The 59592-nt window shown below is 47.4% G+C and overlaps 2 protein-coding genes across 16 annotated transcripts; one reads left to right on the forward strand and one right to left on the reverse strand.

Annotated features, from left to right (window-relative positions):
• The first annotated feature begins 1073 nt into the window (after positions 1-1073).
• LOC119386132 (uncharacterized) lies at positions 1074-17388 on the forward strand. Its single transcript, XM_037653475.2, has 5 exons — positions 1074-1301; positions 3090-3593; positions 4704-4898; positions 12617-13000; positions 17153-17388. The coding sequence occupies exons 1-5, from the start codon at positions 1074-1076 to the stop codon at positions 17219-17221; spliced, it is 1380 nt and encodes a 459-aa protein (XP_037509403.1). The 3' UTR covers positions 17222-17388.
• A 1473-nt stretch (positions 17389-18861) lies between these two features.
• On the reverse strand, positions 18862-44815 carry LOC119387740 (tropomyosin). 15 transcript variants are annotated; one of them, XR_005182551.1, is made up of 10 exons: positions 44565-44815; positions 40701-40826; positions 34137-34270; positions 32480-32597; positions 29450-29520; positions 27995-28070; positions 26895-26957; positions 25278-25347; positions 24427-24566; positions 18862-19752 (listed from the first exon to the last, which is right to left on the reverse strand). XR_005182551.1 is itself a non-coding variant. In XM_037655239.1 (9 exons), exons 1-9 carry the CDS (start codon positions 44676-44678, stop codon positions 19670-19672), a joined length of 855 nt encoding a protein of 284 aa, XP_037511167.1. In that variant the 5' UTR covers positions 44679-44815; the 3' UTR covers positions 18862-19669. The 15 variants fall into 15 exon arrangements, 9 of the variants coding, with proteins under 9 accessions (XP_037511167.1, XP_037511165.1, XP_049269634.1 ...); XR_007415456.1 differs by lacking the exon at positions 26895-26957 and adding an exon at positions 27058-27120; XR_005182549.2 differs by lacking the exon at positions 29450-29520 and adding an exon at positions 29759-29829 and having other exon boundaries at positions 44565-44814.
• Between the last annotated feature and the right edge of the window lie 14777 nt (positions 44816-59592).

The raw sequence follows: 59592 nt of genomic DNA on the forward strand, positions 1-59592 counted from the left end.
CCTGTCGTCTCGCCACTGTCGTTCCCTCCTCCTCGCGCTCTCCTCGCTATTGCCGTCTTTCATCCTCCGCTGCGCTCCGCGTTCGCTCTCTTTTGTCCTCGTTCGCTCAACTCAGGAACGGGCGCCTAAGATCGAGCTGCGCTCTAAAACTTGGGTATTATGGGCGCGCTCTCTTTTGTCCTCGTTCGCGCAACGCAGGAACGGTCGCCTAAGAGCTGCGCTCTAAAACTTTGGTATTATTATGGGCGAACTTGTGCCCGGAAAACTAGATGCAAAATCTAAAAGTCCGCTAGAGCGCGACACATGCAAAGTGTCCCTTCGACCAACGCACGTCTTCTCCCTAGCCTCTCAGGTCAACCCACTTTCCCGTGTTCGTGGGCGAGAGTCATGCGTTGCGCTGTCGCAAGCGCGAGCAGGCACGGCTCGCACGGCTCGCTGCGTTCCGCGTTCGCTCTCTTTCGTCCTCGTTCGCTCTATCGGTTACGCCGACAACGGCGACGCCGCTGAACGTAGGAACCGGTGCCTAGGAGCTGCGCTCTAAAAAAAAAAAAAAAAAAAGAGTAACAACCCGGTTGGTAAAATGTATCCTGTATACTGCGTGCCTCTAATCGTATATATCTCGTTCAGGCGCTGATCTCGTTGTTTCGGCACGTAAAACTCTACGAACCTAAATTTTCGTAGTTTTCAACTACTACTCTTAATTCTTTTTTTCGTATCACCGAAGAAGTATTTCGAGCTCGCTTTTCGAGCACAGTTTCAACTTTTTATGTACGTTTGCTGTGCATATGGGGCGGAACCTCATTGAGGCGTCGTTCAATTTTGATGAGAAACTGCAACACTAAAAAGTCGCATTGGTCTACGGAGAGTTAATTTCTTCGTCGATGATACCGCGCCTGCATCGTTCGCCGAAATAAGTTACTCGCTGTATACTATAAGGATAAATGTCGAATTCGTTCAACGCGATATAACTTCGGTCCTCATGTGTACACTGGCAATGCAGGCACGTGCACTCCCTGCGCTCTCTTTGCATAGAGCGCGCCTCGACGTTGTACCGGCTTCGCTCTCCGCATGTGATGCGCTGGCTGCGGCGCCTGTCGGGTCTGGAGCTTCGGCAGCTTGCCGACAGAGTGGTCGGCCAGTCTCCCATGCGCCAGGTGGCCTGGTGGGACCTGGCGCCGCTGTGCGTGCCCCACCGGCTGCACGAACTGTTCCTCGACAGGCTGCTCATCGCACACTATGACCTGCGCGCTTTGCTCGGCGTCGTCGAGCCATCGGTGCTGACGCGGCTGCGCGTCACCAGGGTGCGTTTCTCGCAGATGCCCTTGAAGCAAGCAGCGACACGATAACAATTATTGTGTTGTCGTCACCTCCCTTCGTCCTTGTTTGCGCGCGCTTAAGTGATCGGTGATGAACAATTATCAATCGTTTATTTTGCGAATATCACCTGAAGAGCTCGACGTCTGGGATAGTCGCTGAGGTGACATCGCTGCACTGTGGATTCCTGTAGCTATTATAAACGCATTGTCATGGAATGTTCAAGAAATCAAAGGCTCTAAAAAGAATGACTAGAACAAGATAGACGACAGCTTGGCGTGTTGACGCAGTGTGGCTATGCTGCATGCATCACGAAAAGCACTAGCCAAATCTGGCTTCTCCACAGCAAAAGTATTCGTGCAAGAAAGCCATCTTCAGTGACCCATCTCATCCATGTCTGAATTACTTTTATTGTGTTATCGAGGAGGCAATGGAACGAATGAAAACGAACACGACTCCTCTCGAACTTGGACTAGAGATCGTAAAAAAAAGAAGTACTTACTGAGTTTTCAATTTAAAGGCTATTGAGCTCAAACCAACGTTTTTAGATTACTAAAAACGTTGGCTCAAACATTGGCAAGTGACGTATGTAGTACAGCATCAAATCCGAGCTGATCCTTATTTCTTTTTTCTTTTCTTTCTTTTTATGGAGGTTTGCATCTTTTTCGCAAGCAAAGGCCACATAGTTTTCCCGCTTTTAAATCTAACATGACAGACTGCAAGTTATATTTACCTCTTTTAAACAAAGATCCTATTGGCTATTGCCGAAAGCTGTGACAATTCTGAAGTATAATAGTTGCTAAGCTCGCCGCACAGAACATGGCGCGCTTGTGTTCGCAGTTTCTTTCTGGCCATTGTCCGCCATGGCGCTGTGCACGTCATCATGGAACCATGAATACCAAGCCCGATTGGTGTTCGAGCCGCCACCTTGCCCATAGTAGCAACTGACCCAAAGGCAAAACTAGAATATTTTCATAGGCATACGCAGAGTTCCGCATTAAAGAGGGGGTTGGGGGTGGCAAAGTTTTATCGCCCGTTGGTCGAGTCTATAGGCGTGCGCACAGGGAGGGCAGAGGGGCGGCCGCCCCCCCCTAATCAACTGGGAGGGGGGCGCAAAATCTGCCCCGTACATTGACCCTTCTAGTCTCCTAAGAGGGGGCGCAATATCTGCCCCCTACATTGACTTAGTAGGGTGGGGGGGGGGGCGCTGCGATGAACCTTTGCCCCCCCTGATGGGGAACCCTGCGCACGCCTATGGTCGAGTCCAACACATATGCCTCACAATAGATGCCAAAATTAGAATGAGGCGATCACGTATACATTTGGTCCGTGGCTTTCCTGAGTAACGACATGACGACATAGAGCAGACTTTGCGCCCCACCGCCCGAGGTAATTGCCTCACCACCAAGTGGCGTAGGCAGACATTTTTTCGAGGGCGGGGGAGGGGGTATGCATGCCCTTGATCCGACAGGGGGCGCGGGCAGATAAGTGCACGTAAGTGCACGTCGGTCATGTAGGCTCCCTAAGTGTATGTGGTCGAGTGTCATTTGTCATTTTGTGCTCTCTATCCCATGGTAGAAAAAAAAGTATTTCGGGGGGGGGGGGGGGGGGGGGGGGGGCACGAGCCCGGTGTGCCACCCCCTGGCTACATCACTGTTCCACACCCCCCCCCCCCCTCCCCGTGCGCGCGTATGAATACTTTACTTTAGTGTCCCTGCTATGTGGATCCACGTGCAGTCTCCATCAAAATGTCGCCGCTTTATTCTCTGCCTTAGATCCGGTGCACGTGCCAGGCGGAGAGAAACGTGAACAGTAGCCTGCGTTCGGGACTCGGCGAGGCGTGCGCGACGCAGAACGATCTGGACGTGGAGCGGCTGGCGAGACTTCTCGCCGAGGCCAAATCCCTGCAGGAGCTGGAGACCGACCTGCCGGTCAACGTGAGGCGTCTCGCGGCGTCCGGTCCGTACGATGCCCTGAAGCGACTCCGCCTGGTGCGGTTCGTGTCGCCGTCGAACCCCGGGGCGCGCCCAACGTTCTACCGGTACTTCCTGTCGAGGAACGAGTTGATCTCGCTGCTCCAGCAGATGCCCGCGCTGCGCGAGCTGCGCTGCGACGCGTCGCAAGCCATCGGTTGGCTGGGAGAGGGCGAGCTGGCGTTGCTCTCGCGGCTGGAAGTGGTCTACCTGCTGCATGAAGTGCCCGGGGCGAACGCCTCGAGAGAGGAGCCCTTCGCGCCGGGTGCGCAGTTTCTCGTCGCGCACTGCCCCAATGTAAGAGAGGTAAGTGAGGTCGCAGCCATCTTGAAATTATCTCTGTGCAGACCCGTAGCCAGGAACATTTTTCGGGGGGGAGGGGAGGGGGGTGGAATTCGCTGAAGGCCTTCACTATTTGAGGAAAGCACATATTTTTCAGTCAGTATATATGTTCGGTAAAAATGTCAGCATATAAATTATTCTATTTTTAAAACTGTTTTATTAATAGTTCTATATTTTTAGTTTTGAGAAGAACCTTCCTAATAGTACATTTTCATACGGAAGATTTCGGGGGAGGGGGGGGATCCTATTTGGTTTCCTATCGCTATTATTGCGCTAGCACAGGCTAAGAAGTTTACGAGGGGCTGAAAAAACCACTTTTACTTTGGATCGTTGTGCCACTTTTTTCAAATTGTGTCATATCTTGTGGAAGTACGGGATGACAGCAGCTTTTTTCGAATTAGTCTTTGAGGCCTGCTCAGCTGTGGGCGACTGGCGAAGCTTTCTGCGCAAAGCTTCAGCAACAGATCTCTCCGTAGGTGTGCGCACAGGGGGGGGGGGGGGGGGGGGGGCATAATCTGCCCTTACATTTAGTAGGGGGGAGGGCGCTGCGATAAACATTCGCCCCCCCCCCCCCCCCCGACCGGGAACCCTGCGCATTTAAAGGATAACGCCCTATTTAGATTTTGACCACGTGTTTCTTGGCACGAGTATATAAAAATGTGCGCTTTTCAACAGAGCTCAGTTGATAGCGCTGCGTACGTGTGACCCTTTCTTCGTCTCCGTTTTGTGCGCTGCTTTCTACGATCATTAACTCCTATCGCAATTAATAATCTGGCCGCGCCGCGCTGTGGTGCACGGGGTACTTACCAGAAGCGTAGCCCGAAATTTTTTTCGGGGGGGGGGGTTCAACCATATTTTTAAGTTCGTGCGTGTGTGTATATGTGCGTGTATATATACACATGCAAAATCGAAAACTTTCGGGGGGGGGGGTTGAGCCCCCCCCCTCCCTGGCTACGCCCCTGGTACTTACACTCGGGCTGGCGTGGTCTCGTGTTACTTCTAGTCCCCGTCTCCTTTTACGTTAGTAATCATGTACTTACTCTCTCCACGCATGGCGACTGCATTCGCCTGCAGCTTGTATTTCGTGCGGCCGGACCACGCGACCTTCGTCCCTTGTGCGCGCTGCGGCACCTCGAACGATTGTGCTTGTGCTACGGTGGCCGAGGTGGGCGCGCGTTCCTGGACGAGTCCCTGCTCGATGCGCTGGGTCACGTCGCGACCAACCTGCGTCACCTGGATTTGCCCACCGAGGCACACTTAAGGCCTCAAGTAGGTGTGTCCACGTGAACAGATGGTACGAGTGAGCGTATGCTCACGTGAACGCGTGAATTAACCTCGAATGATCGCCAACTGCACAATGCCCGCGCGCGGATGCACTACGGAAAGATGGATATCAAAGCTAATGCCTGGAGTAGGTAATTGACAGTTAAATATGAGATAAGGCGCTCAGCGCTCTTGTTTCCTTCCTAACAGTGATACGCAGACAAAATGACGTCACAAACGGGTGTCATCAATGGCAGCACCGGCAGGGGGAGAGCAGCGGCAAAATACCATGTTTTACTGTATATATAGGTCAATAAAGGAGCGACGTGCAAGCAGGAGGACAAAACCTTTACTGGAAACTAACGGTCATGGTTTCTCCCATTGTGGAGGAGGGGAAGGTGGTTAGTCGGCCAGGAGTTCCTGCTCTCTGGCGGCTGCCTCGTCACGCGCTGACGCGATACAACGCGTACGAAAAAAGTCGATACAGCGGAGCATTATCGGGTTGAACACATTTTTCTGGGGTTGCCAGTGCTTCAACTAACCACACGTACGGGTTACAACGCGTCAGCGTGTAGACTCAGCGCCACGCCATCTCCCTATGGAGAGAGATGGAGGGCGCGCGGCTACACCAACCTTGGGCTACTTGGGCTACATAAAGTGACTTTAGGGCTACATCCCTAGGGCTACACCAGGGCTAGAGCACTGCACGGGCCCGGGCCGGCCCGGCCCGCGGGCCGGGCCGGGTAAGGGGTTGTTGGATCGGGCCCGGGCCGGGCTCGGGCCCGTGATCTTCGGGCTCGGGTCGGGCTCGGGCCTGAGCCAGGCCCGTATTAGGCCCGGGTCTCATACTGTCACTGATCCCGTTAATCGGGTTGGCGATCGCCGGGCGGATTCTAAGGGCTGGCGTCAAGGCCCTCCGAAAACGCACCACGAAAGCGCGGACAATTTAGAGTTGGTCCTTTGGCGCGCCAGCGAACGCCGGTTGTGGTCCAAAGACCGAGTCAGAGCCGAGAGTCGATAACACAAACGAAAACGAAATATATTCTCGGTTAAGGCAATACAAATAACACAAACACGTGCACACTCGGCTGGTACCAGTTACAACTTCACAATATAACTCAGATGGTGTTTACACAACGGGAGCTAAACAAACAGATCACACGCAACCAATGCAATCACATGCATTAAACTATTCGATGACCGTTAAAGTCCTGAATAGATAGTGACGTATCCAGTCCACAATACTTGGACGGTAAACGAATGCTTCTCTTCAAGGAAACACTCACGCCAGCTCCAGCGTTGATCGTCGTAGCTCAACCGTCGTCGTGACTTGTCACGGCTCACTCGGCGTCGTCATCGGATTCTTCCAGATCCACGAGCGATTGACCGCACACCATCATAAACACGTCTTCTTTGGCTAACGGAGCCACACTTAGCGTAACTTCACCATCACCGGGCCGACTGACTCGCTCACTGACTTGCCGACTCCCTTCACTGACTGAACTCCTTCCTGTCTGCACTGACTCACTCTTGTTGCTCTTGTCTCGATTCTCTCACTGACTGACTGGCCTCGTCGTTTGCACGCTTTTATCCCTTCTTCCCCGGTTTCTAGAAGCGTCGGGATGTTTCTTCTGCGTGCAGTACAGCTAAGCCTGGGGAAAGGGCGAGAGCTTTCTCGTATGTTCGAATCGCGACGGCATCGCTCGCGGACGCGTCACCCTCTCCTTCTAGAAAGATCCAGGCCTTGCCAGGCGTTCGATCGTGTTTACGGCGTCTGGCTCGAGTGGGTGAGGAGGATGCGGCGCGCCGGCGTCTTTTGATGCTTGTTTTTTCGTCTTTCGCGCTTCTTGGGCGCGCGATTCGCGCCGTTCTGTCTCGTAGCAGTTTGAAAGCGGCCTCGCGCGCGCTTTATAACGCGATCGTTTGTGACACTGCCCCCCACTTCAAGAATATTATCACATAATATTCAAACAACGCAAACGAGCGCGCACATACACATCCAACAATGTCCCACATACAGAGTCCATAACTCAGTCCACACACAATGCGCGTCACATTCATAATAGAACTCTCAATACAATTCACAGGGCATTTCAATGTCACGACATACAAAAGATAAACTCAAGTACATAAGTATAAGACGCCATCATACATTTCATATAAAACAATGCGAACGCACAAAACAAGCTCTTCATTTTCAACGCTTATACAGTTATACCCATAGCATTGTACACATAATGTTAAGCAAACGACACTGCGGCTCTATAGCCATACACTCTTGACACAGGGAATAATAACACTTCAAACACTTTCAAACTCAAAACACTTCAAACAAATTCAATTCCAACACCCTATACTGTTTAAATCGTGCCGCGCTTGCGCCCCTTCTTTCGGTGCTCGCTCGCTCTCTTTTTGTTTCTCTTCTTTTTCTTGCGGGCCGTTCCATTTGACGGTGCCGGAGGGGGCGTCTCTGCTGCCGTCGACACATTTGACGCTAGCAAGGCGTGGTCGCGTTCGTTAGAACGTTCGCGGTGCTTCGCCAACTTCTGCGCGTCGTGGTGTTTTGCTTGAACGACCACCTTCGTCATCTTTTGAGCCGCAGATGATGGTGGCCGCTCAGTTGCAATGTCACCTGCTCTGCGTGTCGTCACCGGCGGTACAGTGACCGTTGGAGCTCCATTGTTGCCATTCTCTGACGCCTCGGCTTCAGTATGAGCTCGGGTGACATCTTTCCTGAGATTCTCTTCCGCGGTTTCTTTACGTCGCGGTTCCTGAACTGACGAGGGCTCCATCTTCGGGGCTTCTCCCAAACGTTCAGGATCGTATGGCCCTCGAGCTCCGTCGATGTTTCCCACGATTAGGTCAAACAGGGGGTTATCCATGCACAGGGCAGTAACTCTCCCGCTGAAGTAAGGGGTCTCAACCTCAATCTTGGCTTCGGGAAGCATTCGAATGGAACTATCAAGCAAGCGAACCGGGGTGGAATTGCCTGTGAAGTCACTCTCTCGGACCAATTTCTTTCGTACGATAACCGTGGTGCACCCACTATCCCTTAGTACTGTGACTTCCTTTCCCCCAACTTTCCCCTTAAGTGTCGGCATTCCTTTAGTCGAGTCTGTTGTCACCGCAGCACCAATGAAATCTATCTTCCTGCTTTTCACATCGGCTAATTCATCTTTGATCGCTTCTGTTTCCTCGTTTGGCGGGGCATACGCACAAGCTGCTTGGTGGGCTTTACTCGCATCGATTCGACATGCGTCTGCTTTGTGCCCAGTCTGACCACATTTAAAACACTTCATCACACTGGGGCGTGAGAAGTTGGTCCGACAGCTGTTAGCGCGATGACCCACGCGGTTACACAGAAAGCATCGCGGAACACTCTCTGGTGCACGCTTGGTTTCTTCAGGTGCCGATCTCTTTGACTCCTCGTGGACTTCCTTTTTTACTTTGGCTAGATTCGTGCCACCTTGTGCTTCCAAGAATTGATCGGCCAACTCAAGCATGTCGTCAAGCGATTTAGCTTTCCTCTCTTTCAGATACAGCGACAGGCTCGGGTGGCAACTGGTGAGAAATTGCTCTCTGATTAAAAGCTCTCTAAGTTCACCGTACTCCTGTGCCGTCTCTGAAAGTTCGATCCACCTGTCAAAATAATGGCTGAGCCGCGCGGCATACTGCGTTGCCGTCTCGCCATCAGCTGGCTTTCCCGTACGGAACCGATCTCGGAAGCCTTCCACGGTGAATCTAAATCGCTTCAGCAAAGCAGCTTTTACTTTCGTGTAATTAGCTGCATCGGTAGGTGTCAGCCTACCGTACACACTGAGCGCTTCGCCACTCAAACAAGTGCTCAAAGCTGTTGCCCATTGCTGCTCCGGCCAATTTTGGCTTCTAGCTATCGTCCTCAAACCTGTGCAGGTATGCATCAAGGTCATCTTTCCTCTCGTCAAACGCCACAAGCAGTTTGCTTGGGTTCAAACGGAAGCTATGATCTTCCCTTTCGCTGCTCTCCACTCTAGCTTGCACGGGAGTCTCTGTGCGCTGCTGCAAACGGAGTCGTTCGAGTTCCAATTCGTGCTGCCGTTGCCTTTCTCTCTCAGCCATCTGCGCCTCTCTTTCTTCTCTCTCCCTCTCAGTTGCTAGCCTCTCTCTCTCCAGCTCCAGTTTCAATTGTTGTTCTCTTTCTTCCTTCGCCCTCTCAGCTGCCAACCTCTCTCTTTCGAGCTCTGCTGCTTTCTCTTCCTTGACCCTCTCAGCTGCCAACCTCTCTCTCTCTAGTTCTGCTTCTCTCTCTTTGGTGGCCCTCTCAGCCGCCAACCTCTCTCTTTCAAGCTCTGCTGCTTTTTCTTCCTTAACTCTTCTCTTTCTTCTTTTTCCTTTTGGCTGACCCACTTTCGTAGTTCGGCCCCAGACAAACCCATCTTCTCACCGAGGGCAACTAACTTCTCAAGATCCATGATGCCCGTCAACAAAACCTAGCCGCGTGCACAAAACCTCTGCCTGACTTCGAATACAAACCACTCTCTGCACACAGGTTAGCAGGAACGCGGTGCAACACTCAAAAATCGTTCGCAAGCACTATCAACGTCTCAAGGCTCTTTTCTCCCTACTTTGGACACACTGTGCACCAAAAGGTCCTGTGTCGCGGACGCCAGAATAATTGTCACTGATCCCGTTAATCGGGTTGGCGATCGCCGGGCGGATTCTAAGGGCTGGCGTCAAGGCCCTCCGAAAACGCACCACGAAAGCGCGGACAATTTAAGAGTTGGTCCTTTGGCGCGCCAGCGAACGCCGGTTGTGGTCCAAAGACCGAGTCAGAGCCGAGAGTCGATAACACAAACGAAAACGAAATATATTCTCGGTTAAGGCAATACAAATAACACAAACACGTGCACACTCGGCTGGTACCAGTTACAACTTCACAATATAACTCAGATGGTGTTTACACAACGGGAGCTAAACAAACAGATCACACGCAACCAATGCAATCACATGCATTAAACTATTCGATGACCGTTAAAGTCCTGAATAGATAGTGACGTATCCAGTCCACAATACTTGGACGGTAAACGAATGCTTCTCTTCAAGGAAACACTCACGCCAGCTCCAGCGTTGATCGTCGTAGCTCAACCGTCGTCGTGACTTGTCACGGCTCACTCGGCGTCGTCATCGGATTCTTCCAGATCCACGAGCGATTGACCGCACACCATCATAAACACGTCTTCTTTGGCTAACGGAGCCACACTTAGCGTAACTTCACCATCACCGGGCCGACTGACTCGCTCACTGACTTGCCGACTCCCTTCACTGACTGAACTCCTTCCTGTCTGCACTGACTCACTCTTGTGCTCTTGTCTCGATTCTCTCACTGACTGACTGGCCTCGTCGTTTGCACGCTTTTATCCCTTCTTCCCCGGTTTCTAGAAGCGTCGGGATGTTTTCTTCTGCGTGCAGTACAGCTAAGCCTGGGGAAAGGGCGAGAGCTTTCTCGTATGTTCGAATCGCGACGGCATCGCTCGCGGACGCGTCACCCTCTCCTTCTAGAAAGATCCAGGCCTTGCCAGGCGTTCGATCGTGTTTACGGCGTCTGGCTCGAGTGGGTGAGGAGGATGCGGCGCGCCGGCGTCTTTTGATGCTTGTTTTTTCGTCTTTCGCGCTTCTTGGGCGCGCGATTCGCGCCGTTCTGTCTCGTAGCAGTTTGAAAGCGGCCTCGCGCGCGCTTTATAACGCGATCGTTTGTGACACATACGTATATGTATATTTGCGTGTGTACGTTGTGTGGCTTTGTTTTTGTTGTTTTGTGGGGCTTGAGTTCCCGAAGCGACCCAGGCTATATGAAACGCCGTCGTTGAGGGCTCCGGGTAATTTAACCACCTGGAGTGCATTGGCGTGCACAGAAATTGCATAGTACAAGACGTCTACAATTTTGCTCCAACGGTATGCTACACGGGATATAAGTTTCCACCATTATAGTGAGTGAAAGACGTTCTTGGGTACCGTGTAAGGAAAGCAACGGTAAACTGCCTAGATTAGTGTCAATAAGATGTGCGCGTTTGTATCTAGGGAAATATTTCGAGTATGCAGCTACGCTCACATGCCCGTAGACTGGCCAACGTGACTTGTGAGTCACTAATATCTCAGGAGCTGTTTTTCGTGCATTTTAAGTGCAAGATGCAGAGCGACTCTTATCACAGGGCGAACGCCGTTGTTGATTTTCTCATTACTAGTGGTGAGGCGCCAGACCATAGAGACACTCGTTTCCCCGAGTGTAGCTCACAACTGGAGTGATGAGGCTAGAGAAGCGATCCGGGATTCTGGGAATACCCAACACACAAACTGATTAGTTTTATTTAAACGACCCTTTATTAAACACACCGTTACTGTACACACGTCTGACACGAGGACGGTGGCTCGCTCGTTAACGGGTGTGCCTCGCTTTGACAGATCTATGGCACTGCGGTGGCGGTGACTCGGGGAAGAAGGGTGGGACAAAGAGCCTTGTTGTTTTGAACACGAAAACGTAGTGTAGGTTGGGTGCAGTTGCCTGTCGAGGAGTCAACACGACAGCTTTAATTTATGTAACGCTGCCCAGCCTGGTATATTCCTCCCAGAAGCAGCTAGAGCCCGTTTTTTTTTTCCATTACATTGTGCAATAGTTGAAGTTTGCAGGAGACTTGCTACTTTTACTCAACAGCCCTAGCTCGTATGCAGTTGATGTAGACTCAACCTAAAAATGTATGTCATGCTTTTTTTTTCTCCACTTTATGCAGGTATTATATTTTGTAGTTGTTCTTTTAAATGCAAAAATGAGATTGCGTGGTTAGCACGGCGTGCGTACATGAAAAAGCCAGCTATGACTCCAATTATATTTTATATTGCCCTGCAATCATTTCGCAAGTGTTACGCGCGTAATTCACCGAAAGTATACACAGTACCAGTGAAAGTCGTGACACTGAAAGAAGTTCCTAAAACAATCTCTAGAAAATATCTTGTGTGCGGCAGGTATCTTCACAATAACCGAAGGTTGGACTGTGCCTCCTTTATGCTCAAGGCATAACTAGCCGAAACGGACCGGGCCGGGCCGGGCCGGGCCCAAACCTTTCGGGCCCGGGCCGGGTACGGGCCACATTTAAGAACACCGGGCCGGGCTCGGGCGGGCCGGAGCATGGCGTTTTCGGGCCGGGCCGGGCCCGGGCCGGAAAAATCGGCCCGTGCAGTGCTCTACTCTGGGCTACACGAAGCTGCGCGACCTCTCTCCGTAGGGAGAGGGCACGCCACGCGCTGACGCGTTGCAACGCGTGGTGTGGCTCAACAGCGTACGTGTGAACGTTTCGCGCTTTTCGGTTCGGCATCTACCGGAGTCCACAGGCTAAAAAGTCGATACAGCGGAGCATTATCGGGTTGAACACATTTTCCCGTGGTTGCCAGTGCTTCAACTGCTTCGACCCTATTTTCTGCACTGGTGCACTGGGCGCAAAAAATAATATTAATAAAGAAAAAAGATAGAAGCAAAGGAAAGGCACGATTTGCTACTCTTCAAGGGGGGGGGGGGGGTGGATAGAGAAAGGTAGACGGAAAGAGGGGACAACTAACGCGCTCGCACGCATAGCAGCGTTCACCGCGCATACCAAGAAGGTTTCAAGCTGTGAACTGCCACAGAGTGCAGTTAGAACGAACGTATAGAATGGACATGAGCCTCGATACGCGAACGTGACATCTCGTGCTTCCAGGCGCTGGCGGACGCTTGTCCAGCGCTGGAATCGCTGGTAGCGCGGTGCTTCCTTCGGCGGATCAACCAGGCGCTGGCAGTCGATCCCCGCCCACGCCAGCTGCCCTCGGCGGCGTCACGTGCCACCAGCAGGCCCCTGTCTTCGCTCGTGGAGATCGAGCTGGTCACCCTGAGGGACGCCGCAGCGGTGATGCCGCTGTGCCCCGAGCTGCGCACAATCAAGCTCACGCTGCCGCACATGGATCCCGCGGACGCGCAGGAGCTGGCCGACCTGTGCGACCGCGAGCGCTGCCCGAAACTCGAGCGCATCACGCTCACCCTGATGGGCTCCTACTCGCATCGCACGGTTGTCCACTTCCTACAACGCATGGCACGCGTGCCTCAAGTACGGAAAGTCCCCGCTCACGTACTTGGCTCTCTTATTTTAGTCTTGCCTTTGACAGGCATATGGCAAACCGTGAAATTAATGGGGGCGCCGATCGCCCGAGCGCGGGTGCAGCTCTTTAAGTAACGATAGTACGTCGAGATAAAAAGAGATCGGATGTGGTAGACTTAACGAAAGCTTCGCATCGCTTCAGAACAGAGCCAGCAAAAGCATAAATGAATATACGCCCTATGGCTCCTTGTACGTTTTGTCAGGTAGTAAAGGCCATAATGAGTCAACTTGCTGTTCACACTTTCTAGTTGCCCATGTTTGCCTATAGGAAAGGTTTGCGTCGTTTTACGCTAGGAATTCTTTTGGTGGAGAGGCGTTTAAAGGCCTTGCCGCACCCCTGGATTCGGAGACATTCTGTATTGGAATGACGTAGTGAAAGTGTATAAAGCGACAATGCGCGCGCTCCAACGGTTCAAGCGGAGTCCTTTATTGCTCTTCTGCAGCACTCCTACTCGACCTCTACTGCTAACACAGGAACTGCTCTTATCGAATTTCGCGCTTATTCGTGTTAAGCTCGTAGCGCCAGAGTGTTCGACGTATTTCGACATATATTTTTCGCGCGCTCTTTGTGATTGAACAGTCCATACATTATCGCTAGGACGTGCGTTCATTTTTTTTTTCGAAGCGTCGTACACGCTTCTTTACTGCATTGTGACTATGAGCTACCGCGGGCGTCAATAAACACCGTGTCGTTTTACAGCGAAAGCTGTTATGAGATCATTTCACCGGCCGTTTTTGGCGCCGTAGTTGTCCGCCGCCGCCGCCGCCGCCGCCGCCGCCGGTGTCCGTAACCAGTATCGCTCGAAATAAGAAAAAAAACGAAATAAGAAAAAAACTCCAGGATGGAACGAGGTTCGAACCCGGGCCCTCTGCGTGGGAGCCCAGTATTCAACCTCTGAGCCATTCCGGTGCTTGGAACTGCTATGCAAAAAGGTCCTATACAGACTTCATGTCGGGAAGGAACCACCTTAGCATATGCAATATAGCGTGGTAGAGAGTAAAATAAGCACCAAGTGTCGCGCATCGCGTCGCACAACGCGAATTCTGTAACCAGGCGTCACACAATGCTAATTGCGCAATGAGTAGGTTGTTGAATGCTTCCAACCCATTACAAAGGACTCTGCCATAATTCTTCATCGTCGTCAGGCACAGCATCAACAAAGTGCGCATAATGCCTTACATGCGTTTAGCAGGTACCACGGCTCTTCGTAGAATGACGAAAAATGGCCCAGTGCCAGCTGCCCTACTTCTCAAACATTACAATGATTTATAGCGTAGTGGGTTTCTCGCAAGTGCACTTGTAGTGGTTGCCAAGGAAGCACATAAGCGCATGATCCATTTCCTCGGGGTCTCAGATAAATTACAGTGATTTAGAGCGTAGTGCGTTTCTCGCAAGTGCACTTGTATTGGTTGCCAAGGAAGCCCATAAGCGGATGTTCCATTTCCTCGGGGTCTCAGTAAAATTACAATGATTTAGAGCGTAGTGGGTTCCTCGCAAGTGCACTTGTATTGGTTGCCAATGAAGCCCATCAGGGCATGATCCATTTCCTCGGGGTCTCAGTAAAATTACAATGATTTAGAGCGTAGTGGGTTCCTCGCAAGTGCATTTGTATTGGTTGCCAAAGAATCTCATAAGCGCATGATCCATTTACTTGGGGTGTCAGTAAAGTTCTTCACCCCACCCTGTCTCTCTCCCACGGCAACGTATGTTATACAGCATGACGGGAGAGGGAAATAGCAACCGGGCGTCACCCACTGCAAATTACATAACTGCTGGGCCGTTTAAAGATTAAGTTAAAGATTAAAGATTTAAAGATAAAGCTGAGCCATAATTCTTCATCGTCATCAGTCGCCGCGTCAACAAAGTGCACATAATGACTTCCAGACGTGCGGCTGGTGCCTCGCTGCTCCGCAGAATGACGAATAATGGCTTAGTAGGTGCTTCGCAACTTCACAAAAATTGTGATTTATTGCGTAGTGGGTACCTTTCTAGTGTACTTGTATTGTAGCCCCAAGTGAGCTAGCTTACAACGGGCTCTAGAAACGCCGCTCTTCCAGCTTTCGCTGTGACTGTGCTGCGGTTTCAGCGCAGGCCTGGCGTTTTTTTTAGCTACATGTTCATGATTTAGGCACTAGGCTTTTACTAGGAAGGTACACCAAGTAACCCTAAATCAGCTTAGCGTGATAAGGTTCTCTTTTAAAAGGCTATTTTTTGTAGCAACACATGTCAAAGTTACATTCCACGGTTAGCGCCGAAATCGCCTAACGGGAACGCCAGTGCGATGTCGTCAAATGGTGCGACAACATTGGCATTGCGCCGCCACTGTAGGATTCTCTGGTTTACAAAGGCTCCTATCACACGAAGAATGGCCTTCCTGAAGAGGTATTTGCCATGCAGTAGCAGGGCAGACTCATTGTGCCATTATAGAAGGGAAGATTTATTTAATACAGCTAAAGTTTTCGTATCTACACTGTCCCTTAGTTTTATGCATAGGTCAGCAAAAAATGTGGAGCTCACTCAGACTCATTCGTAAAGTATATTTTGCTCTTAGGCCCACTCGGACTCGGACAAATAAAAATTTTTCTCAGCTGGACTCACTTGAACTCGGGCTCACAAAAATGGTTCTTAACCGGACTCGCTCATATTCAATCTCACCAATATATTACTCACTCAGACTCGCAGCTCTGTCAATCTGAGTGAGTCGACTCACAAGTCCGTTAGCATATACTCAACGTTTTTGATGATGGTGTCAATGCTCTTTAACACCAATATCTCGCATAATCAGTGCTCTACTTATCGCCTTTTGATCTCGTACCTTCAAATATCTTTTCAGTGGTGGAAATACAGTAAGCACATTTTTATTGAAAGAGATGACTCACACGAGATATTTTTATCAAGAACTTCCTGTGAAAGGGTTTACAGGGGAGAATGTCAACCCCCCCCACACCAGGGGCGTAGCCAGAAATTTTTTTCGGGGGGGGGGGGGGGGGGTTCAACCATACTTTATGTATGTTAGTGCGTGCGTTTGTACGTGTCCGTGTATATATAGGCAAGCAAAATTGAAAAATTTGGAGGGGGGGGGGTTGAACCCCCAACCCCCCCCCCCCCCCTTGGCTACGCCCCTGCCCCACATCCCTAACTCATCCCTCTGATCGATAAGTATTGATCTGGCATATGAATGCTAGCCCGTTGAAGAATGTGTGAATAGACGTGAGTATAAACGTGCGCCGACATAAGGCTTAACGCTGAAGTTGAGTAGATAGGACCATAGGTTGGCAAAAAAATGGAGAGCTCACACAGGCTCACTCGAGAAATATATTATGTGCTTAACACTCACCCACACTCACTCACCAAAATTTTTCTCAACCAGACTCACTTGCACTCAAGCACAACAAAATATTACTCGCCCGGACTCACTCAGACTCTTACACTCAGAATCACGGCTAAATCAGACTCCGAGCGAGTTGACTCATGAGCGAATATGCCAACCTATGGTTTTATGGGTGCTCTAAGCCTTAGCTGAAAGTAAAAGCCATGTGCTGTAACAACAGTGTAATCATTTTCCATTTAGGTTCTGCGGCTGCAAGGGATATGTTAATTATGAATGTCTGGGAATAGTGTAAACATGACATTTTTATCCACATGCAAATTTGGCCATTCGTGGTGTACATATGTGTAAGTTTCGAATGTGGTATAGTCGCTTTTGTGTTGCACTTTAGTTCACTGCGGCACAAATCAAGGAGTTCTGAGCCAAGTTGAGCACCAGTGACACGGAGAAATGGAATGCACGCAAGGTGACAACACGTTTACCATTACTTAAACTGCAATGTATTAGAAAAAAGCACTATTTCTTATACTAGTAACAACAGCTATTTTGGAAGCACACAATATGTTTAGCAATGGTGTCATGGTCCCTTCCTTTTATTGTCTCCATGATGTGCGCAGGACGTTAGAGTAAGGCTGGTTTCTGATAGTTCCAGGTGAGAACATCACTATGAAAACCCAATGCACCTGTTATTTTTGCCTGCTGGCTTGCTTGCAGCCCCTTCCACATGATCGTATGAGTATGACCCCATTCCACCATATTTTTTCCTACACAGGTACAAGTCTTCGTCGTGAAAACGCCAGACGTGTATACAGAACTCAACACTGCAGGTGCTGCCAACTAAGGTCCATGAAGATGATGCACCGAAATTACAGCTACGCTTTGATGGGCCATTATGTACCATTAAGAATATTTGCGTGTAGGATCAATTTACGTTTACCACATTAGGAATATAAGCTCAAAATATGCGTATAAAATAAATTTCCAAGGGCATGAAACCCCGTTTTGGCTACTGAAGTGCCAGTGCCCTGCGAGGGACAAAGGCAAATGACGCCGACTATACACTAGAAGTCTCCATTATCAATTTCTGTGCAGTATTAGTACATTGTTTGTTGACATAAAGTCTACTGCTCTGGTTCCCTTATTTTCAGGCAACACTAGTAGTGATGCATTTCCCATTTATATCTATGGCGACACCCATTTCTAGTAGCTGACATTTCACTGAAATAAAGCCTTGAGAGATGTGCAAGGATTTCAACGTGCCACGAAAGTCATCTCCGATCTTTGGGTCGGTCCCCTTTTGGGTGAAATAAAGTTTTGATCATCATCATCATCCACACAACACAGTGGGAGATCCATCCATTTTTACATTCACATTAGCATGCAAATAATTTGAAAACAGAGTTATCTTAGAAGCGCCTCTCATGTTCAGCTAATGTTCAGTTTTCGTGCAGCAAAGACTCCTCTAAGCAAACATTATCAATGATGTCACGGTGTGAAGACCACATGACCTGTCCCTTATGTTCACCAAAATGCTATGAATTGTGATGAAATATTTTGCACAGGAGTTGCAAAAGCTGAAGGGCAAGTGTAAGCTTTGCAGGCTTTGAATTCCAGAATCCAAAATTTGGAAGCATGCGTGAATCTGACTCTGAAGGATATAACACTATGGTGGCCAAGTACACAGGGGCAGACTTGTGTCGGTGACACCACAAGCCAGATGCATCATCGAGGCTGCGGAAGCTTCTCTATATTTAAAGGCAATTTGCCTCTCTTTTCAACTCCATAAGAGTCTCAAGAAACATTTGTCTAGTGTTGCAAGAGTAGACACTAGCTTCAGTAATTATTCTATGCTTCAAAACTAGTCATCTTGTAGTATGTGCCGATTCTCGGCCAATTGCACAGGTTTGGCATGTCCCACTGAGGCAATAGACATGCTATGAAAGCCTTAAATGCATTTATATATGTCGTACCTCGTTCTGTGCCCCATCTCTCTTCAACAATATTCCCTTGAAAAGTATCACACATTGCTATGACATTTTTGACACAGACAGCCAAGAGCTGCAGGTAGCAAAGCTGCGCTTATGTCATCTGCTATGTGTTCCTACAAAACCTCACGAACTGAAACAAGCTTTAGGTTATTTAAATACCTTGCATTGGGTCTGCTCATTTGTTTCGTTACTGACAGAGCTCATAAATATAAATAATGTAAACTACAGGCACTGGGTATAGTAAATTCTCATATGTGCTGGCAGAAAGAATATGACTGGTAACAGCAACTGGTCAATGAAACTGTGCCACAAAGTTTCGAGGCTCCTACTAAGCAATGAAGAAAGGGCTATTGCCTTGCACTTTATATATTTTTCTGGCCTTTATGTCTGTTGTGTTTACTGCTATTTGCGAAGTCACAATTTCTTACTTCATGCTTGCACAGTGCCAGAGGCAAGAGAACAACAACAAAGAAGACACCACTTTTTGCCAGAGCACCTTTAAATATGGATTTCTTTTATTACCAGATATATTGGCATACAAATTGCTTGGCAGTTTTGGTTTTTATCAATCAACCTCGTTTGCTCTAGAAATGGCTGGCGTGCCCAAAATGCAGGCAATGCTACGAAGGCATCCAGTCATGTCTAGAGTACAGCGTGTCAAAAAAACACTTTCCTCGAATTCCTAGGCGCAAAAAACTTAACACTCTCTGCTTTCCCATCCCAATTAAAAAAAAAAAAAAACAAGCATGGGAGCACTCGGTACACATCCTTTCATCTGCAGGAAAACAAGATGTAAAATACTTACAACCTTGCCAAAATTAAAGGAAAAAAAAAAGGTGTGTGGGGGGGGGGGGGGAAGAAATGCATAGAGCTGAAGAAAAAAAAATATAAGAAGAGCGCTAGTTCTTCTGTGTCTGTATGTGTGGTTGGTGTCTCGAACAACAGTCAATGAAACGAAAGGCGAGAGGGGAGAGGCACTGTCTATTCGTGACGTAACAAGAGTACAGGGGACAAAAGAAGAAAAACTGTGGCTCCTTCCCAAACCTTCCAGTCCAACAATGCAATGAGACAAGGGCCGTCGGCGAATGCAACGGTGTCTCGGGCCAATTCGGGTGGACAAGGTGGCGGGTTACAACAGGCCCCTCTCTCCCCGTCTCCCGATCTCTGGTTGGGCAAAAGGCATTTTTCTTTGTCCCCCTGCTGTCCTAGCCTAACCCCCCAACGACGACGACGAAGTGAGAGTGATACGTTGGCAGAGCAGCGGTAGAAACAACGGCGGCGCCAGTCCCTTTGCGTGGAGCTTAGTAGCCAGTGAGTTCGGAGAAGGTCTGATCCAGCTCGTCCGAGATGGCCTTGTACTTCTCCTTCTCCTGGACAAGCTCGTCTGTGAGGGGGGCAGGGGGTGTGTGAGCATGGTAACGAAACAATGAGATCGTAGCCAGTGGAGAGGCTGAGTGCATCAGTTTTCCTGTAGTAGGTCTTACCGAAGGTTATTTGCATGCACTAAACCTGTGAATACGTGTTGTGCACATTAAGGTTCCCATACTCCATTTCATGCCTGCTGGCTGGCACTGAAACGAACGCTACGGAGACTCGCTTGCAACTAAAAGATAGCATATCGCGTATGAAAGTAGAGGTGTGTATCATGTCATTTGAAGTAACGCATCTCTAACTTTGTCATAAAATATAAGACTGATTACATGAAAGGCACTGACGATCTTAACATATTTACCAACGAATGAGTGAAGCCACTCGTCTCTTATTTCCAGAAGTAGCAACACACTGATTGTCTAGCGACCAAAATATAGCGGTGCATAACATACTGGAAGTCCAAATTCGCACAAATATGTAATTTGATGTAACCTTGCATCCACAACCTGCACTTTATTACATAAGGTACAGCTACTGTCAGATGTGTGGAGCAATAATTCTATGAACGCATTACTTGCATAGCTCTTACATGCAAGCATGAAATGGAGTATTCGTTACTACAGCTTGCACCTTAGCACAGAAGGAAGAAAGAAGAGAGAACAATTGTGGAATCCTATGGAATTAATTTTTTATTGCTCAAAAGAGGTCACGCTAACCTAATGATAGGCAGGGACATATTCTGCAGAAGTGAACTGCTTGCAACACTCATGCTTCACGTTAAAGTGATCAATAAAACTGGAAGAGAAAGATTAGCTGCTCTCATAGCTACTTCGGTTCATAATGGCAATATTAAAAAACCTCCATCGACTTTTCACTATTAAATAATACAGGAGAGTGAAGGCAGTACAATCTCTAAGCTGAATTACCCGCAATTCAATAATGCTTCCCAGAGATTCCCAGGCTAATTTCATCATGTAACACTTGATGTGTTCCTCTACAATGGTGTCAAAAGGAGCAATGCTTAGCAAGCAAATTCCTTGCAGTAGGAATCGCTGGGAAGGACTGCTGAACCAAAGTGGCTTTTAACACTTGATTGCCTTCCATATGGAACATCCAATAGGTGCAAGTCCTCACATAAAGGTTAAAGTATGTGTAGTACAGATTATGTTCAATATTTTGCAGTCCACTTCACATTTAACTACATTCTAAACTGCATAATTAAGACAATGGTATGGGAAAAGACTGAAGAAGAAATGCGCAACGAGGTGCGAGCTGCGAGTGCACCTAAGGTACGCCCGCTCAGCATAAAACAGAACTGCATTGCAAATGTTTGCAATAAAAATCAATCTTGAATACACGTTTCCACATGCCATGCAACTTACTGAGGTTAATAATAGGGTACGCATACAACATGACAAGTACAACTAACACATCATTGTATTACAGTTGACAATAGCAAATTTCACAAATGTTCATGTCGCATGCAGTTAACTGACCAAACTTACAGGTGCCTTGCTAAAACGAAAACGGAAATGTAGCAAGCGATGTGGAATGGTGTATTGCAGGCTTCTACTACCATTTCTTTGAATGACACTATATAATGCCACATCAGGCACTTTGGTTTGCAAAAACATTGCACAAGATCCTAGAGATTTTTGGAGAGAGAAACAGCAAGGCACCTTAATGCAGCACAAATGCTGCAGCCCCCCCTCCCCCCCAATCTGTTCCAGTTAGCTCCGTATCCCAAGCATTGTTAATCACCGCAAACCTTAACACAGCAAAATGCAACCACCTGACATCAGCGCCACACGTGCACAGCACCACCAGCCACCACAACAGCAGACATCCCTCCATTGTCCAGCCACACTATTGTTAACTATTATACTGCAGTGACTGTGAATAAAATCAGTCCACCGGCACAGACCACTGGGAAAATTAATTTAGTTCTCTTGATGACTGCATTTCAACTGCTGTAAGTGATGGTGTGCAAATGACCACACAGGGAACTACACATATTTATTTGAAGTGACTGGTGATCACTTTAACACTAAGAGGCCAACCAATAACACAGTATCATCGTTCACATTGCACCTCACAATGCTAAAGAACTTCGAAGGGAATGGAATGTGTAAAGCCTAGTATCAATGCCTGTCAATGATATTTTGGCAGCCTGGTAGCTACAAATTACATTCAATACGTGGTCTTGCACTTATTATAATTGTGAAAAGCATGTAGCACCCGTGACCCTTTACATCACACGTTACATCCATACTTTCATTTACTAAACCACAACTTGATAACTTACTCCGTAATGCATCTTCAACTGTCTTGCCACAAGAGGTACAGTGAAATCTCGGTATAACGAACTTCAGGGGACCGCGGAAAAATGTTCGTTATTCTGAAAGGTCGTTATAGTGAAAGCCCAAAAATTTACCATAACAATAGAATTTCAGTAACGCAAACGTCCTACCTTTGCAACGGTACGTCCTTGAACTCGTTTCTCACAACAATGCACACGTGAACGTCAGACAAGGCACGTTTATTTGAAATAGTCCGTGATCGTTTTTTTGACGGGTGCAGCACAAACTCTGCGTCACGAACGATTCTAGACCGTCCGCATTTTTATCCGCCGCTTCGGTCGCTGTTCCGCTTTTTTCTATGAATATGCGGAGTTTCCTCAAGTAGTCCAACGCATCTGTGGCCGACACGGACTCGTCGCGATCTTCGAGTGCTACCGTGACATCGTCGTCCATGTCATCGCTGCAATCCTTTAAGGCCCAACTGCATGCACGCGAGTTTTGAGCGACGGCCGACAGGATTTGCTGTCGCGGAGGGCCATCCATCGCCGTCGCAGGGGTGCAATCGCGAAACGATGCTATTTCCGATTCCACACGGCTGGCTGATCGCGCTGATAACGCGGACGGACCGTCGTTCTGACCACTGGCCAAGCGCGAAAAGCACGAAAGGCATTGGAATCTGAAATAGAATCGTTCCGCGATAGCATCCCAGGTTTCTGGAAAGCCAGAAAACATCGCTTGTCGCCCGTAAGTGAGCATGACGATATCCAACAACATGGCAGCATCTCTGACCCTTGCTTCGGTTGCAATTTGCTCGTGATGCTTCCAATCGGCGCGTACTTCAAGGAATGCAAGTTATAGACTACCTTATTTACAGCCCCATCTCACGCGGAGAGCGAGGCAGCGGCTGTATTTTGTCGTTATTTATGATCGACGGTTCGTTTTGATGTTTCGGTGGTAGCTTGCTGCATTGGTGGTAGCTTGCTGCAATGTCAACATCGTCGTCGTGTGAGGTAGCCCTTCTCCCTGCGAAGCAACGATGTGAGGCGCTGCGGCTTTTCTTAAACGTTCTATGACAGCAAGAGGAAACGTTGTCGAGATGCGCCTCGTGGACTAACCCCAACATAACGCAGTTTGCAAAGTGCGACGTAGCGTAGGCAGCGTACGCTTCCGGGCGCCCCATGGGATCACAGCAGATACTACTGCCGCGGTTAAACATAAGATTGCGAAAAAAGGAAGTCCCGAAACGCTTTTATGGCATCTTTATCTCAAACAAGACAATAATAAATTTGGCATGTTGTCATTCATCTACTCTGTAATTCTTTTTCGTAATTTGCCTGCGTGCGCGCAATAGTTTTCAATCGAGCAGCGCGACGGAGCCCGTTTGTCGCAGTCGCCTTCGCTCGAAAGTCGCGTGCTATGCATGCGGTTGGGCCTTTAGATGCGTTGTCGCCTCCGCAACGAAGGGAAAAAAAAAAAAGTTCTCCGCCCGCGTCTTTCTCCTCCCGTGCCCTCTCAGGTTTTAGCGGGAGGGCGTCCGCTCTTCGCGTTGCGTCGTCTGCTACCTTACAGCTCCGACTGCCATGACCGATACACTGAAATCTAAGAATCTTCGCATTTCGGGATATAAGTTCGTAGTACTGAGGTGTTGTTAAGATTACACAGGAATTTAATAACGATCGTTATTCTGAAATGTTCGTTATTCTGAAGTTCGTAGTAGTGAAATATTTTTACATTGAAACTATAAGCAGTCGGCACGGGATTTCTTAAAAGTTCGTTAATTTGAAATGTTCGTTAATGTGGTGTTCGTTGTAACGAGATTTGACTGTACCATGAAAGCTGCTATCATAACAGTGCCTCATCACTTCTTGCTTTGCTTTCAAATGCATGTATAATACCTAACTGCGAAATCTTTCTATGCACCAAGCAAGTTGGTTGCCTACTAAAGGCCTTGTTTCAGGAGCAGTCTTGACCAGTTGCCAGCACAGTAGCCTAGGCTCCTCCAAAGCATCTATAGCAATAGCCTCTGACAGGGAGTAAACTGTTCTGTAGAATAGACATTGGATACTTTTTGTGTGACTTCATTAAACTGACATCCGACTATATATTGTATACAGCCTGAAATATAAATTCTGGGGGCAGTATGTTGTAGACAAATACCAATGCAGGTGTGTCATCCAACGATTGCTCTACAACAGCCACACAGGGCTACTTGCCAGAAGTTTGCCACTCTACTCTTGCAACGGTCCGAGCTTTATTCAAGCAGCGAATGCTGCAGCGGTGACTAAGTAACAGCGTACTGTGCATAATGGTGCTGCTAACTACACACTCAAGGTGCTAAGGGTTCAGGGGGAGACGGTTGGGAGGGGGGGGGTTGCGGTTAGTCACACCTGGACAGAGGGGGGAAGAAAGCAGTGGCAGGCAGAGTGGGGCGCCGTAGAGCCCGGTCACATGGACTGCAGGTCCTTCAGGGTGGTCTCCACCTCTTCCTGGAGCATGTGGTTCTTCTCGCGCTCCACAAGCAGCTCGTCTGTGTGCCAACAGAAGCTCCTGCTCAACAATGGCTCTCCTGACACCCTTGTGATCCCCAACTGTTGGTGCTACGACGGTTTTCTCACCCGCAAGGTGAGCCTTTCCCCCATCAAAGCGCTACGCAATGATTGAAGGCAGAGGAGTACTCGGGTTTTCGCAGCAGAAGGTTTCCCGGCGGGTACTACACATGATGTGCAAGCAGAAAATCTAGTCACCATGACAACGCAATCCTACGGCTGCTTGATCAAAGTTTTATTTGACTGCACGTGGCAGTGTGGACGCCTACATTAGCCACTGACCAACACTGTGCAAACAGGTTGTTGCATTATAAAGTAAATACATACTAATCCCAATATTTGCCCCATATAAAATAATGACAATTTAAGAAACGATTTCTAAATAGTTAGGCTACGACAAACAAGCTTCACTAGCTGATGTTGATGTTTTCCCCCCAAGACGGTTACCCATTACAATATGTCTAACGACACATTCCAACATTGCATAGCCTGTACGAGTAGCTTAACCGTTTATGCTTGCACATTCGGCTATATTTACAAAGAGTGCTCTGAAATACCGTCCCGTATTGCTGTACTTTCATGCGTTAATCACTGTGCATGCATTGACAGAAACCACTGCAAACCAAATTAATTAGATTGCATGCCAACTCGAAAAGAAAGTGACTGCATGCAATCCTCGGACGAGCACTTACCTTCCAGTCTGTCCACTTCCTTCTGCAGCTTCTGCACTGACCTCTCGGCAAACTCAGCCCGGGCCTCAGCCTGTAGGTGGCGGACACAATCACTGAGCACTCCATGCAAGATGTTTGCAATGTCACATGAAGCATGAACTGGTCTTGAGACCGTGCATGTAGAAAATAATTTCCGAGAAATGACAAATTTTGCCTCCCTATTTATCATTTCTTTTTTAGATACAAAGAAGCGCTAAAAAAAATGCGGACATTTGTCAGCCTCTTGTATTAAGATCATGAAAGTATTCACTAATAAAAATTGACAAATTTCGCCACTGGGAACAGCTGTGTATGCGAAGCATTTTACCGATCAGAGCAGTGTTGATGTCTACACTAAGGGGTAAAGCACAAGGAAACGTGGTGAACTAAACCAACATTAGCTCATGCTATTATTATGCGGATAAACGCAGCATGCTTCAAGCTCATACACTTTATATGCTAGTTTTTACGCCTTACTCTGCATCACTAGGGGCTTTCCCTCCATGTTACCTCGGAGAACGGTTTTTCTGGTGATAAAAAATTTTGTGGTTCAAAGAAATCTCAGTTTACTTTCCACAAAATGCTTCGCATTAATAGAGACACTTATAATGCATTTATGCATTAATGTGGTGCCAAAAGAGGCAAATGAACAGGTAGTCATGTTTAAAAACCATTACATTCACATTAAGCTGTGACGTAGAGTTTTGGCAGCCCGTAACTGCTCCATCAAACTGAAAAGCTTAGGTGACATTTTACAGTCCTTATAGGTACAACGAGAACAAGGTTACTCGCATTATGTGCCCTAGACTGTTTGCTCTTGTACTACAGACACAGCATTCAACACAAACACACCACAGGAATCCTTTTGGGAAATGAGAGAACAATGACAAGTGAAGTATGACAAACAAAAACTGAAACACGTGGACACTCAGAGTGAGTCTTGGGACAAGGGAAGACGGTACGTGCGACGAAAAGACACGATGAGCGCTGGAGATCCCTCAGTGCTCACCCCCATCTTTTGTTTCAGTTCCCGTTCCTAGTTCCCTCGGGCCAGTCCGAAGACGCGTACTAAATCCATGCACCAACAACACTTCTATGTTAACAATGTAATGGCAATGCTACGACGGAGGACCACAGCAAGCACTGCTGCTAATACAACTACAAAAAGCAAGTTCAGTAACAGCGGCACAACAAGGTATGACACACGCTCCTGTGCAAAAGGAGCCCACTCCAGGGCTGCGCAGGTAACAAAATCACAGGGGTATTCTAGTACCGTTAGTAAGTGGATCCTAAAAAAGAAAACGCATAGTTAGTCCGTGACTCGATACACTAAGGTGCTAATGAGAATGGTAAGGATTTTAAACGGCAGGTGACTAAGTTCGGACGCAAGAATCGGTGACGCCAGCTATAAAGGGGTAACACGAGGGCTGCCATTCAGTCCTACAGGGGGAAGAATAGGTAGAAGTATCGAGCAAGACGAAGGAAGTGCGCGAGAATAACAAATGAGTAACTACAGGCATTCGCGATGGCAAAGGGGCTTGGGTTGGGGTGGGGGGGAAGGTGTCAATCGCTCATGGGGCAGGCTAGCAGTAAGCGTACCTCTTGCAGCCTATTGGTCATCTGCCGGATTTGCATCTCGTACGTCTCCTCCTTTTGCAGGGCCTAAACCGTCCGTCCCAGCACCCAGCGGCAACACGAGAACGAAGAGAGAGAGACACACACACGCAGCAAAGTTAGAACGCAAAAAAGGGGCACACTTTACCTCCTTCAGTTTGGCAGTCATTGTGCTGATCTGAAGCGCATATGCCTCCTCACGCTGCTGGGCCTGTGGTTCACGACACCCCGCCCCGAATCCCGAAAGACAGAGATTGCAGGATTAGAGGCGATAACGAGAGATGATGTTTTTTAAAAAGAAAAAATATATATATGTATAGAAAGAGAAGCCAAGAATTGCTTGGGGTGACAGGCGTCAACCACCACAAGAAGAAAAGGCGCTCACACTTCCAGGATTTCACGCTCGCTGCAATGTCTGCCAGCTGAAGACTGGTGCAAAAAAGCAGTAAGCAAGAGTGGTGAATCCAAGGCCCAGTGGCTTTTTCAAATGCAAGCTAAACGCAGCCAAGTACTAGCTTGTTCTACAGAACATAGGCCATGAAAACAGGCACCAAAATTTTGGGCCACATATTGCGAAGATTCTTCTCCATACTATTTTGTGTCCCTATTTGATTACTGAGCTCTCAGTGCGATCAACAATACTAGAATCAACGAAAAAGAATCCTTAAAAAATTTTCATATCTGCATGTGGGTGTGCAATACATTAAGGTGCCATGACACCCATATAACATTAAGCAACTAACTACAGAAGCCAACTAATATCACAGTTTGCTGCTAGCGAGCAAAAATCAGAATATAACAATCAAAAAGCACAAACTTCAAAGCATTGGTGGCAATCTTAACAGGGAATGAAAGATATTTCTACCGTATATACGACCATGCTAATCGGTTCACGAAAGGTCAGGTAGATAAACTGAACTATTACAATGTGATAAACTGCAAAGAGTGCTACCATTTCCCCATAATACAGACAAGCAAGAGTCTTGCGTTACCAGACACGAGTAAATAACTGCCTTTTGTTAAAGAGCAAGACAAAACAAGACTTCTGCTCATCCTTGACCAAATTCGTGACAACGGCCCATTACCTTCTCTTCGCTAACTTCCAGGGACTTCAGGTTGTTGCCGACGACGCGCAGCTCTTCCTCAAGCTCCACAATTTTGCTGCACAAAAGAGGTGTACAATGAGGTGTCCAACAGTTGTAAAACATGACCGGTATGCAAATGAATCGAAAGGTGGTAAGACTAGAGCGTCCCGCTTAAAATCCCCAAGAGAATCACTAAGTAATGCTGTAGGCATCAAAACTACCGTCTCCTTCTTGCCTGTTTTTGTAACCATTCAGCTGTACTCCATTTTACACGTGAAAGGCGGTGCTACGGAAAATGTGCAAGAGGTGCGGAGACAAATCTCACTGTTTTGTAGTGAGAATGAACATTCCTTTCGATTGAAGACATCAAGGCCACTTGGTACCAATGAAAAGCCACGATTATCTGCAAGGCTAAAAAATTTTTGCTCAGGGGAACGCTCAATAACGCCACATAATAAATAACAGCACTGGCTCAAAAGCAACGCATCTCAATTAAACTCTCTGTTACAGCTGTGTGGGCCCCCATAAGTTTGGTGACCATAGTTCTCGATGACCCCTGTAACTACAACTGTAACATCTGCAATGCTTTGCAAATGCACCTTGGTTGTTAAGTACTTCGAATTTCTTCTTACAGTAACCAAGGTCACAGCTATTTTGGCCGGTAAAAGTGCATCACAACTCGATAAGTTACAAAAATTAGAACATGCAAAGAAGAAAAGTCAGTAATACACACAGCAAAAAGTTAGGAAAAGTTCTTGACACATGCACACACCTCCTCAAGAAGAGGCAAAAACAAGACCAAACCCCTATTACATTATATGGCAGCTCTGACTGAATACCTTTCACCCTTCTCAGACAGGCAAGTGAAAGCCTTAGATACTACCATCACTGAGATTGAACGCCACATAATATGTGCTGCAGGGGTGCAAGTACATGCGAGTGCGGTGTTACACCAGTATCACATTATAGTAATTGAGTTTGACCACCATAATGACAGTCACTATAACGAAAGCTTCAATATAAGTTAACTTACTCTCCCTGTTTTAAGCAATAACGCATATTTGAAGGCAAGTAAAGGGCTACTATTGGTCCATAAATAGGCATATAAAACAGGAGGTCAGCTGCATTGAACCAAAATATGTTTAATTTGACCCCAATGATGCACTGCACTTGCTCAGAAAGATTTAGTCTAATCATCAGCGCATATTGAGATAACCGTACATATGAGATAGATGCGCACACTTAAAGTTAAGCTTAACGTGAGTGCCCTCCCACTGTGTTGCTATCCTCAATAACGGCAGCAAGACTGAATGCATGCGAGGCAAGTGCAATAACAAACTCTTCAACAACAAGAGCATCCAAAAACGTGGCTACAACTAATACAGTCTCAATAACACGCACAGTTAATGGAGGACCAGGTTAGAATAATAAGGGATGTGCGGCACACAGCCTCACCTCTCGCCCGTGGAGGCCCTCTCCTCAGCCCTTTCCAGGTCAGCCTCCAGAAGGGCGATGCGGCGCGCCATCTTTGCATGCCACCACACACATTGCACATGCGTTGTTGTGTTGCGCGACGGCAGGGGGCGGTCATTGGGCAAGACGGGGTCGGGTGGCGGACGGGATGGGGAAGAGCAGACACACGGCAGTGTTGTGAGTGGCAGAGCGAGGTACATGTAATACCACACGCGCGAGGCACTCTCACGACAAGTCGAGCACACGCACACTCTAGTCAGACACACGATGAGGTCGTGCGGAACCACTTACGTCTCACCAGTCTCTGCACGCTCCTCAGCGCGTTCGAGGTCGGCCTCAACCATGGCCAACTTGCGAGCCACCTGGGGTGCGGCGACACACACGAAGTATTTAGTCTGGGTTGACGCCGTAATGTTCTGCTACCTACTGCAACCGCTGCTTTGATGTGCAGAATGGTGCTCCGTCTTAGCCACCAGCACTCCCCATTATTACTACTAATCCCGTGACGAACAATTCCAGTTGATAAAGTTCAGTTTTAGCGGAAAAAGGTGCGTAGTAAAAGAAAGTACTGGCAATAGTTTTTTAGGTAAAGAAGCGGTTCTTCAAAACAACTATGAAATCAGAGTAAAAGGAATGTACGGACTTTGTCAGATTTCTAGCTGCCACTTTGTACAGCATAATGCATAATTTTCGTAATGTCAAGTTATGCACAATGATAGGAAGATTTACAGACAGTTAAGTATGTCTGGTGTAGATTTATTAAAATTTAGATTAATTTCCCCCTGTCTTATGTGAAATCACAAGCAAGTGAACACGTTCAAATAGAGTATTATGCAAAAAATTACCTACAATTACTCAAGATGCGTACTTTCACCATGCAGGCACACGGTCAATTTGGCATGGTTAAGGACACACGCATGCAGTTTTCCACGAAAATGGATTCAAACCTGCAGCAAGTGTAACAGTAAATGCTCTCTTTTTTTAAAGCTATATTGAACTAGGCAAACCAATAACTACTACGGAATCACCTTCAGCAAATGCAGACATCAAAAGCCACTGCTCGAAACAATGCAGTTTAAATCACAACTTTTAACACAGAGGGACGTGCAGAGTTAGTGGACGTAAGTGCATTGGCAAAACCAAGCGAAGGCAAACATTTATCCCAGTGATGATTAGTCCAAGTATGTTTTCTTGACGCTCACAACTGTTCAAAAACACTCCTGCACAAGTAACAGTAAAAAAGAAAAATAAAGAAAATAAAAGAATGCAACAGCCTAAATAGGCTGCAATACTTGAGAGTTTAAATGCCATACCTATTCCATGTTAAGTTGTTTGCTTGACAATAATCCGTGGCAAATACAAGCTGCAGCAAATAGTTGCATATACACATTAATCCACTTGCTCAGGTATTGGTGATCAATAACCAAATAGTCAGCAAAAGCTTGCTGAAGAAAAGGTTGTTCTTACGTCTTCCACTCACACATAAGAAAAGGGTATCTATCTACTCACATTAAACAGCCTATTAAAGGGCCCCTCACCAGGTTTGACAATTTTGAGCTGACGAGCGCAATCCATGCACTAGGCGTTCACCATTACGTCTGCAAAAATTTGCAACGCTACGCGCCGCGTAAATGGGTCAAATTTCAAGCTGAACGCTGCTTGCCCTTCTTCTCGCGTCCACGCGCCCAGAGAATGAGGGGATGACGTGCATGAGAGAATGGCCCTACGTAGATGGTAGTGCTGTGACGTCGCTCCTCTACGTAGACGAGTGTACTCTGACGTCGCCAACAGTAGCACGTGACACTGCGATAATTATTTGACACGACGCGTAGTTTTTGTAATTTGTTGCTTGAATGGATGAATAAAATTTGAGAGCAATAATAAAACACACAAACGGAATGTGTGCGTTTTCTTTTTTTAATTTTTACTGGGAATCGCAGCGAGATTCGAGACTAATCTACCTCCGTTTTGCACGCGTTCGTGTTCTCGCGCTTTGCGCATCGTGCAGACGCCACCCTTTACAACGAAACTAATTTTCTACTGCGTTCGAGCACTCATTAGGCTCATTTATCCTCCCGCGTCTAACTATGTTCATGCAGCACACCGCTAGTCTCGCGTCCGTACAAATGTTGCAGCTTTCGTGCTCAGTAATAGGTTGAAAGCCAAGTGATCGGCGAGGGCGCATTCGGCATAACTTGCACAGATGAAGCGCAAAGAACGCCGCCACAACACCGCTCGCGTCTCGGGGGCTCGGGCTGGTTCGGGCGCATCATGCGCTCGTGACATTCTGTGCGTATGACGTGTTCATGCGTATGCATTATGTGATCCTTCCGCTCGCATGCCGAAGAGGGCAGGGAAGGGATTTGGCTTGCGAAGGCTACGCGGGGCGAGCGGCGAGGGTTTGCAGCTCGCCTCCTCGCATCATGGTTTCGCGCCGCTACAAATTATTGTTTTTCTCAGCTTCTAACCGACCGATTAGAAAAATTCTTGCGGCATAATGCTCTTTATTGGGCTCGCAACAACTTGCAATGTGTAACTAAAATTCGTTAGGTCACCTGGTGAGGGGCCCTTTAAAGCAGCCACTCAAACTGCATTCTCATCAAAGAGCAGAGTGAACAGAAAATCACAGACATTGCGGTTTGGTCTACATCTACCGAGAGGGCTTGCTTGCAGAGGTCTAATTTGAAAACGGCTCGCTGACAAAGAGTGACGCAAAAGACCATGCACCTAAACGAGGCACTACAACAGTCCCAGCGAAACAGTCGACTAAGTAACGGGTGCGGACCCACACACACCATGTTACTAGTGCATCGCTGAGTGCGGCAAACTCGGAACAAGAGTGAACGTGGCTCTGTTAGGGGGTGCAGCCGAAAGGTTGCATGGGGAGGACACACTTTGACGCACAACACACATGGGAGCCCAGGTCACAGGGAGCAGCAGCAAAGGGCGGCGTGTGGAGAAGCACACGGCATGCCTCCAAGACGCTTTCCATTCTCTCCAGAGCCAAGTCACCTCATCGTATTTCCTGTCGGCATCCTCAGCCATCGTGCGCGCTTCCTTGAGCTGCCCCTCGAGACCGTCCATGCGCTCTTCGTCGGTGATGCTCCTGTGCTCCAGCATTTTGCGCATGCTGTTCGCGAGGACAGAGAGAGAAAGAAAAAAGGCGGCGCGGTCAGCTGCAGCCGGCCTTAGTGGCTCACCTCTTCATATTTTTTGTCAGATTCCTCAGCTATGAGGCGTGCCTGGCCCAGCTGGTTCTCAAGCAGTGTGATCCGGTCATCTTCCATGTTGGTGCGGTTCTCCAGTGCCTTGCGGATGCTTGATGAGCAAAGTAATGTGTGTTTGAGAGCAGCAGAAGCATTAGAGGCTGTGAACACTGGTGCGAAATTTTCCTCGACTGAAGGTTAAGCTTGTGCGTGACTCAAGCGGTGCACTACCTGGCAGGAAGGCTACCTTTTCCAGACGCTATAGAGCCTTTCAGCAAAGATCTTTCGCAAAAATGTGATTAATTAGCTAAGAAGTGTGTTAGCTGCACTACTAGTGAGCGACTAGTTCGACAACTGTGTATGTGTTCCTGTATAACAAAATACTCTACATATGCTAGTTTCATACGTGGCGAAGAGAAAGTGCGGAAATACATAAAGATAACCCAAGCTCATTCCAGGAAATCCCAGACACAGAAGCAAAGCTAGGTCCTTACAAGTCATGCATGTCTTGGGAACATATGACGTGTACAAATAGAAGCGCAGGCACTGTGTGACAAGTTTGTACTTATCAAAAAATTATTCATTCAATGCATCAAGAAAAATGCAATACTGTAACACATTTCTAGTTGAATCAAGACGCTCTACTGCAACAAGCTCAAAGCAATGTACCTGAGCTTCACAATAAGTCTAGAATTTTTCAATCCACAACTGCGGTGTCCTTGGAAATCATTTATCCCAACATTCTCACTCACTTAGCTCGTTATCTCTTTAGTCTGTTCTTCCGAACTTCATTTATTTCTCTGTAGAAATGCTTTCATATCGGCACAGTTCCCTGGACACCCCTACACCTCAAATCTTGTACTCAACTGGGGGCAGCTCTTCAGCAGCCAGAAATAATGCATGGATCAGGAGCTAGAGATGCCATGCCCATTTTGCTCAAACCTTGTGTTTTAACTGCTTTGACAATAGGTAATCGCTAGGAAATTGAAAACATGCCTCCCTCCAAGTTACGGCAGTTTGGGGGATTAGTTATTCATGCCCCTTATCTCTAGATTTGGCTAGGTTTTATGGCAAGTTTTTACACTCGTACTTTCAAAATGCCAAAAAATGAAAAGTAGGACTGTTTGACTTCAGATTCGGAGTGACAGTGAAACCTTTACAGATCATTAACTGCCTCGTGTAACAAACGCTCCCATCCTATACAAGTGTACGAAGCTATGAAAAGCAGAAATATTCAAATATATGCCATTGTCGACTTAAGTTCACAACATAAGCTGACTAAATGATGAGATATCCATCCAACAAGATGCTACCCTGCATTAATAAAATTAGAAGCAGTACAAACGCCTTGCAAGTTGGCAAGCGGGGAAACAACTTTCCCTTTCCACTCGCTATTTTCCAAGCTGCCCAGTTCTTCAACACACTCAAAGGTAAAAAAAAGTGATAGTGCTGCTTTAAGGTACCGTTCGCTTTCGTCAGCCGCCTGGGAGGCCTCTTCCAGTTTCTGGGTGGCAATCTTGAGTCGTTCCTCAGAGCGTTCCAGGTCCTCCTCCAGCAGCTGGATGCGTCGGTTGTGGGCAGCAACCTCAGCCTCAGCCTGCGCACAACACACAAATTGGGCTTAGCAACCAATTGGTAAAGGCATGCAGGATGATTTCCAATGCTGAAGACTCATGAAGTCTATAAACGGTGGATTTGCTACAGGCCAGATACCTTCACGGAAGAGGAAAATAAAAATTCATTTGCCTCTCTTTCAGCAAAAAATATTAGATTTGTCTGAATTCACAATTATGTTAGAGAGTGGGCCTTGGTAAAAACACGCTGGACTCTTTATGCAAGAAAAGTCACTGTTAGTAATTGTGGACAACAAAATCAGCATTTTCCAGTGTAGCGAAAGTCTGTCAAGGAAAGTTTTGCTGCGGCTTTTATAGCTTGCTCACAAAATTTTTGAAGTTTTGTATCTTCAGATTCGTCAATACAAGCTTCTCTCATGTAATAGAACATAAGAGTTGCTTTGGTGTGGCCACGTTTCAAAAATAATGACAGCGCATCCATGTAGGATTCCTTTAGTCCATTGTCTACATACGAAAGTCAATGTTTGCTGTTTAGTGAGGAAGCATCTATCACGAAATTAATGTGTTGTGGCAACTCTGATTCCAGTGGTACAAAACCTTTTTCGAGGCAATTTCATGGCTGAATACCAGCTGAGAAGTATGTGATTGCAAATGCAATGACACACAGCTTGTGTGACAGCTTTAACCTGCTAGTCAAATTTTAAGGTTGCTATGATAGTACTACTGCTCGAAATTCATAAAGCAGCACCATGACATGAGCTTAAATGCACCCCTGCCAGAATGGAAGCACTTCATTCACTCAACATTATCAATGTTTTGTGAATAAATCGTCATGTAGGAGATTGTGAACAAGGCTCCCGTTCTGGGTGCCGAAACGACAGTACATTGTTTTTTCCTCTTGTGGACGGAGTCCTCGTCTTTTACTGAATGATTCGCTCCGACCAGACGTGTGTCCGTCAGAGCCTTGATTTCAGGTGATTATATGTTGCACAATAGATAATAAGTTTTCACAGAGGAACTATTTCTTCAGTTAAAAAGAAACTGACATCTCTGACAACAGAAAACTGACTAGTAAATTAGGCGACTAGAGCCCGAAAGGTGGCTTTGTGTATTGTTGTCAAGTGTGAAGAAAAGAAACGCTACACTTCAAGCAAAAGCTCTTGGTAGATACTAGCAAATTTGCAACAAACGAGCAATGAGGGCTGATGAAGGTTGAACAGTAGTAACGAAAGCAATCTCCGATGTATTATAGCTTTACTGACGAGTGTGTTTCTTTTTATTTTCTCATAAAATGCAGCTGTCTGTACTTTCCATAATTACACTTTCATAACAAATAATCCGAAAAAGGATGACATTCATATTTGTGAATAAAACTGCAGTTGATAAGCCATATCAACAAGCCTGGCTGCTTACGACCCAAAATGCACACCTTTAGTGTTGCACATGAATATACTCGGCGACATTACTCTGAACAAGAAGAATGAGTATTCCGACCCCAAAGGAAAGAATGAAACGCATGCTACTGTGCTTTCACAGACGACATTGTTGCTTGCTTTAGTTACTGAGCTAGCAAGTGTCCCTGAGAAGGGAGGCGTGGTCCTTCAACATTTACACATCCGACAGGGACAGAACGAGTGAAACAAGTCAATTTGATAAAGGAAAACGAAACTGCAGTTGTATGGCTGTTTTACAAAGTGTCACACGTTCTAGTAGCACTACAGTAGTAGTAGGGTTCGACATTTAACGCGTAGAGGGGGCAGCTAACTACGGGATCCGTACAACGGGCGGTGCCAACAATCGAAGTCGGGCATCACGCCTGGGGCCGTGCCGCGCCACAAAAGCTAAACAAACGATCAGGTAGAGCTGACACCGGGATCTAGCGACGGTTGCATAGCGCACCTACTACTACAGCGGACATAAATTTCACTTGCGACAAGTACGGCACGGAAACGCACACGTGCGTACACTGGGTAGTCGTTCGGTGCTAAATAACGAGCGACAACGAAATGCGCTCTACTCGTAGCTAACCGCGAGATCACCGACGGGCGGCACGGCAGCTTTCAATGATTCTATGCGCTATTGAAACCCACACTTCCGCGCAGAGCAATGACACGAGATCGCCAACTGGCGTTCAGGACACACATGTGCGGGCCTATGGTCGGGAGCGCTAAAAACCGGCCGGCCAGAAATTCCGGGTCGAACACACGCCGTAAAAACCAGCTCAGGAGCACTACGGTGTGGAAGGGGGGTGGGGGGTTGTGCTGGGAGTGGGAGGTGAAGAGCCGGCCACGGCGGGCCACCGCCGGTAGCCAATGGGTATTCGATGCTATCGGAACGCTTTAATTTTCCCGACATTTTTTTTTTCTCTCGCAAGCGCAATGTAGCGCTCCTCCAAGGTCGATCAGACTCGAATACCGCACCGGATGCCGAGCTGGGAGCGGCGCTAGCACACAAAACAAACCGAAGGAGCTGTATACGAAGCGCAAACACTACTCCAAGCTGCGACACGCGCCGAAACACGCGAAGTTTAGGTATTACTACGTGCCCGGAATCGTGGTATGCGAGGTGTCCGCAAGTGCGAAAGGGAAAAGAATAACACACAACCGCAACAAGACCGGGACCGTTTGCGTAATGTGGGTTGAAAACTCGGTCCATATAAGGTTTCGGAAAAGTATAAATAAAGCTGCATCGCGCGAACACATCTACTAATGAACTCCCCAACCATAGATCGAACCGTGCGGAGGCCTACGGATCCGAAACACACGAACCCCCAAGCACCGTAAAGTCTGTACAATGCAAACTTGGCCACTCACTTCTTCACGACGCCGGATTTCGTCCATCACTCGCGATTGCGCATCCTCTGCTTGCTCTTTTGCGGTTTCCAGTTCGTCTTTCATGGCCCGCATTTTTTTCTTGAGTACTTCTAGCAACGTTCCCTGCTGGACGGCGCTCATCTTGACGGCTAAAGTTCAAACACCGAAATACTGACAACTGGGTGGGGAAACACACCCGCTACAAGCCTAACGTGGACGAAGTCGCCGAGCGGCGCATGAACACAAGGTCGTGATGGGCGAGGCCGTGGGAGTACAGCGGTCGCGCGGACGCGCGCGCGCGCGAAGTATAGTTACCTAACATAGAAGTTATCTTAGTCACAATTATGCCTCCTGAATCACGGAAACGGCCGAAAGCGGCAATGCCGGCGTACTGGCTTCACTAGCAGTGGCTTTTGTAGTATGTTATCGCGCTCGTAACACCACATGTAAAAACAAAACTCCTACGTACGTGTTTTCGAAGCGAGCGGCACGAATGCGCGCGCGCGTGCTCTCCCGTGACATTTTCAGGTTACCTAGCGGCGGGCTTTTAAATTTGATTCCTGGAATGTATTTCAGAAACTGTCTTAGGCATTTTCGCATAAGATCTTGTGGCGACACAATGAACTCCAACTGTCCTTCGCTGAAAAGTGGTCTTGATATGCATAAGCGCTAACAACTGTTTTCGTCTGTCGGTTCAGAATTTAATTTAAACGCGCTTTTTCTTTTCAGTCGCATTTCTGTCAATTTATTTGCTCACTTATTTGCTGGTCTGCAGTTCCAAGCAAATGACGTATAACCGAGCAGTGGTTCAGTTGCGTTCGCATTGCTTTCTTTTCAGTGTCATTTAGTTCACCTGTAGGGAGCAATACACCGCCCGACTTTTTTTTTAGTCACGACTGATTGATGCCACTCGAAACATCCGAGGCTTTAAAGTTGTAAAGCGCCGAAGCAACCAAAATGTCCCAGGTGCTTTGGGAAATACCAATACGTAAATACCAATACGTAATTCCAAAACTCTCTAATAACGATCATGACTATCACCATCATATTTTTGTAGCCACCTTAGGGAGCGTGACCATTTCAATTGGAAGGGTGGAGGGGGGTTCGGACCCTACTTTCGTGCGTGTATTTGTGTAAAGGTTTCCGAGAGGGTTTTAACCCCCCCCCCCCCCTCCCTCCCTCCCTTAATTTACAAATGCCGCATAAACGTATCAGTATGCCACTTTAAGTGCTACATGTATGTACGATTCGGTAAGCGAACCACAAGGCTAATTTGATGAGCGCTCTTATGTTGACGCCTTGTAGTACGCGCTCTCTGATATTCGAATTGCAAATTGCCAACGGAAGTTTTGCAACGCGGGTGCCACCGCTGATACGCGACAGTGACTCGGTCCCGTCTTACGAGTCACCACCACTGTTCCGTATACGTAGGTGTCCCGCAGCGAAGCATTTGCATCTCGTTATAGCAACGTCCTCCGGGTTGACTTTACTGTGGTTTACGGGCGCGATGTCTGACAATCTCTGTCCAATTAGGCGCTGTGATCACAGGTTGCTGTCGGTAAGTGATCACAGGTTGCTGTCGGTAAACTTGCCAACGAAATTATTGCCGTGAAGGAAATGCATGGTGCACTGGCTGGCACAGTAGTAGTAGTAGATCATTGAAACTGTGGCGCACACTTACACAGGACTGAAGGGTATTGGCCAAGAACTGGATTTCTGGCTTGGTACCACGTACATTACAGCTTTTATTTCGTTGACAGCATACACGTGTACGAGTGTATATATATATATATATATATATATATATATATATATATATATATATATATATATATATATATATATATATATATATATATATATATATATATATATATATTTGTAGTCTAAACACTGATGCTAGGTGTGCCGACTGTAAGTTAAACTGCATTCTATTAAGCGGTGCCCCAGTTTGCGTTGTTCAGCAGCTGTTAACTAAGCGACATACTGAATCGTATCTTCAGCTGGTGATAGCAACTTCGGCGCCGGTCTCGATCAAAGCCACCAGCTAGGACGCTTTCGAGAAAAAAATAAGTAGAAGAAAGGTCTGCCAGCCGAACGTTCCAGTCAGGCTGCCGCCACGCTAGCAGGAGCTTTCAGCGCAGCACTGCAGCCCTTTCTTTTTTCCCCGGTTATTTTTGTTTTGTCCTGTCGAATTTTTTTCTTTTCCTTCGCGCGCGCGAAGCAGCTTCTGTAGATGGCCCTATTAGCCCCGATGCCGAAAACGAGGAACCGAAGCGAGTCCTTATCGTCTCATCGCAAGACACCGCACAGGTTTCGCAGTTGCCACTGCAGAAGTCCGCCGCGCGTCTAGCGTGGCGTCGCGCTTGACGCCGCCGCACGCGACCGAGCGCCTGCCTCAGCGGGGTCCACGTTATTTCTCTGCGGCCACGCGCCCAACTTTACGCCGAGTGTCGGTCGGTGTCGTTTTTCGGCGTGAAAGGGGCGCCCTTGTGCTCCGCAGCTCACTTCGGAAGAGAGCGGCCGCGGGCTCGCGAGGAGAACTGGGTTAGCGACGCTTTCTCTGCAGTTTCAGGGACGCGGCGTCCGAGACTCAACGGAGCGCTCGCCCGTCGCCGCTGTGGAATGCATGCAAATGGCGCGACGGACATTCCTCCGAGGGAAGCCATGCCTCCCACCAAGGCGCCTTGCAATGTCAACGCGCAATGCAAGGTGGAGTTAAGAGGAGGTTGCCTCATCGGCCCTCTCCTGAATAATAGGACTCGCGCTTGCACTGGCGGACACTGAGCCTGCAGCTGAAGAGGATTATTCATCGGTGTCGTATCAACTTCCCACTCCGCTTATCAGACGCCTCGGCGTTCCATTGTGCCTCGCACGGTCGATGCGTTTGCGTTGCAGAAACGCGTGTGCGTACTATAAATGTAGCCGATCTGTCGCTAATGTACGACTTGTCAGCATAGGCGTGCGCAGGGTTCCCCATTAGGGGGGGCAAAAGTTCTTCGCAGCGCCCCCCACCCTACTAAGTCAATGTATGGGGCAGATTTTGCGCCCCCCCCCCTTTTTTAGGTGACCAAAAGGGTCAATGTACGGGGCAGATTTTGCGGCCCCCTCTTAGGTGATTAGGGGGGGCGGCCGCCCCCCCCGCCCCCCCCCCCCCCTGTGCGCACGCCTATGCTTGTCAGCAAGGTATGTTCGGTCGAATGGCAACAGGGTGCGGTAATTTTGTTAAAAATAGTGTGAGGGTCAGCGAGGCGGTCGCGTTTAAAGTTAAACACGGCAATGCTACAGTGGCTTCAAGCTCACTTCCACGGGGAACGTCTGCTTTCACAATAGCCCTTAGCTGTCTCAATAAAAGCCCCGAAAGTCCAAAGCGTATACGAACAGACAAAGATGCGTTCACCCGATCCCTTGGTTTTCGCACTGATCAGTCGTCCGTCGCGTGCGCTTTTCAGGCGCATTAGTCGTGTATACTGCACCTGCTAGCCACGTACTTCCGAGATACCACTAGCTGTTTGCGATGACGTTATTATTGCCAAGTCGTTTGCTTACAGTGTACAACTGTTAAAGTTTTAAATGCACGGGACGTCCAGCGTCATCGCAGGTGACGGCAGTTCGCTGGGGTTTAGTGCATTATACTCACGGCCTGCAGAGCCTTGTCCTTCTCCTCCAGCTTGCTGTTGGCCTGGGACAGCTGCTCCTGCACCTGGTCAAGCTCATTCTCGATCTGCTGGATCTTCTTCTGAAGGCTGCGCACTTCCTCTTCAGCCTGCGAGGGAACAACGGGACGTCCAACGCACACGGTTAGCGGAAAGCACTTCCACGAGGAACTCGCCATGTTTTTCTTTTTTAGCGTCTACATTACGTTTTGCGAGCGTCGAGTTTCGTTGCACTCTCCTCTCCCGGTGCCCCCACGTGCACGCTTACCACAACTGCCAGCGCGCGCACTCACGTGCGGTTAGAACGCTACCGTGCTTTTGTGGTACAAAGCTATACCTGCGGTCAAAGCTGAAAATGCGTTCGTAAGTTCTTTCGTTGCCAAGGCAACGTGCTGGCTGCCATGTTTTCCGCGCCTTTGGCGAGCTATGGCTTGCGCATCCTCAGCTACATATGTAGGTAAAAGACCCGAGAAAGCCTCGGGGTTTTTGCGTTTGTGCGATTAGCGGCGAAACTGCGATATCAACGAAAAATGCTGGAGAAAAGTTATGAAACAGCGAGATGTGTCTGCCATGAAGTTCTGATACTAGATAAATTGTTTTTCTCAGCAGACTGTTTGGTCAACTGGAAGCGCACACGCTCAGCGCTATCCGCAAAGGTCCGGCTGCATTAGAGTCTTTTAGCAAGTTACGGAAATACGGTACGCAAATACGGTAAGGCAGTACGGCAGCGTTTCTCCTTTCCCGCTGGTTGTGCCAACGTTACTAGTTTGTTCTAGTAACGTTGGGTTGTGCTGTGGCCGCTCAACGACCGGGAAAGGAGGAGCGGTACCGTACTGCCTTACCGTATTTGCGTACCGTATTTCCGTAACTTGCTAAAAGACTATTAAAATACCACGGCTGATTAAAAGTCATTTACGCAGACACATATGCTGCGGCCTTCGAGGTGATTTTTCTGGTTTAAACAATTACGTTATGCTTTCAATTCTCGACGCTGGTTGTGACCACAGTAATTTTATCATTTCTTTCTTTCTTTCTTTCTTTCTTTCTTTCTTTCTTTCTTTCTTTCTTTCTTTCTTTCTTTCTTTCTTTCTTTCTTTCTTTCTTTCTTTCTTTCTTTCTTTCTTTCTTTCTTTCTTTCTTTCTTATTATTATTTTGTCCGTAATCAAGTGACTTGCATCAGCAAAATCTGAATGACGCGCACGGAATGAAACAATGCGCATATCTTTCGCTTCTTTAGCCAGTCTTTTCTTCCTTTCTAAACTGATGACAGGTCCGATTCGCCTTGCGGTCATTTATTATCGAGATAGAAAACTTAAGAATCAAATGAGAAGTGATATCCGTTTGTGCGAGCACTTCATGATGTTTAACAACGCTTACAAAACACTGGGCGTGAGGTACACCGCATGGGCAGTACCCCGCGTTAACTTTTACCACTTGTGGTTCTTTAAAAATTCAGGTACACAGGTACCATTGCATCCAGTTTCCGTTACATTATTATCAGTAGCAGAATGTCGTAACTGTAACGAGCTGCCACGATGAGCGTGGTCTCTTATTAAAGTTAAATTTGGCGGCAGTATACATTATTGTCGTTCATTACTCAATCAGTACTAACTCGACCATGTTTTCCACAAAGCTGTCATGCATTGTACAATAATGTGGACAATCACTCTTAAAAATTTTACGCACCCTTAAGGGCGTTTTGTTGTCCTACTGGTAACACCGTTTCCTTTACGGCTATAACTTGTCTAATCCATCATGAAATTGAGCTCTGGCGAAATAGGAAATGAGAAAAAGGGTCGTTAAATATGTAGTAATTGTGACACCATGGTGCGCACGCATATTTCTGACAAAATAGTTTGGCGACCATAGCTGTGAACATTTAATGATTTGCTCTTTCCTTGTCATCTGCTGCAGCTATTGTAAGTTTTACTTGCGATGAAAAGTCGGCAAACAAAAAAACTGTAGTCGTTCCCACGTAAGATTTCGTCTTGCCCCTAACAGGCGAGGATCTTAACATGCATGGAACAACGAGACACCCTTCATACTCCCCGAAAGGCGTTAGTTTTACAGTGCATCGGTATTAACACAGTATAATAGAAATGAGGAAGTATAAGCGAGATCTCTGAGACGTGCGAATTCCAGAAACTGTGTATCTCCTGTATCTAATGCGGAATTCAAGGTTGGCCCTTTCGTATGTTGTCTGCACGCAGTCATCCTTGCTGAGACCTTCCGTTTTACAAAGCGATAAAGGTCCCAAAATTACATTTGTCTTGCCTTGGGCGTACAACACTGTACTGTCCTCAATAAATAAATAAATAAAATAAAAGACAGTACAAGAACACACAGTGCGATATCTGCTTGTTATTTTCAATGGTAAACGCAGCATGCACTTTTTGTATGCCTGTGGCATGTATGTATTCGCATAACACAATAACAAACAACACGTTCTTTTTTCTTTTGTGCTTCGAAGAATCTTTCTGCAAATCATGAAAAGCAAAACAGAAAGTGAAATAAAGCAAGAAAATAAACCAAACAAGAACTAGCAAGCTGCAATCGCACCCGCGTGCACCGGTGCCCATGGAGGTCTTTTTTTGTTTTGATTTCAAATGGTAACGAAATGTCTTAAGAGCAAAGGAAAGGTGACTGTCATCGAACAACAGCGGCAGCACCTCTAATGAAGGAGCTGCGAGACACCACGAAATATATTCGCGTCAACTATTACGTAACGCAAGTGTTTTCATCTAAACACGTCTATCTGTGGACTATGTTTCCAAAAGCGAAAGTGCAGACAGCCGGCGGAAATTTCTTTGCGCCGAGGTTGGGAGAAAGATCAGCAAGTTCGGGTTTCTGGCCCGATGACCGACCGAATCGGAAATCCACAAGCGCCTCGGTCAGGAACGCCGACTCGTTTGACGTCACATCCGGCGCGCGCTGCACGACGGGGGAACCCGAAAAGGTATTTGCCGGGACGCGTGCCCATGTTTAGGTCCGCCGGCGCCAGATTTAGAAGGTCCGAAATAGATCTGTGGGAGAAGCGGAGCGCCGGGACGCCCCGTCTTGGCCCTCCTGTCTCTATCTGCCACTTTAGGTCCGACCAACAGGGCTCGTTTAGTGCCAGAGCCCCGAACCGTGGGCCTAAACGTCTAATGTTCGGGATAATTATACCTCTGTCTATTTTATGTTCGTTTTCTTTTTCAACTCGGGAGCATCGGTTGCACGCTGCCTCCATACAGCCGTTGATGGTTAGGACTATAATGCCAGCCATATTACATTTGTTTTTTGTCGTACTCAACCGACAAGAACAATACCTCTCCGCCCCAGGCTGTATTTTTAACGTTAGGCGTCGGTCGACCGGAGACTAGACTGCCTTACGTCACGAGCGTGTTATGGTGGTATACGAGCGAAGGGGTACATTAATAAATGATTGATTTTTTATGTGACCTGTAAGTATTGGCACAAAAGTAAAGGTTAAGCGTTATGCTGGTGATCAGAGGACAGCATCGGTAGCGTACGGGGACTCTGACATTCTGCGTATCACGATACGTTATTCTGAGCTCATGCTTATTCGCACATCTGGCTAACGAAGAATGACGGGACGGCACAGGGGGGCGTTCACGGTGAAATCCGCTATTGGCGAAGCACGCGCGAGCGGACTACGCATGCGAACTTCTCGTCCGGCTGCCTCGATCCCGACCGCGCGAAGAAGGAGGGGATGACATGTCGGCACTTTCGCTTCTACCAGAAACCCTCACCGATGCACACAGGTCAGTCTGCACAGCGTAAGCTCTTAAGGAACACGGTCTTCGCGGTTTCGCACACTCAACGCACTGCAGCAGTCACTGCGTACCTTCTCGGCGCGCAGAGCGGCCTCCCTGGACTGCTGTTCCGCGGTCTCAGCCCTGTCGACCGCATTATCCTTCTCCAGCTTCATCGCCTGCATCTTCTTCTTGATGGCCTCCATTTTGGCTGGTGTTCGTTGGACTTCGGCTCGCTGAGAACTGAACGGTCTGGGGAGCTTGGACCACTCGTTGAGAACGCCCTGGGACGACTGGAGTCTGGACGCCGGGGGAAGATAGTTCCTCGGGGTCTCTCTCCCGGGGCTGCCGCTAGCGCCCCCCGGCGCCGGCCGCCCACGTCACGCGGTTCGAGTTTCCTGCCCCTCGGCCTCCTCGGCTGGCCGTGCCAAATATGGCACGCGGCTGGGGCCGAGACGGAATGTGCCTTTTGCTGGCCGCCTCCTGTGGACTGTGCATGCTGTTGCTGATGCTGCTGCTGCTCGCAACACATACACACACCTCTCGCGGTCCGCGCAACGTCGCTGCCACCACCGGTCGACAACCGCCCGTCCCGCCCCCGCGCCACGCGTAACCTTGTCCTCTCGCCGCGTCATGGCATCAACGACCGACCGACCGACCGACCTACCGCGGTGTAACAGCTTTCCACCAAACCTTCACGCGATGTCGCGGACAGGTAACGGCGGATAGCTGCTGGCTACTATACTTTGCCCGACGCCCCTTCTTAGTCCTCTTTCTCGCTGTCCTTCAGGAGCATTATTTTGCCGCATGCTCTGTTTCAGTGGTTGCGATATCGGTCTGGTTCTCGTATATGGATTTCCAGAAGTGCGAAGGCGAGTTTCGTATTCACACTGGCTGGATTTTTTAAATTTCTCCAATAGGTGTCGGACACAGGATTCGTTCACTGCCAGGCCGGGATGACTAACTGGACAGTCTCAGCATTTTTTTTTTTTTTTGTGCAGTCACCGGCCCTCGATGCCCGTCGATACACTTCGCAGCTACACTGGACAGACTTCGTTCGAGTTCTTATCTCTAGCTTTTGATCGAGTACCATGTTCCTTCTCTATTATGAATAGCAGATTCTCTTGCAGCCAACATTGGTCCAACCTTAACCCAGAGTGCAACTCGTTATTGTTTCGGCCCCTATGCGTTTGATTTTCACGATATTCAATCACTACAGTGTCAATATCGTTTTGAGCGGACACCTGTCGATCTTTCAAAACCTCTCGCCTTGTTAGATCTTTATTTTGGTGCGGATAATTGCAAGATCCCTCAGTTCCGGTTGAAACCAAACCTATATCCAAAACCGGGTCACGCTTCTTGTCGATCTTTAGCATGACGCATTGGCAGCCAAGTCGTCTCCCGTGGAATCGGGTCATAACCCTGGCCAAGGCTCAATTCCCCGCAGGTATGGGGCGCGCGCGTGATTCATCGGGCAACCGAAGAAATAACCGCGGCCTTCGCCTCCATTCGCTTCTTCGTCTGCGTTGCGATAGAACAGAGTGCGAAGTGTTCGTGCTCGCAATGCAAGCGTCGCTCATTGCTTCCGCGGCGATGATTTCTATGCGAAGGAGGGTGGGCGGATGGTTGGTGGTTACCGTGACGTCAGCGTACAGTTATGCGCTTCGGCGTTGCAGATAACCGATTGCTTATATATTCCCCTGTGGACTGCCTCTGAAGGCCAAATATGTGCGTGATCTATCAGCCTGCTCATGCCGCGGAAGCGGAACAAGCGGATGTTTGAAACCTCCGGCGGCTTCCTGTCTTCATTCCCCGGCTCGTTATCTCATCCTTTGCAGGCGCGTTGCTGAGACACAAAAGGATCCGCGTGTCGCATGACACACATATACACTTGGCGTCGTCGTACACTGCGAGTTGCAAGACGTATTTGATTTGTCTGTTTCTCTTACTAAGAGCACACGATGAATCGTTTCTTCATGCAACGAAACCAGAAATAAACGGTCGTCTCCCTTGCGCGACAACCGTATTGTTGAGCGCCTTCCGCATGCTTAAACATTTTGCGTAATAACTTTTGCGTAACTATACACAAGTTATTCTCTTTTCTATTACTCGAAGTGCACGAACGGAAGCAGCAAAAGTATCACACAGATAAAACAGTAATAGAAGGCAAGCTTTTAAGGCTATATATACTTATACGAAATTTTTCTTCTTGTAAGAAGGCCGCGAAGATTGCGTTCCTTCCGACAAGTTCCTAAATATGACGAATATACCTTGTCGCTAATAATCTGAGCTTTAGAGGAGTAATCGCCAAAGTTCATTAATTGCGTACCCCCTTTTATTTTCATCAAAACCCCGGGAGTACTTGGAGATATGTCGAATTTGGAACCGGTTACATTTTAATTTCACAAAGATGGTAATTATGCCCTTGGTTATTCCAGATCACTAGAACAGAACATAAACAAGGAACAGACTCATTAATAACACAGCCGTTAGAATGTTTCTTCTGTTGCATTCGATCCCTTGCTTATTCGCTGTTCTCAACTATCATATTGTAATGTATACCCACCCGCCACGATGGTCTACTGGTTATGGTGCTCGACTGCTGACCCGAAGGTCGCGGGATCGAATCCCGGCCGCGGCGGCCGCATTTTCGATGCAGTCGAAAATGCTTGAGACCCGTGTACTTAGTTAGGTGCACGCTAAAGAACCCCAGGTGGTCGGAATTTCCGGAGCCCTCCACTACGGCGTCCCTTATAATCATATCGTGGTTTTGGGTCGTTAAACCCCAACAATTATTATTATTATATCTAATGTATACCCATAGTGGAAGGTAAGAGAAGAAGAGGTCACACGTGCACGAAATGCTTTCTTAGATGGTATTATTCAAGTAACAGGAAACGTCTGCTGAATTGAAGAGCTCGTAAGATCTAAGTGGTGTTGACATACGCGTGGTGTATGCAGGAGACGAGAACGACTCGATAACGAGAGACAACAATGGCGCTTAATTAGAGATATTCATCATAAAATTTCAGTGCTGATTAGGGTTGATATCAAAACACTGCACGCAGGCAGCGCAATAAAAAGCCGCCCGGCTATCGAATCAGATCGGAACGCCTTGTGATTAAAACCCCGACGAACTTGAAAAACGTCGCCGCGAGGCGCCGAGGCATGCTTTGTCTGGCAAGAACGTGCCGACACCTACCGTAATGCCTTATCAGAATTTGCCGAGGCGTGCCGAGGCGTTCAGATTCGCCACACATTTAGTCATGCGGCATTTTCCAAAAAACTGACGTCACAACGGGACGAGCTCAGTATATTCTGAGTTTTTAAATTCGATTATTATTATTTCCAATTAGGTTGTGATTTCTGAGACAAAAAAGAATAATAAAACAGGAAAAAAAAAGAGGAAAGGGCGTTAAAATATGTGGCTGCCTTCGAATGTTTCATATGATCAACAGCAATACAACAATATCAAATATTGTATGCTGGTTTCTTCGGTATAACGGCAATGCGTTAAGCAGGGGCGTATGGTATGATGAACTTTATTGAGCTCCTGAAGATCAACCCTTAGGTTGACGCAGGCGGCTCCCAAGTCGGGACAGTAAGTTTTAACTTTACCGCCTCATCGTGGGCCTTCTGGACGGCCTGCACTTGATCTGACAAAAGCTCCACTGTGAAGGATTCTTTGCCACCAGTCTCCTTGCTTGTCACAGTCTGTGGCGTAGCCAGAAATTTTTTTAACGGCGAAGCTGTTTAGCAAATACTTCCTTGTTCACCCCGTACCAAAAAACTGTCATCATCATAAAAGGGTATGCGCCACAGAAATTGGGTAAACCCCACTACTCACCACTGGTCCACTAAATATGAAGAAGAAAGCTATCGTCATTAAACGGGTATGTGCCACTGTGCGACCTATTAGAAAACTATCATCATCATAAATGGGTACGTGCCAGAGAAACTGGGTAAATCCCACCACACAACTTCCACTAAAAATGAAGGAGGTCACAGTTAGCCCAACAAATGGCTGCGAAGTGGCGGCGGCGAGCCGAAGGCCCCGAGTACGTACAACGAGAGAATGCTAGGGAAAGGGAAAGGCAACGGCGGCTGCGAGAAGACCCCGAAGCGATCGCCAACGACGACGTCCCCGCAGATCTATGAGAGGTGCGAACGCTTGTTTTCAGTGCGAGTTTGTCTCTGGTTGGACATCCGTGTCGTGTCTATGACTGTGTGTGGTTTAACTCGAAACTCTCCGCGCTGAGAATCAACGTAGAAACAACGTAGCATCACCTAGCTAAAGCCTAGCAGCGACCTGGAAGCAACCAGATTACTATTCAGAATCGTTCAGTTTCGCTGTTTCAAGTCTTGCGCGGCTTAGTGCAAGCTTCGCCTGTTTTTTTTTTTTTTTTTTTTTTTGGGGGGGGGGGATGGAGGCGTTCATTTATAATTTAAGTATGTTCGTGCGTCCGTTTCTATGTGTGCGTGTATATATACACATGCAAAGTTTTAAAAAAATTCGGGGAAGGGGGGGAATTTTGAACCCCCAGCCTGCCTGGCTACACCAGTGGTGTTGAGCTGTCGACAATGTATGTGTCCGGCTTCCTTATAGCCAGCCATTGGCAATAAATCCGCATACGCTACGCTCATAGCCTATTTGAACAAATATGTATATGGTTTTAAACAACAACAACAACAACAACAACAACAACAACAACAACAACAACAACAACAACAACAACAACAACAACAACAACAACAACAACAGCAACAACAACAACAACAACAACAACAACAATCTTATGGTTAAGCGTATAATACTCCATAGGTGCTTTGTTCCAGAGGTGGGAAGGTGACGTAGTAGCAGCACTTCTATGGCGCAGCTAGGCCCTTCTTTTGGCGCTCCTTAAGGAACACGCGTCAGCGTAATTAAAACCGCACCGCTTGCCCTCCACTATACATTGCCTATTCTGTAGTCACACTCTGGCTTATACGGACATAAAATACCACCAGTTCAGGCTCTTACGTTACGCAGTAATTGTTCATTGTCCTGTGTAGTTCTACTTCCCTCGCAAGCGAGGCATTGAGCTGAGGCGCTATAGAATACTTACGTAAAAAGTGCATTGTGATTGCTGAGACTCTATTCCACACTTTGCATTGCGCGAAGCGAACACTGAAGAAAGATCTGTGGTGCATACCTATTATATTATGTCGCACATTTATAATAGAGAGGGAAAGTACCATGCGTGTACGGCTAGGTGACAATGGCGGCGCTGTCAGGCTACGTTGGCAGCCGATCGAGGTTGCATCAGTCCGCCATTCATGACAGCTGTGCATGGTTTGATGGGCCGGGCTGTACTTTGCCACCTTACCTCTTCCTTATGCTTTGCGAAAGCTACTGCTTACAAGAGCTACAGGCGTGATCTCCCTTTTAGCCTGTCTCAGGTAGCCTGGTCCTCTTTCTTGTTTGTGCGGTGTTTATATATAAAAAAAAAACAGTAATGATGGCGTCGCAGGCACTGTTTTTTTCAGGATTGCAAAATTATTTGAGTAGAATTAACGATATGGCATCTCGCAGGCAACTTGTTCTTCAGGTGTAAGCGTGTGCGAACGGGGCCGTATATAGCTGTAAGGCTTAGTGTTGTTAATAAGGCTCATGAAAGCTCGACAATTTAGCGGAGTGAGGTCCTTGCTCCAGGTTAGCCACCTTACTTCAATGCTCGTTGTTATTTATTTCTCTCGTTATCTTTATCTTATTTTGTTGAGACAGGTCAAACGTGACGCTATTGTTTGCAGAAGCAAAACGAACTCGCGGAGATTGTGAGTGACGAACTAATTTGTCAACGTCCGGCTGTCACTGAAGAATATGCCTCGGAGTGACAAACTCTAGGAATAAAAAAAAAGAAAAAAAAAAAAAACGGCCGGGAAGGCGCCAGCTGCGGTTGAGACATGATGGCGCCTGAGAATACATTGTACTCGTTCCGCTGTCAGCGCGGGGGCCTTGGACACGTCACATGTGACACTTGAGACACTGAGCATTTCCCACGGCTATGTATACACGTTCACGCACTCATTACGGCGAAGTTTACTTTGCCTCATTTTTCTCTCCTAACTGCGTGCGTATGTTCTCTTGTCGATTACACAACTTTGGTTTCGTGCCTCTCAATAAACGTTTCATGAATATGCGACTCGGTAGACGGACAACTTGCCATTGGCTACAGTCTTGACGATTAGGAAACAATTTAGGCCGATAAGTATGTGTGCACAGACAACCTAAATCACAGGGTTGAGTGCAGCGGGATATGTGTCGTCTGTGTAAGTGCCCGTTCTTGGTCAATCACAAAGTGTACGTGGCATTGTATAACACAATGGATAAGAAAGCCTTAAATGTGTTCACATCTGACGTACTTGTTTGTGCACATATCTCTTGTCAACATTCATCCCAAGAGACTAAGTCCACTACTTGGGGGATGAGACCTGGCGTGGGCGATACATTACGGCTGCAGTGGATCGCTATCTCAAGCAAGGTTCACTTCACCTAGGTTCCAACCTTGCAATGAATCCTCGGAATTTTTTCTCTTATTCTTCGCCTTCGAATACGATATTTGGTGTCGTACTATAGTCTCAGGTTCGTTCGTAAAGGATCGGAATTATTCATTCACTACGACAGCTAGCCAGCTGCGCAAAGCCTGCGAGAGAATAAAAATTACATTGAGTAATGGTGTCTTGAATTCTCGCGCAGTCTGCTTTGCCGCGGCGCTTTATATAGATCCCGTCTACTGTTATGCCAGCGTTCTAAAAATAAATTTGTGTCGTATCCTAAGGTGTGGCTCAAGATCTTCCTCTTTCATATGCTAAACAGTGTAATAAACAAAACTTTTTTTTTTGCTCGAAGACAATGAAAAACTGCCTTAGGGGCCATGACAGATGTGTAAGCTTAGCCATAAAAATAAAGAACAATAGCATTTCAAAATAAGAATAAAGCGTAAAGAGCTTATGATATCTTTATTTTATATTATAATACGGTCCTTGACTGCATGTGCTTACCGACCATATGGACAAATGAACCGGATGATTTGTCCACTCTTCTAGACGGCGAGTATTGTCGTCGTCTAGGACAATGGACAAATCCATCGGTTAACGATTAACGATTAACAATTAACGGATTTCCTAGTGAGTGAAGTCTTCTGACGGAGGACGTGTCATTTTCAGGGTCTGCGATCGTTTAGCGAATCCTTGGTGATAATTTGATAGGTGACGCAAGGTGACACTCGATGCGTTAGTGTGAGAAGCCGCAGCGCGCTTGAACGCAGCTGACTCCGTTACGTTTAGCGTATACATCTTGGCCACATCCCCAGCAGTGTTCGAAAGCGCCGAATCTCTTACCCCCTCATTCTTCCGCGCTTTCCAGTGCCATGCAGGATTTCGTGGCACGGTGCAGCTTTCTATTGATTTCTGCTCTTTTGACAATGGCCATACGTGATTCTCCGCACAACCTGCTGCTTTCTTGAAGGTACAAAAAACCCACAAGGTCCCTTATGCATTCGCCTAAGACGACTCGAAGGCGAAAGCCATCATCTTCTTTCTCTTCTAAGTCTCAGCCCCACTCCGAAAGCTTTCTGCACCTAACGTGGTTTCGCACTGCCTCCAGGATCGGGGGCATTGCGAGCTTTCTGAACCTTATCTGGTTTTGCACTGCCTCCGTGATCGGCCCACCTTTTGACCAAGCGACGATGCTCTGGTGTGACGTCATCATGTGACATCACGTTATGTGATGTCGTAATGACGTTACAAATTATGGAGATATTTGACGTCATGATGACGTCATATGGAGACGTCACCACGTAATGATGATTTCTTGCATCACTCGTATTGACGCCAACGGCACCGACGGTCGATTTTCATGTTTGATGTGGCATCTAATCTTTCCATCTTGCCTATAAGGCTTTCGCCTTAACATTGTAGCTTTTCATGCCTAGACTGTTTAGTAGCGATGCGGACATAATGCGAAAGCACCTGGGCAGTGACACTGAGAAGAGAGAGAGAGAGAAGACAGGAAAATGCTGGCAGGCTTACGACACTGACGGCTGTTTCGGTGCAATTTGCAGAATACGAAGCTGTCAAAAACAATGAGTAGCTATCCACAATGCGTTTTATCGCGAAATGTCGTGCGTCAGTCGAACTTGTCCTGGATTTACGATTTTTGTATTCTCGTCACCCCCTTCTCATTGTCTTCTACCTGGTTTCTTGACCTCGGTTCGCATTATTTTATATTTATACCTACATATCCAAGATACTACATAGCTTTCCAAGCAACATTACTTTCTCTTGATTTCTACTGGGGTGTCACCCATCCGGGTATTACCTCTAATTCATGCTGGTGTATTTCTGCACCTTTAAATTATACGGCATGTTTCTTTCCATACACTGTTATATGGTTCTTAGTAGCATTTTTTACGTCAAAGTTCCACAAATGATTTTAGCAATGGAAGCATCACCTTTTGCCTCTACACCTTGGCCCGTACGGACAGGCCTTAAGCACCTTTTCGTCGAGCAAGAAGTATCGGAAAAACTTCTCTTGGGACCTATACCTCGTCATCAGCGCAATATTCTGAAAGCTCTGAACAAGTTTTTGCGCGTGATAGAACTAGGCATGAGACTGTAAATAGTTTTTGGACATTCAAGGTTTCGTTTCATCACCACCTTCTCTACTCTCTTTTTTACCCCCTCTCCTATCCTAACGCTGAGTAGCAGGTCAGAAAATTGATCCATGCCGACCTCTCAGCTTTTCTTTCATAATAAACCTCTCTCTCTCTCTCTGTCTCTGCATTTCTTTGTGGAGTTTCTCGTTCGGGTTCCTGTAACAGCTGACTCAACGCGCCTTGCTTCCGAGGCCTTGGATATTTGTTGGTCACATTCGGCCTCTGTTATAATGAAGCCGCCACAGGTACGTGTTGATTGTTCGGGCTAAAAATGCATAAAAAAGACAAAAAGAAACTTGTATTGGAAGTCCGTCAGCGGCTGTGCATGCTGGCTTTGATGGAGCAGCGAAGAATGTGACGAAGAAAGTGATGAAGCTACGGTGGTCGATGTTAGTTTGCACAACGCACAGTCTATTTAAACAATGACATAACAGGATTAAGAGTGGCGCTCTTCTTACTCTCGTCTCAGCATCATCACCCTCAGCCTATTCTATGCCCACTGCGGGACGAATTATGCCCCTGCCATTGATTTGAAGTTTACCTCATCTTGCGTGGCCTAATTCTAATTTATTCCCGCGACCATCTCGATTTCATAGCCTTGCCTAACTCACTGCCGCCCTCGGCTGCTTTACCAATCCATTGGTACCCATTCCATTATATTTACTGACCATAGGCCGTCCGCCTTGTCCTTATTCCTAAATCGATTCTGCACTGTCCACTCCACCTAGAACCATTACAACTAACTCGTCCAGGTTTCCAGACTTGCACGTTATAGAATTAGGATTGGCGGATCGGCGGGCAACCCTGTGGTGCAGTGGTTACGGTGCTCAAAGGCTGACTCAAGGTCGCGGGTTCGATCCCGGCCGCCGCGGTCTCATTTCGATGGAAGCTAAATACTAGAGGCCCCAGCACTCTGCGAGGACAGCGGACGTTATAAGCCACTGGACGGTCAAAATTTCCGAAGCCCTCCACTACCGCGTGCCTCATAATCATAACATGTTTTTGACACGGGAAACCCCAGAAATTATTAATTTCTTGTTGAGGTATGGGTGAGCGCCTGGCAACTCCGTGCAAGCAGAAACCGTGCATGGCGTGCCAGCCAACGGGCGTCATGGTGGTTAGTGAGAGGAGAATGGTGCGAACGGGAGAGAAGATGGAAGCATGCCGTGACGCTTCTTTTTTTGTTGACACAGAAACGCGAGTCGCCTCCGCGCCCAGATTGTGATCCCGACTGGCATGCATCCATTTCGGAGAGAGAGCTGCGATTCCTCGCTGCAGTCGAGCTCGCATCTCGGGGGGCGAGCCGCGAGCGACAGCCGTGAAGGTCTTCGAAAGGCCACGCGCCAGCTTTGCGCGCCGCTTTCTTCAACCGTGCTTCTCGCTCTCTCTTCAGTCGAAGCGAAGAGCCCAGCGTTTGTTTCTGTTTTAGCTCGCTTCTTCCAGGAGCCGTTCCTCCTCTCTCATTTTTTTTTATCCTTTCATGAATGAAGGTTCACGATATGTCTGGCAATGTGTCTGATGGGTCTCAAAGTAGATCCCACTGTTGCCGTTGCAAAAGCGCGTAATGCTGTTTGTCGCGTGGATAGCATAGAGAGAGAGAGAGAGAGAGGGAGAGAGAGAGAGAGCTTTATTAAAGCACCACTCAATGAACGTCAGGAGAGAAGTCCATCTGCCCCGTCGTAACGATAAATATCTTTGTTATATGGAAGATATTACGGTCGGCCAGACCAGGCGTTTCCACAATGCGATATCTTCACACAGAAGGTGTTTTGATGCTCTTGATATGTAATCTGTACCCCGAAAGGAAAAATTGGAGAACGCTTGAGCTTCGCATCAAAATTAGAATGCGATAGCGTATAATAGAGCCCCGTTCGCATCGCCTTCTCAATCGGAAGCCTCGCTTTGCTTCTCGGAGGACACCTCAACCATGGCTCACTTAAAGGATGTTTACGATGAACTTGACATTAGGCCGGACTGGTACCTCACCACTCTCCCTGGAACATGGGACGCTTAAGTCTGCCTTCGAATTTCTTTCTTAGCAGGCAGTGCTTGCGCGCTTGTCGTCGCTATGTAACTGCAACATTGTAACTCTGTGTAATACTGTGTGTGCTATTTCTTGAATACGCATTCTATTAAACACCACGATCAGGCAAAAAAATTGGCCGCGTATTTGCGTGCTTCGCTGCAAATGTCGTCGAAAGACGGTAGTCTTCTGCCGGCTGTACTACACGAGTCCTGGTCTCATACGCGGCCGACCCGTGATGCTGTTCCGCGCCACTGCCAAGTGGCAGCACCATATTGTCGGCAGAAGGCTTTTTCGTGCATAGCGTCGCATTTTCTGCGCAGCCTAAGAAACACTAGGGTCTTTAGAATTACGTATCTATGTATTTTCTAGTAAAAGAACACACCACCTAATACTTACGTATTGATGTTGCGCGTCAGATATGCGTAATATTTGCTTTTAAATGCGAAGCATTTCTTAGCGAACTTCTGCGACTTTGCGACTACGCGGTTACTACGCTATCTATCCGCGTAGTAACCGCGGAGCCAAACCATGAAAGTGAAATAACTAGAAGAATAAGGATGGGATGGGGCTCATTCGGCAAGCATTATCAAATCATGAATGGTAGTCTACCACTATCCCTCAAGAGGAAGGTATATAACAGCTGCATCTTACCGGTACTTACCTACGGAGCAGAAACCTGGAGACTTACAAAGAGGGTTCAACTTAAATTGAGGACGACGCAGCGAGCGATGGAAAGGAAAATGATAGGTGTAAGCTTAAGAGACAGGAAGAGAGCAGAGTGGGCCAGGGAACAAACGGGGGTTAAGGACATCATAGTTGAAATCAAGAAGAAGAAATGGATATGGGCCGGGCACGTAGCACGTCGGCAGGATAACCGGTGGTCATTAAGGGTAACTGACTGGATTCCAAGAGATGGCAAACGCGTGAGGGGGGAGGCAGAAAATTAGGTGGGTAGATGAGATTAAGAAGTTTGCAGGTATAACGTTGGCAGCAGAAAGCACAGGACCCGGGTTGATTGGCGGAACATGGGAGAGGCCTTTGCCCTGCAGTGGTGTAGACAGGCTGATGATGATGATGATGATGATGATCTATCTATCTATCTATCTATCTATCTATCTATCTAGCTATTATCTATCTATCTATCATCTATCTATCATCTATCTATCTATCTATCTATCTATCTATCTATTCTATCTATCTATCTATCTTATCTATCTAATCTATCTATCTATCTATCTATCTATCTATCTATCTAGTCTATCTATCTATCTATCTATCTATCTATCTATCTATCTATCTATCTATCTATCTACGACTTTGTGCTCTCCTGACCGTTTTGTTAATCGGATGTGTACCAAAATTGGTGTTTCATAACATGGCATTATTACGAACATAAATTACAGGTCATATCATGAAAATCATGACACGCATGTCATGAACAGCATGATTTACATTCCACGGCCTTTGGGCTCTTGCGGCCGTTCCGTTAATTTCATATGTACCAAAATTGGTACGACGTGACAAGAGTTTATGACGAACATAATGACAGGTCCTAACATGCAAATCATGACGCGCATGTAATGAGCAGCATGATTTACATGATATGGTCTCGGGGCGCTCGCGGCCGTTTAAATGAAGGGATATATACGAAAATCGGTATGACGAGACATTTCTGTATGACGAACACAACTGACACGTGGTAACATGAAAATCATGATTTACATGACATGGTCTCGGGGCGCTCGCGGCCGTTTAAATGAAGGGATATATACGAAAATCGGTATGACGAGACATTTCTGTATGACGAACACAACTGACACGTGGTAACATGAAAATCATGATATGAATGTCATGTACGACATGATTTACATGCCACGCTCATGGCGCACTCGCGGCCGTTTCGCTAGATTGATATACACCAAAATTGGTATTGTGCGATGTGACTGTATGAAGAACATGAATAACAGGTGATAGCATGAAAACCATGACATCCATGACATGTATGACATGATTTACATGCCACGCTCATGGTGCATTCGCGGCCGTTTCGCTTGCATGATATACGCCAAAATTGGTATTGCGCGACACGACTATACGACGAACGTAAGAGAGAGGTGGTAACATGAAAATCATGACATGCAAGTCATGTACGACCTGATTTACATGCCACGCTCATGGTGCGCTTGCGGCCGTTTCAGTAGATTGATATACACCAAAATTGGTATTGCGCGACGTGACTGTATGAAGAACATGAATAACAGTTGGTAAGATGAAAACCATGACATGCATGCCATGTATGTCATGATTTACATGCCACGCTCATGATGCATTCGTGGCCGTTTTCCTAGCTTGATATATACCAAAATTGGTATTGCGCGACGCGACTGTATGATGAACATGAATAATAGGTGGTAACATGAAAACCGTGACATGATGTCATGTATGTCATGATTTACACGCCACGCTCATGGTGCGCTAGCGGCCGTTTCGCTAGCTTGATATACACCAAAATTGGTATTGCGCGATGTGACTGTATGAAGAACACGAATAACAGGTGGTAACATGAAAGCCATGACATGCATGCCATATATGTCATGATTTACATGCCACACTCATGGTGCATTCGCGGCCGTTTCGTTAGCTTGATATGCACCAAAGCTGGTATTGCGCGATGTGACTGTATGATGAACATTAGTGACAGTTGGTAACATGAAAAACCATGATAGGCACGTCATGTATGGCATGCATCATGATTGAAGTAGCGCACTGAAGGACGAGGACAGAGAAAAAAAGAAGGTGCACAACACGGGTGCTTTTTTCTCTGTCCTCGTCCTTCAATGCGCTACTTAAATCATGATGAATCCGTACCAACTAGCTCAAGTTTCAATTCTCATGTATGGCATGATTTACATGCTCTACTCATGGTGCACTCGCGGCCATTTCGCTCGTTTGATATACACCAAAATTGGTATGGCGCGATGTACTGTATGACGAACATAAATGAGAGGTCTTAACATGCGAATCATGTTATGCATGTCATGTACGGTATGATTTACCAACGCCTCCTCTAGAAACATGCCTGCGGCGTCGCTGGCTATCCCATTGTAGCCGTCCTGCCTTGAGTTGTAGTCGCTTGTCGAGAGATGGCGCCACGTTCTCCCCTATTGTTTTCAATGGGGCTGACGTTGTGTGACGTCGAGGGGTGTAATGTGCGCATGCGCAAATGCGTGTTGCAGGCGGCCACCGCCAGGATCGCCAGCTACTGCCCTCATTAGAAACGGTGAAGGAGGGAAAGGGTAGGGCAGGAGGTTTTTGGCTCACGCGGCAGGCATCTTTCTAGAGGAGGCGTTGGATTTACATGCCACTGTCATGGTGCGCTTCCGTCCGTTTTGTTAACTGGATAATATACCAAAATTGGTATGGCATGACAGGAGTGCGTGATGAACATAAACGACAGGTCATGCATTGTATATACCAGAATATGCGTTTCATTGGCATGGTGTATGCATGGCAAACATGCGATATATGGTGGACTAGATGCCATGGCATGAATGATTTCAATTGGCTCAAAGACAAACAAGGCGATGTATGCAGCTCTTTGCTGGCTGCTTCGCATTACATCGATTCCCGCAGTGCGTGGTATCTGCCGGATTTTTTGATCGACAATGTTCACAAGTATGAACGCAGCTACCAGTTCAAGATGGCTGGGCGTTCAGCAAGTGCTTAAACGTTGGCCGGGTGGCTGAATTGTGTGACAGACAGACAGACAGACAGACAGACAGACAGACAGACAGACAGACAGACAGACAGACAGACAGACAGACAGACAGACAGACAGACAGACAGACAGACAGACAGACAGACAGACAGACAGACAGACAGACAGACAGACAGACAGACAGACAGACAGACAGACAGACAGACAGACAGACAGACAGACAGACAGACAGACAGACGACAGACAGACAGACAGACAGACAGACAGACAGACGACAGACAGACAGACAGACAGACAGACAGACAGACAGACAGACAGACAGACAGACAGACAGACAGACAGACAGACAGACAGACAGACAGACAGACAGACAGACAGACAGACAGACAGACAGACAGACAGACAGACAGACAGACAGACAGACAGACAGACAGACAGACAGACAGACAGACAGACAGACAGACAGACAGACAGACAGACAGACAGACAGACAGACAGACAGACAGACAGACAGACAGACAGACAGACAGACAGACAGACAGACAGACAGACAGACAGACAGACAGACGAAAATTTCTGCGTTCAAGTGTCCCAGGAAAGACTATCGTCTTTAAATAAACAATGGCGTGGCCCTGTGGTAGAGCACTTGCTTGCCACGCAAAAGGTCTGGGTTCGATTCC

The sequence above is a fragment of the Rhipicephalus sanguineus genome, chromosome 3, assembly GCF_013339695.2.
Source record: "Rhipicephalus sanguineus isolate Rsan-2018 chromosome 3, BIME_Rsan_1.4, whole genome shotgun sequence".
In the NCBI taxonomy this organism is placed as follows: Eukaryota; Metazoa; Arthropoda; class Arachnida; order Ixodida; family Ixodidae; genus Rhipicephalus; species Rhipicephalus sanguineus.

Excerpts from the sequence above, each read along its gene's own strand:
- LOC119386132 (XM_037653475.2), top strand. The coding sequence starts at position 1,074 with ATGCGCTGGCTGCGGCGCCTGTCGGGTCTGGAGCTTCGGCAGCTTGCC. Across the intron at positions 3,594-4,703 it reads ACTGCCCCAATGTAAGAGAG|CTTGTATTTCGTGCGGCCGG; the intron begins GTAAGTGAGGTC and ends ATTCGCCTGCAG. Across the intron at positions 4,899-12,616 it reads AGGCACACTTAAGGCCTCAA|GCGCTGGCGGACGCTTGTCC; the intron begins GTAGGTGTGTCC and ends TCGTGCTTCCAG.
- LOC119387740 (XM_037655239.1), bottom strand. The coding sequence starts at position 44,678 with ATGGAGGCCATCAAGAAGAAGATGCAGGCGATGAAGCTGGAGAAGGAT. Across the intron at positions 29,521-32,667 it reads CTGACAAAAAATATGAAGAG|ATGGCGCGCCGCATCGCCCT; the intron begins GTGAGCCACTAA and ends TGGCATGCAAAG. Across the intron at positions 19,753-25,277 it reads GGAAGTGGACAGACTGGAAG|ACGAGCTTGTCCAGGAGAAG; the intron begins GTAAGTGCTCGT and ends CCCCCCTCACAG.